At 36.8% G+C, this 72089-nt stretch overlaps 1 pseudogene; it reads right to left on the bottom strand.

Annotated features, from left to right (window-relative positions):
• Positions 1–382: 382 nt before the first annotated feature.
• LOC105535005 lies at positions 383–1532 on the bottom strand (annotated as a pseudogene).
• Positions 1533–72089: the final 70557 nt, after the last annotated feature.

The raw sequence follows: 72089 nt of genomic DNA, 5'->3' as shown, positions 1-72089 counted from the left end.
CTGAGGGTGTGGAGTGAAAGCCCCCTGTCCCTCAGCACAAAAATTTCCCATAAACTGCATCATATGCCCAGATGCCAGAAGAGGAAAGAACTGTGAAAGACTGAGCATTTACTTTAAATAAATTATTTTCTGCTCAGACTCTTTTAAAGAAAAAAATTATTTAATAAAGGTTTCAAACATCAAAACATTAAAGAAAATAGTGTAATGAACTGCTATATATTCTGATTCTAGAATCATCAATTTGTTGCCATGGACACATAACCTATCTTTCTTTTTCTCTTTCTTTTTTTCCTCGTTAAACTTTGCTTTAATGGGTCTCAAAATTCTGTGACAGATTTTTGTTTTTTTCTATTAAAATGTACTGATTTTGAAAACTAATAACTTAAAACTGCCTCATGAAAAGGAAACCAAAATGGTTCACAAAACATTCTCCTTTCCTTCTGAAGATTTTACAAGGCAATGTTGTCATTAACTGGTCTTTTATTATTAAAGTTAAATGGCTAGTTGAAAGAAATAGTTCTGAGACTGTTCTTCCACCATTGATTAAGACTGAAGTATCAGGTAGTAGAGATGATATGCATTTAGCCTTCTGAGCTTTGTGGGCAGACTTGGTGACCTAGCTTCCTCCAGCAGCCCTCTTGTCTGCTGCTTTGATGACACCCACAGCAATTATCTGTTTCATATGACAAACTGCAAAATGACCCAAAGAAGGACAGTCAGAGAATCTCTCAACCCACCTGGGTTTGCCAGAAACAATTTCAGTGACAACAGCTTCTCCCAATTTCAAGAATGTAGGGCCATCTTCCAGCTTCTTACAAGAACGGTGATCAATCTTTCCCCTCAACTCAGCAAAATTGCAAGCAATGTGAATTGTTTGACAATCCAGAATAGCGGCATAGCCAGCACTGATTTGGCCTGGATAGTGGAGGATAATCACCTGAGCAGTGAAGCTAGTTGCTCCCACTGATGGGTCATTTTTCCTGTCACCAGCAACATTGCCATGACAGACATTTTTGACAGATATGTTCTTGGCGTTGAGGCCCACATTGTCCCCAGGAAGAGCTTCACTCGAAGCTTCATGGTGCATTTCAACAGACTTTACTTCAGTTGTAACGTCGACTGGAGCAAAGGTGAGCACTGTGCTGGGTTTGGGAACGCCAGTCTCCACTCAGGCTGCAGAAAGAGTTCCAATACCACCAATTCTGTAGACATCCTGGAGAGGCAGACTCAAGGTCTTGTCAGTTGGATGAATTGTTGGTAGGATGCATTGCAGAGTTTCAAGAAAGCAGCATGGTTCCGCTGGCATTGCCATCTTTAGAGGTGACTTTTTGTCCCTTGAACCAAAGCATATTAGCACTTGGCTCCAGCACGTTCTCACCATTCCAACTAGAAATTGGCACACATGCTACTGTGTCAGGGTTGTAGCCAGTTTTTGTAATGTACATGCTGACTTCCTTAATGATTCCCTCTTACCACTTATGGCTGTAGGGTGGCTCAGTGGAATCCATTTTGTTAACATCAATAATTGGTTGTTTCACTCATTTAAAATCTGAGATACTTGAAGGAGCTCTCTCCCATCTCAGCAGCCTCCTTCTCAAACTTTTCAATGGTTCTTTTGTTGATCACCCCACACTTGTAGGTCAGATGGCCAGTAGTGGTGGACTTATCCTAATCTACATGTCTATTAATGATGATGCTGATATGAGTCATTTCTTTCTCGTTTTGGCTTTGATTTAGTGGTAATTTTCACAACACTCATGTTCTGGCTGCAAACTCATTATGAAAAAGCTTTTTTTTTGTTTCTATTTCTTTTTCTTTTTCTCCTATGCCCTCCCCCGTTCTGCTCTGCCCTCCCCTCCCCCGCCCCCACACCTTCCTATTCTCGCAAAAATATTTTAAAGCAAATCCGGGTATCATACCACTTTAATTTCTATATATTTCACTCTTCCCTCTAAAAAATGCAAACTTTGTATAACTACTCTTTAGACCAGAAGAAACTTAACACTTTTACTTGGAAAACTTAACATTTTTTTCCTCTTGATATCCAGCAGTGTGTGGCTTAAGAACAACATTAGATCAGTAATAGAAAAAAAACCCACTATTTTTTCTTTGCACATTTCCTTTTAAGATAAAAGGTTGTTAGACATCTCCAATATAGCCATCTTATATTTAAGTAAGTAATTTATAAGATTTCACTTCTCTTCCTCATTGAGATAGTGATCATACAAGCCAGTATTTTTGTGTGTGTTTTGAAAGGGAGCTACATATTAGTCAACTTGGAAATCTCAAAAAACACTTTCAGCAACTCCATAGAGTACAGACATTTACCATACTTGACGTCTTATAATAGTAAGTATAGAAACATGAACAATTTTTGGATCATGTAAATTGGTGGCAGAAGATGACATGTGCATATATTTATGTATGCATACGCACACAAACATACACTTTCACCCAAGCATTTCACTTATAATTCCCTGAAAGTGTATCTACCTTAGAAAGCATTGATTCCTAGCATTTTGGGTCATTCAATTATTTTTAAAATAATCTTATGAAAGTTAAAGACCCTGTCTCCAAAATTGAACACTCACACACTCACATAATTTTGAATACATTTTTATTGATTCAAATGCAGCCGTGTATCTACAGGATACCCTTCTAGCAGCCATAATCAAACCATTTTCATCTTACTTTTTGGCCTTGCGTACATTTTGACTTTATGTTAACTGACGTATTTTTGTATCTGTTTTGCTACAAGCTTCAGTGCCAGGAATATCTTTTATCAGTAATGCTGAGAAATGTTCATTTTTCCAGGAAGATCACTGGGGCCTCCCCCTGCTTGGCACTTATTGCTCTGTATTCTCCTTGCCAATTCAAATACCTGTCTCTCCTTCTAAACCCTGAACCTCTCAAGGGCAGAGACAAGGTCTCGTTTAGAGGAGTGCAGCCTTCAAGATCATGTCTAGTTTTAACAGCCCCTAAATAATTACTTATTGGATTTTGTGCAAGTGTTATTCTCATTAAACACTTATGAAGATATGTGAAGTTCAGGGATTTGCCCAAAATCAAACAGTGAATAAGTGGTGTAGTGGATATGACTCTCAAGACAGCTGACTTTCAGTCCAAAGATATTTCCAATACATTACCTGTCAAGGATTAAAAAAAAAAAAAATAGCTGCAGTGCAAGTCACTCCAATATGTGAACTCTTGTCAGAGATAAGGTCTCGCTAGCTTGGGGATGACCCTGAGAATGGAGCATAACTGTTCAGAGCCTCATGATATGGGTCTCAAAGAGGAAAAGAATGGAAATCTTGAGGTAGAGAGAGGCTTCCAGAGAGCAAGACAATATGTATCTTAGGGAAACTCTGTTATAGTCATCAAAATGATGGCACATTTTAGGATGTGTAGATTAGCGGGTACTTTAAGAAACATTCTTGCAACCTAGGATATCAGATTGCAAGCCCAGGTAACTAGTTAACTGGTTGACCGCAGTTCAGTATTATTATTGGCTCATGCCTTCCTATCCACTTCTCCCTCCCAGCTGCCAATTTCTACAAAATAAATCTCATTGATGTCTTTTGTTCATGATATGTCTGTGTTGTTTCTGTAACTCTTTTTGTAGAAAACTAATCTGTTATTTTTTGTTTTATAAGTGAAAAAGTTGGATGTTTGTGAAAATATAAGATGGACTTTACTGATGGTTTAGCCATTATCAACTTCTTAATCAACTTGATCAACTTAAATGGTGACTTTATGGTGAATGGCACAGAAGACCTAAAGTGTCTGGTTTAATAGCTGAAACAATCCTTTGAGTCGCTGATTTATTTTTTCATTTTATTCCATTAAATTTTTATAATATAGGCTTTCTGAAATTTGCCACATCTCTGAAAGTAGAAAACAAGTCAATAGAAGACGTTTCTAAGAAAAGCCAGCAACCAGCGTGAGCAGAATAAATTTGAACATGTTAACTATAAGTTCATACTCAAAGAGTGAACTCATATTTATTGTGGACAACTTCTAAATAGGAAAGATTGAGGGAATATGTTCAGAGAATAGCCTAACTTTTAGAGAAATTGCAGTTATTTTCTGTTTTGGGGGATACATGAAATATTCAGGAAAGCTGTGCTTCTGTTGACTTTGATTGAAAAATCTATTACAGGGTCTTTTTAGTTTTCTTGGATGATTCATTTTGAAATCTGACATTAAGAGAGCATTAAGAAAATACTGTGGAAAGAGAATCTAGCCCTAAGGCATTTGAAAATCTTCTCTTTATCTTTTTATGTTAATTTCTTAATTTTTTTAAAAAGTCAAATGCTGATAGTAAATATTCATCCCCCCAAAACAGCATTTGTGAAATATCTCTTATGTATAAGTATGTTCATACCATGGGATCATGGATAAATTTGTATTTAGGGTTGAACTAAGCCATAGATAATGCAAATATTTTGGGGGAATATACCCTTATTAAGGTATGTCACAAGATTTCTTATTGAGAGGCCCATCTCATGCCACCCTCTTCCAATTACCTGAGATTGACACTGTTGCCTTCCTAAAGAAGATACCACTTATTGTTAATGGGTGTAGGAGATTGCAATGCTCTGTGTGCACACATGCATGCACACACACATACACACGCACTTGTTAAGATACCTACAGCAAAGGAAAAAAAGGAAAAAGAAATCATGTGTTATCAAAGACTTAAAGTCATTTCAGGGATGTGTCAAAGTTCTAAGGTTGGCCTAAAATTAACATTTTTTTGTTTGTTTCTTGCTAGGGTGAAAAATTAAGCCATGGGTTTCTATTAGCTGAACAGCACAATTGGTTTGCAAGACTAGATGACCAATACCAGGTCAGATGAGGGCACTGATGAAAAATAACACAGAGCAGGTAAGTTTATTTATTTATATTTGGCGAGACCTGGGAGAAGCCGAATGAGAAAGGGTATACTTGGCAGCCCAGATTTTACAGCTCTGCATGGGGATCAAAGGTTACAGTGAAGGAACGGGAGATTCCAAGAGAGAAGTAGGCAATCACCAACATGGTTTTCTTTGACACTTTCTTTGTGCTGAGCTCTGGCCTGCAGAGAAGGTAGACCTCAACAGGAAGACAAGTGGGATTTGAGTGAGTTTAGCAGGGCTCACTAACTCTGTGGAGATGTGGCAGCATCACTGTCACATTCTAATTATTTGCTATGGAGGTGGAAAAAGTATTGCGAAAGAGCAATTCGAATAATAACAAAAATGGAGGAATGCAGATGAACTGAGAGAAACAGGGCTTCCCATATAAGCCACTAACAGAACATACTTGAGGAAAAAAGATCTTTAAGATAGTCACGGGGGTAGTGACAATGTGTTAAGCACTTTTACAAGTTTTTTTCTCATAAAATCCTTAAGATAACCCTATGAAGTGGATCCTATTATTATCTCCATGTTACAGAGGGAAACACTGAGGCTTGAAGACGTTAAATAAGTTTCCCAGGATCTCACAGCTAGCAAGTAGCAGAGTTCAGATTGAAATCTAAGGAAAGGCAAGGTAGTTTAAAATAAATATTCAAAGAGGAAAGTCATGTGAAGGTTTTTTTTTTTTTTAAATCAAGTATAGCTCTGGAGGGCAGAACTAATGGGAAGTTAAAGAAAAAGGTAAATTTCAGTAAGTTGTAAGCTTTCTGAATTTTAGAACTAACCCTGGGGGAAGAACTCCTTCATGAAATCATGAGCTGTATATACTAGAATCATTCAAGTGCAGCTAAAATGGCCACGTGTCAGAGAAGCTGTAGAGGGATTTCAGATTTGAGTGGGAATGTTAGACCAAGTGACCTTTAAATCCCTGTGGTTTAAAATTACTATGGTATGAGTTAGTTCCTCAACATCTGGATTACATGTATTTTCAGGCCTGAAAAATAAGAGTTCAATCTCAGTTAACTCTGATTTCCCTGGAAGCCAAAACAGAAAGGGAAGCTATATGCTGAATTTGATAAAAAGGTAGAAAGTTAGTTTATGAGGAATAGCAAACTTTTCCTTTGCTTTCATTTCAGAGGGCAATTGAATACAAAGGTCGGTGTTTATTTGTTAAGCTCCCTCATTAGAGGAAGTATGACATAACAGGGGCTTTAAGGTGGTTTTAAAATATAAATATTGCCAACTTCATTTGCATTTATATCCTTGTGTCATTGATCATTACCATCTTTAATTGCCATCCATGGTCTAGTTTTTGACACAGGTCTAGGAATCTATGGGTCCCATAAAACATTTGTAATCTTTAAAAGCCATGCACTTATCACATATTTATCAATTAATCCAAATCTAGTAAAAATAATTATTATTTTTCTTACCACTAAGTATAGTTTTAACAGCAAAGTGATAAAAAGAATTAAAAGTTCTTAACTCAGTTGAGATTTTGATCTCTTTAAAACCCACAGTGGCATGGTAGTCTCAGCAGGTGGAAGACCAAAAATACTTCTTGTCATATTATTACTTGTGAGCTGCTCTCAAAACTAGCAGTTAAAAAAAGAGAAACCACTCTCACCCTCCTTGTAAGATTTTTCTTATTCATACAGTAAAGATGTTGGAAAATGAAGACCTATAAAATCAAGGATAGACTAACTTTACAAAACAAAGAAAAGAAAGAATCATATTCAATCCTGCTTGGTTAAGCAAAATACAACAGTGAACATGTATCTTATGGGCTATGTATCCAAGACCAGGAAGTTTACATAGTTGTTGTAGAAGTAAAGCAAATGGAATATAATGCACATATAAAGACCAGAAACATAATTATAATTCCATTTTTTTGGCAATTGAATAGAAAATAAAAAATTTCTTTTTGATAAGATTCCCAAGGAATAGGAATGCTTATAATCAATCATCTTATTAGGAGTGAGACCTACTGATTTAGTTCAACTAGGTGAATTAAAAAGTTATTCTGCATAAAATCTTAAACTTGGTGCTGAAGAAATCATAAAATGAGACACAATCTTTAAAGAGTTTACTAGCGGGCACACATCAGTCAAATGAGCCAAGAACTATAATAAAAGGCAATACATTATGCATATTGTAACTGAGGTATAAACAAAGCACAGTGGATTCAAAGGAGAAACTGCTCACCTCCTATTTGGGGTGGAGAAAAGGTAAGGCTTCCTAGGAGAAATGACATTTGAAAAATGGGTGAAATATTTACAGGTTAAAAAAAAGGAGGAAGAATGTACCAGGCAGATAGATGATTAAAGGTGTGATGACAGGCAAGTGTGAGTCCTGAGAAAGTATACCAGAGGAGTGGAGCAGCCGCATATGAGGAGGTGAGGCATAGGAGCAGCTACTGGAGATGCAGGCTGAAGTCAAGTGTGGTGCATCTCCTCACAAGGCTAACAGGTCTGCACTTATTTTCACAGGTGATAAGGAGTCATTTAATGTATGGAGTTAAGGGATGACAGGATCACAGGGCAACCTTCAGTGTTGTGTGCAGATTGTGCACTGCAAAATCTTAGAGAGTGCCATTCACCTGGTGACCCTGTTGATTTATGTATTTCATAGTACCATATTTTAGTCATTATAAGTGTGTTATGTAATGAGAAGTTTCTTGACAGACGGAAGTCAAGTGTCTTGTAGATGGGATGCCTTTCCTGATTTGTACAAATGCACCATGTGGGGGCAATGGTAGCTCATGACAGCTGTGCTCTGGGTAGACACATCTTAAAGCAGAAGGTAGAACTGATTGCTACAAGGAGAGTCTGGAGACTTTGACAACTGTACACACAAAAACAGGAGCTTCACTTGGAAGGGAGGCTGATAGAGAGTCTAGGTGGGAGGCAATGAAAGAAGAACCCTTACATGACTTCAGTGATGGGTGACAGATAATGGTGGCCAACAGGAAATAGAAAAGTGAGAAGGGACATTTATTAAGGCAAGGGAAAGGGAGGCAGGGAGAGGGCAGAGGTGCACACACTTTGGAGCCAGCATTGTTGGCAGAACATCCAGGTGGAAGTGTCAAGTGTGAGGCAGAAGTGCTGGTCTGGAGGGCAGGGCAGGAGCTGGGCCAGAACCATCCACATAAATGTGATTGCTGGGTCTCAGGGAATTCATGAGATAAAGACAGAGCTCTAGAGAGAGGCGAGCAGAGTGTAAGTGGTATCAAACAATCCTCGTTCTTATCACATTTTGCTCTCTAACCCCAAAAGAATTAGGAATAAATCTTGTAAAAGGAGCCTGCCTTCTTAGTAATGTGGTTGTTGGATAGCTTGTTTTATTTCTAGCTCCTGCCAACCGTCCAATGCAGTCAGAAAGCCAGCTTTTATCCAAAGACATGCCATTTATTTTTTCATTATAAGATTAGATAAGAGTGACAGCAGGAGAAGCTTTCTGACCCAAGGCAGAATCGTTGATGACCTGGTAATGTTTCAGTGGTGAAATGGAAACACATGAATCAATTATGAATGCAATCAACTCTTCACTCAAGAAAGAAAGCAATGGCAAAAACTACCTAAAAGTATCCTTATTTGATCTTCTTAGGCACTATATGTGACTCCATATTTTCATTTCCGTTTTTCCTAATCTGATACTAAAATTAATTTACATTTCATAAAGCCATAAAATTAATGATAAGACAAAATAGTCAAGAAGTGCATCAGGTAGCAGAGAAGGAATCCTGAGATAAGAATGTCTGCGTTGTGTAAGTCTTACACAGAGAGTGAGGGCTTATTCTAGCCGTCCTGAGCTGCTCATCTCATAGTTTCAGACTGGCTGGAACACTTCCTGGTATCAGTGCGCTCATACTTACCTCGTTATGAAGATCCCAGCCGCCAACAAGGTATCAATGTTCCAAATGTTATGTAGAAGTTGACTATTAAATAAAACATATCTCCAACTTGCCTACCCCTTTACTTGCCATTTTAACTATTTTAATAGACTTGGGGGTCCAATCTAAGCTGGGAGTCATAAAATATTGGTTCTTCTGGGTCTTCAAGAAAGTTTAAAAAAGAGAGCAACATTTGGGTCAACATCAATATTTCCTTAATGTATCATTTTAAATTCCTACCATGACTATACTTTGTTTTCTGCACTTTTCAGAGAAGAAGTGTATTATGTGCCCGTGTCTCCAGGATGATGGAGAAGAGTTTGATAGTCTAGTAATCCATTTGAAAGTTAACATTCTGCTCCCCTCATCTGAATATACCTATTACTGATATTCAGTTTGATAGCTGATATTCTCATTGAACTAGAATGATTTTTAATGTAGTGAGCGATATTTAAGGATGTCATTGGTGTATTAGAGAGATAATTGTTTATTCAGCACTTTGATCTACAAATAAAAATATATAATATGTAATTTTTAAAAGAACATTCAGTGTAGATGAATATTTGCAAGACAAAGGCAGAAAAACGTGGGCCTTTACAAAGAGTATTTGGGGTGTAAAATTTATGAATTTGATTATACTTTAAAAAGTATAGTGAGAAACATTAAATCTATCTAAACAAAGATGTCCTTAGTATGGGGGACGGTTCTCTCAAATATTATGTAAATTTGAACAATCTTGTTTTCTCCTCCATTTAGATACTGTTCTAAATTATTATCCCATATTAGTTCATTTTACTGATTAAAAGATGTGCCCAATCTCGTATTACTGAAAAGCACATATATTAAATACATAGCTCTTCATAGAGAGCTGTGTTTTTTCTCAATACCGTAAATTTTCATTGAAAGAAGCTAAACCAACAAATAAACACACATACTAATATACACTTAAACATACCAATTAGGCCCTTGAATTAAAGACAGCTCCTGATCTGTAATTTATCAGAAGTAAAATATGTGTGCTCAGTTAATGCAGCTTATTTAGCTAGTTTGTTATAAATATTTACTGATGTCAGATGACAACTGAGAAATTTAATCAGTGCATGCAAGAACATAGTTTTCTTATAAATGTAAATCAGGTAAAAATTCAGAAGGGAAAATGTATGGCTGTTGAAGATCTTACAGAAATGACTTTAAAATGAACCTGGGAAAAAAGAAAACAAATTTAATTTCATTTTCATCTAGAATATTTTTTAAATGTTGTGAAATGTTTGTAACTTTCTTTTATTTTATTTGAAATACTTAGGGACTTCCCGGTCTAGAGTAAATCTGGAGTCCAGAATATTAAAACTTTTTGAGGAAAAGTTTTGCTTTCAGACTTGCCCCACAATGTTATAAAATCTCTTGGGAATAAACTTGCAGAATTATAAAGATGTTCTTCCAAAGTTTCACTTGGCTTCAACGGCCTGTTTTTTTATTTTTATGTTTTCTGCTATTGAGTAAAATGTAAAACAGCCCACCAATCAACCAGTCGACCAAACAAAAAAGGCTGGATATCTAGAAATGTATAATATGTAAAACTGTGAATGTTAATAGTGAATACCTCAAAAAATATGGTTGGAAGGATAAGTAGATAGTGATGCAAAAACATAAAAGGATTATAGTCTCTTATTTTCTCTGGTTGATAGCATGCACAAGTAACTAGGAAAGTCAATTCAACTCAATGTGCAATTGCTGGAGACTGAATTGTTTCCCTCCCAAATTCATATATTGAAGTCCTAACTCCTAGTATGCCTCAGAATGTGACTATGTGGAGACAAGGAATTTGAGGTAAAGAAAGTTAGATCAGGCTGTTATGTTGGGATCCTAATCCAATTTGACTGGCGATCTTATAAAAAGAGGGAATTAGGATATACAGAGATATAAGAGATGAATGTGTTTAAAGAGATGGTCATGTGAGGACACAGGGGACTGGTGTCCATCTGCAAGCCATGGAGAGCGCTCAGAATTGCCAGAAAATACCAGTCTGTGGTATTTTGCTATGGTAGCCTTGGAAAACTAACACAGTGATAATGAAGTAAATACTGAGTCTTTGAAGGAAACGCATTTTTGAATCATTTGAATGTCTTATAAGGGTACATATTCTGGCATTTGAACTACAGGCCCCTGTATATATTGGTACTTACTCAACATCTCTCACTTTCTATCACTGTTAACTGTCATTTAACAAATTTATCTATTGAGCTCTCCTTCATCTGCCCACTTCTTTTTTTTTTTTTTTTTTGTGATCTTAGCAGTGGTTCTTTATTATTATTATTATATTTTATTATACTTTAAGTTCCAGGGTACATGTGTGCAACGTGCAGGTGTGTTACATATGTATATATGTGCCATGTTGGTGTGCTACACCCATTAACTCATCATTTACATTAGGTATATCTCCTAATGCTATCCCTCCCCTTTCCTCCCACCCCATGACAGGCCCTGGTGTGTGATGTTCCCCATCCTGTGTCCAAGTGTCCTCATTGTTGAATTCCCACCTATGAGTGAGAACATGCGGTGTTTGGTTTTCTGTCCTTGCGATAGTTTGCTGAGAATGATGGTTTCCAGTTTCATCCATGTTCCTACAAAATACATGAACTCATCCTTTCTTATGGCTGCATAGTATTCCATGGTGTATATGTGCCACATTTTCTTAATCCAGTCTATTATTGATGGACATTTGGGTTGATTCCAAGTCTTTGCTATAGTGAATAGTGCCGCAATAAACATATGTGTGCATGTGTTTTTATAACAGCATGATTTATAATCCTTTGGGTATATACCCAGTAATGGGATGGCTGGGTCAAATGGTATTTCTAGTTCTAGATCCTTGAGGAATTGCCACACTGTCTTCCACAATGGTTGAACTAGTTTACAGTCCCACCAACAGTGTAAAATTGTTCCTATTTCTCCACATCCTCTCCAGCACCTGTTGTTTCCTGACTTTTTAATGATCACCATTCTAACTGATATGAGATGGTATCTCATTGTGGTTTTGATTTGTATTTCTCTGATGGCCGGTGATGATGAGCATTTTTTCATGTGTCTGTTGGCTACATAAATGTCTTCTTTTGAGAAGTGCTGTTCATGTCCTTCGCCCACTTTTTGATGGGATTGTTTGATTTTTTCTTGTAAATTTGTTTGAGTTCTTTGTAAATTCTGGATATTAGCCCTTTGTCGGATGGGTAGATTGCAAACACTTTCTCCCATTCTGTAGGTTACCTGTTCACTCTACTGGTAGTTTCTTTTGCTGTGCAGAAGCTGTTTAGTTTAATTAGATCCCATTTGTCAATTTTGGCTTTTGTTGCCATTGCTTTTGGTGTTTTAGTCATGAAGTCCTTGCCCATGCCAGATAGCTGTGCCGTACTTCCATGATTACATTTAACCATTGGCTGTGCTTAATAAATAGTAGTTAATGTTATTTTTAATTATGTAAGAAAAAATTCTCCCATGTAGATCACAAATTCTTTTTTCATGATTTTTCAAAGGAATCACAAACTCTAAGCATCACACTCATTATCAGTATTCAGTTATTAGAAAATTTTAACCTTCTACTGTTTTGTCTCTTACTGTTTTTATATAATTTCGCTCCTGGTTTTATGGCTCTTCTGTGCACATGGTTAACTCAGTAAGAATAGATTACTTTCATAAGTGTTTCCTTATTGATTTCTTAGTAGATGGATACCTTACTAGTAGACTTTTCTCTTAAGTGTTTTTCTGACTGTACTTTCTAGTAAGTGGAATCATTCCATGGTCATTCCATACATTATGGGACACTGTTTTTGTATAACTGTCCTGTAAATCTAAAGAACTTGAGTAAAGCAAAAGTTTACTCATTCCTTGTGTACCTGCTTTTAGCAGATGTGGTTTCAATTTAATTTTTAGGATGAAATAAATATAGCCTTTTTTTTTTTTTCTGGTCTTCTTTTTATGTGTATTGGTAGAGAAGGCTCTTGTTTGATTTATAACTTGATTAAGCGTAGCTGAGTTTTAATTTTGACCTGATTAAGTGGTCTGTAAACAATCATAGGCATAGATAATACACATGAAAATTTTTCTTATTAAATCTCAACCCCAAAGTAGTGTTGGCTTTGATTCTCTTGGTGGAAAACTATGTATAATGAGTTTTAATGGCATTGTTGTTAACCTCTAATTGTTCTGTGAATCATGGGACAGTAAAACATTTATCCTTGGAGGGAGAAAAATGGTATCTGGGTATATATAGAGAAAATATAATATTATTGAACATTAAAAAAAGTTATATAAGGTAATCACAAAACTTAATAAATTCAGCATCTTCTTTCTTGGATCTTATTTTCTAGTTTAAAGTTATTCAAGGGTAATATTGCAGACACTTAATTTAGAATTGTAGCCATCAGCTTCTGCTGTCAACAAACAACCCCTAAATTTCAGAGGCTTACAACAAACATTACATTTTTATTACTTTTCTGTGTTTATTACAATAAACAATAAACATTAATTTCTTGCTCATGTTACCAGAAGGCTGTGGGTTGACTGTAGTTTTGTTGGTCTCACTGGGCTTCACATGTCTTCCAATTCCTGGGCCTTGGCTGATGAGTACCCACTTGCTGGGGCATGCTTGTCTCATCATGAAGAGAGGTCAAAAAAAGCATGTAAGACACTCACATTCCACTGTCCAAAGTGGGTCACAAGGCCAAGCCCCAGTCAATGGGGCAAGGAAGTAAATTCTGCCTCCAGGAAAGCACAGGAAGGTTTGGACAGGAATGAATAATCATGAGCAATAATTCAACCTACTACAAGAACCTATTGTGCCCTTTCATTTATTCATATATCATATTCATTCTGTCCCCAGAGAACTCTGACTAATACACCCTATCTTGGAAACACTGTGGACCTTTTCTGTGAAATCTCATAAAAAGCTCAACATGATAATTCATACTAGAAATAAATCATTTCTAAGTCAGAGAATTTTAGAATATTATATTTTGAGGCCTCAAAGTAAATAGATTAAAGATTTCATTAAAGGTATTAAAAATCTATTAAAGATTAAAGGATCTATTATCTTTAAAGAATATTATATTTTGAGCACCCAGAGTAAAAAGGTTGAATTGGGGCTTGGGGTCCCAATATCCTGCCTGCTGACTGCTTCCTTTCCACCTTCCTGCTCTCCACTTCTTACCACATTTTCTAGCAATCCCTAAAAGAATTCCAGAGAGCATAGTTTGAAAATCACCAGTACAGCACTCTCAATGAAGTCTCCACAGATGGTAAGGGGTGTTAGGTTACAAAAACATGTAAAACATTTTGTGTGGGTTGAACAAAGTTAAGCAGAACTATAGGAATTCTCAGAAACTTCACTGTGTTAATAATGTTCTTGTGAACCTCCAAGAAGGGGATGTATATCTCAGAATTGCTCAAAATTTTATTGAAACAATTTAGTGCTTTGAAACACATCTAAGAAAAACCTGCATTAGACAATGCTTTTTTATTTATAAAATTATATCTAGGGCAGAGGCTCAAGATAGGACAGTTGGCTGAGTTTTCTCTTTTAGTTAGTTGGAAAGATCAGATCAAAATTCAGGTCTTCCTTCCCTCCTCCAGGCGTCTTTGGCCATGTTGTTGAGTTTGTTTCCATGACCTGGACATACTTTGGCAATGATGTAGTCATTCATGGGGTATTTTAACCTTTGAGAACAATAGTCCTGGTCAATGCCTCTGTTAGGATTCAATATGAAGGAAATTGAGTGACCATGAGTAACTAGTTTCACAAACAAAGTGAATGAAGGATTGATTGTATGATCTGAAGCAAGTGTTGGAACAAACAGCAACATTAGAAAATACTCAGGGATTTTTTTTCTCTTCAGTGACTTTAAGGCTGCATTCACAAAAAAGATAATGGATGTCGAAATCTGTAATTTTCCACAGTACACAAACTCTGCCTTTCACTTTCCCTTTCTTTTTTTCATAAGTAAATGATTTCTGTAAATCTGTTTAATTTATGTCATAGGTTACTACTTAAAACGTTTTCTAAGAGTGATGATATACAACTTAGGAGACAAATTTGAGCCCAGTTCTTGCCTAGAGCTTCATAACTGCTACACATTCAAAGGGGAAGTAACTACTAATTAAAATATTCATCAATTTTGTGTATCTCAGGAAAATTCAAGGCATCAGTTGGTGGTGGGGGATAAAATGGAGAAGAGTCTTACTCTTAAATAATTATCTGTGACATGGAAATCCAAAATTTTAAGTAGATTAAGATCTTAAAAATGTATTAGTAAATGGAAAATATTCAAAAGAATAAGGATAGATGTTGAAATCACTTGAAAGAAGTTGTTTCATGTCTCAAAATATCTGTGAAATACATAAAAAATAGAGAAAAGAACAAATGGGTCACAAGAGAGAGGAATACTTTAAAATTTAACTTAGACTGTTTCGTAAATATTGAGTAAGTGCAACTTCAGATTTTTCTCCATTGTTCTTGAGGAGAAAGTGATGGCAGCTGCGGCCCCTCTGAAATGGTTGCTGCAGAGACACTGCCTACAGCTGGGGAGGTGGGGCCAGGGCTAGGCAGGGCTATGCGCTCCCGTGGAGCCAGCAGGAGCCAGGAACAGGCAGAAGCCCCACCCCTTCCTAGTTGGAGGGGCGGGATCCCCTCCCTCCCGGGCGCAGCTGCAGCCACCCAAGTGTGGCAGCGAACCTGGCATTCCTGTGCTCTTGGGGACCTAGGAAAGCCCCCCATGCCCCTGCAAGCTTGGAAATGCCTGCTTCCGCTGCCTGGCTCCTCCCCACTCCCAGCATCCTCTCCGATTTCAGAGCAAAGTTGAGGCTGAGCGCTGGTGCTGTCATAACTTGGCCAGGTGTGCGCGTGCTGGGGGCAGCACTGACTTGCCAGTCTCCTACTCCCTTGGCCCCGTCTGGACTTTGGGTGCAAATGAGCACAAGAGGAAGGCCAGGGGGTACCGAGGGTGGCTTGGTGTGGACCCGCAGACACCTTGTCACAAACAGCCTGGGTGCTGGTGGCCATAGGTTGAGGGTGGGAGGCAGACAGGCTCGTGGGCAGAAAGGGGCAGGCGCCTGGTGAAGCCCCACCTTCGGGCTGGGCTGCCAGTTCTGCCCACTGAAGTGAGAACTTACGGTGCTTTTCGCAAGCCTGCCATGACCACCTATAAAACCAGTCAGCGCACACTTCCTTCCACCTGAAGCCCATGGAATCACCCAGATTCAGCCAGACTTGAGTAGAGCAGACGTCCAGGATGACCTGCCTGCAGAGAGGAGCTACCCATTTTTGGTCTCCTCTCAGTTGAGGGCTGAGCAGACATTACGACAAACTGCCTGTAGAGAGGAGCTTCACACTGTGGGTCTCCTCAGCTGAGGGCTGAGCAGATGTTGGGAGTACCTGCCTGCGGGTAAGAGCTATCCACTTTAGGTCTCCTGAGAGCTGTACTGTCGCTCCATAAACCACCTCCTCACCTTATTCACCCTCCAGTTGTCCGAGTACCTCTTTCTTCCTGGGCATGGGAGAAGAACTTGGGACCCGCGGGATGGTGGGACTAAAAGAGCTGTAACACAAACAGGGCTGAAACACGCCCCTTGCCCACCACCTTGCGGTGACAAGAAGGAGAGAAGAGAGAAGGAGAGGAGCTGTGGCCCTTCAGGGAGCCCAGACTTAGGAGCTCCCCGAGTCAGGGCTGTGACACCCTCTTTGGGGCTCTGCGGTTCCTGTAGTCTCCAAGCTTCTGGATGCCACCACGTTCCCCAGTGCCAGCAGTGGAAGCTGCTTGCAGTATGCTTGGTCCAGCCGCAGCCTCACAGGGAGCCGACACCCGTGTTGGCGCCTAGAACTTCCTATCCCGCCGCAGCCAGCGTACCTGTCTGTGCACAGTGACCGGACCCCACGTTTGCTCACCAACACACCCCTCGCCATTCTGCATGTGGCTCACCCTTAGCAGGCATGGGATCCAGGTTGGCAGCATGAGGTGAGTGCAGCCTGCTGGGCAGAGTGGGCAGAATGAACCCAGCAGGCTCAAGCAAAACTCGGGCAAATGCACCACCGGTCAGAGAGCTTTTCCAGCTGGAAAAGCAACACCCCAAGGATCCTGTGACATAAGCATCCAATTACTTTTCTTCTTTATTTATAACTGAAAGAGGCAAGTGCAGTGTTTACAGTTTTATGAGTAGTTGCCTTAGGCATCAGTGATTGAAATTGCAAAAGCACAAATATAAAACTTTGCAGGTGTTGCAAATGAAGACCATATGTGAGATAAAGCTATAATATGATTAGAATACAGATTAAAGGATGACACTAATTTTTAAAGGCTACAGTTACAGTGAAATTTTCTTTTAGGTAAATACAATGATTTCTGATTTTATTTGCTTTTGTGCACCTCTTGTACATCCCCCCTTGTATATTTATTTAAAATAAGTAATATACTTGGAACTGTCTTACCAACTAGTTTCCAATTTTGTAAAAGTTACTCTAAGCTTTCCTTTTAGGAGTTTGTTCTAGTGTCCCAGATAAAGTTTCCCTGAACTTGATTTTTTTTCCCCTCAAACTAAAAACAAAACAAAAACAACAAATGAGCCACTTTTAATTGGCATATAATATACAAACAGAAAAGTTTATGCAAATGATTCATGTACACTGAGTAGATTTTCACAAATTGTACATGATACATAACTAGCAACTTAGAAGACCCCTTTATATTTCCTTCTAGATGCTCACAAACTTTTGTATACAAAAGGAAAATTAGCCCACTAACCTCCTGTTGCATCATTTCAAAGTTCAGAATTTTTACCCTCTTTTAGGAATTGACTACATTTTAAGTTGAACTGTGTATTATAGCAGAATGAATTTCTCTGCTTATTCTATAAACATTTGCAACTAACTCTCAGAGCTAGGTGCAACCACTAGTGCGCAGAATGTTTTTATCAGCTTGGAAACTCTGCCCTTGAACATGAAGCCTATTTAAGTTTATTTACTCAGGTTTCAGCTGTTACATATTAAGACTGCATAAAGATTAACCAAGATTAAATACTTCTTTTGTAGAAACACATATGTATGAAAGTATATACATTTAGAAGTAAAATCTGGCAACTTCTTTTTCCTCTTTTCCTCTTGGGTCTTTAATTTTTTTAATGAAATATTAACTGTTATTCTATATGAGAAGAAAAGTAAGAGTCCAGTAATGGTGTTTCATATTTCATAGTATAAGCAGGTTTTTTTAAACTAGGCTTTAGTTGTCTGTCATTAGCTGTTGTTCAATAATCCTGTGTCTGTATATATTACTATGTATTACTACATACATAGCAAAAATATATATAGTATAATATATAATATATAATAAACTTTGTTTATATTTAAAGTATTTGTTTATATTTAAAGCAATTAAAAGAATTGCTAATGTTTTCTTACTGCATGTTCTTAGAATACCTTAATATAACTTCCTGAAAAAGGTCATCTTTTAATCTCTTAATCTAAAGTACTTAGTTTCTTGGTTTTATTGTTCTCTCTCAGAGCAAGTATCCAGTCCTTTTCCCATATAGTACTTACGATAATGTGTGAGAAAAAATCTGAACTTACTACTTAATGTCAAGCTTCCTCAGTAGACTCAAGCTCATAGGTTAGAGACCTGATTGTGTTTGTTTTGCCCATGCGTATATCTGTAGTGCTGAAACTATATTAATCATGTGGTACAGATTCAATGACATTTGTTGCATGAATGAATGCTTGAACAATATGATTATGTTTTCTTTTTAAAGGGAACACTGCAACTGTTGAGCCTAGGTAAAATTATGCAAGTTTAATTTTCTAACTTTCCAAGCCTGTTTGCTCCCTCTCCTTTCCCCCTGCTCTGCTCATTTCAGTGTCCTCTTCAAGTCTTTTCTTTACATAATCGGAGCCATCTGCCTTCTAAGCAGAGCTCAGTTACACTGGATCCCTCACTAACCCTGAGTCTGAACTTTAGGATCCTCTTCCTTCCCTCTGGCTCTGTCTTCAGGCCACATTTAGAGAACCAAGCTTCAGATTTTCTGCACACTGGAACTTCCTATCTGTCATGTGGAGGTGGAGGGTTACAGATGTGGTGAATGGTCAGAGCCTTTGCTATGAGTAGCTTCATCCGTTTCTTCTCAGGGTAAAAATACCATGATTTTCTTTTTATAGCAAGATGTAAGGAAGTTGAGATGCACTGTCATAGCTCTGTTCTCTGTCAGAATAAGCTCGCAAAACCCTCTAAGAATAAATATTTGTGTTATTCTTCACAGCCTGGGACTCAGAGGCTGCAGCCTACTCTTAAGCCCTGGCTAGGTGGCTGGGGTGCTACTCTCTGCAGATAGTCTTCTCTGGTGTTAGCTGTTAGCCTTTCTACCTAAAAGTTGACCGTTGCTATCGGTGGGTTTCCTAGCAATGTTTAGCTTGTCTTATGGGATGCCCAATGGATTGCGATCGGATTCGTGCATGTGAACTGCTTACAAAGTGTGGTTGCTGTACTTCCTTGGCTGCCATATTAGTAGTCATTCCCTTTGAATTCACAGCTTGGTTTCACCTTCCCTAGGTAGTTCCAGCCCCAAATTGTGGTCCTCTTATGTATACCTTTTAGGCAGCAGGGCAGTAATGGGTGATGCTCGGAGATGTGACATTCATGTTGTTCATGTATTGTGTTCTTCACTTCTGCACCTCATTCATCACAATAGAAAAGCGTTCCAAATTCATTTATGCTCAAATAGAATTGATTTAATTAGTTTCAAATATCAGTATTTCCAGTGTTGCCTGCATTTTGGCATGAGTCAAAGCCTTATATCATGAAGGCTTCCATAAAGTGGAACTTTAATAGTGAAAATACAAGCCTCTGCTTGGAAATAGGGAGCTGCTTTTCTGGACATTTGGCTTTCCTGTTACTTCTGAGATGCTCTCTGAGGTGCACTGCCTCCACAGCCCGTGTGGTTATGACACTTGATCTAGTGTTTTCAGTGCTTTGAGACACTGAAAGGGCCTGTGGCTCCAGATCCCTTTAAAAGAAGAGTTGTATTGGCCTGGTATTACCAATCTGCATATAAAAACAAATCCTCCAGAAGATGGCAATAAAGATTAAGTAAGCACATGTGACCTAGCAGAAGCAACAAGCAAGGCAGGGAATCAGGTTTTGCAGACTCAGGCAGGACATCTTGCCACATTCAACTAATTATAGAATAGTTATTTAAAGGAAATACCATAAGTAAATTATTTATTAACAACATTACTACCAAATTAAAATTTTAAGAAATTGCTTTTAATACAATAATTGGATATGTTTGTTTTTATCTTCCTTAAGGTAACTGTGGGATGTGCCGCCTCTATTTTTTTTTTTATGCCTGTGCCAGGTTGCATGGAAGGCAGACTAATCAGCTTTTGTAGAAAACAAAAACAAAAACAAAAACTCACATGCTATCTCTTGCTGCTGAGACCAGGATCAGAGAGGCTTATGGAAGCTGATAAAGTAAGCAGCCTCAGGAGAGGTATAAATGTACACTACATAGAGTAAAAACAAAATATTCTGTTACAAGGGAATTTAATAACATTACTTAACATACTGTTCAAAGCTTTTCAAAGGAAATACGGCAGATGCTGTTGGTTATTTTTTTCCAACACCCATTCCCACCATCCCTTCCCTTGGGCACATTCACTATAGAAGCTGTGGAAGTGCAATAAATGCTAATTTTTCAACTTCTCTTAAAGCTAAGTATGTCATGTAGTTCCACCTAATGAGATCTAGGAGGAGACTAGGTAGAGAATACTGAAGTGATGATTGGAAATAAGGCAGCCATCTTGTGACCACGAGTTTACAGATGCGAGAAAAATGCCAGGAGTCTAACAGAGATGTGACCTTGATAGTGCTGAGTCACTGAGCCTGTGTGTGCCACCACCTACCTTCAGGCTCCTTGTTATATAAGTTCAAGATGTTGTCAGTTAAGAATTTGGTACTTGCAACCAAAAGCATGTATTACAGCAAAAGTAATACATTATCTTGAATTTCATCCTCACAACAGTGTGAGCTAAGTATTATGTATGAATGAGGTAAAAGAGACTGGGAAAGGTTAAGATCTCTCTTTTGAGATCTTTCCCATATTAGAGTTGGAATTCAAAAGCGAGTTGTCAGATTCTGGTACGTAATGCTGATGACTGCTTTGATGGAATTAATACAAACTTAAGCCTCTTTTGGAGTCCAAAAGCAGTAGAACATCTTTCATTGTATTTTCCCTCCCTAAATGGTGACCTGGCAAAGTCGTCCACATTTATGATATTATACTTTTGAAAACAAAATATAAAGATCTTCAATCTGCAGAAAAATGCACAGCAGAAGCATAGTGATCTAGGCTAGAATTTTTTTTTTTTATGAGTCAGAAAACAAACAAATAGTTGACATGAGTTTACTCAAAATGGCAGGTACTTTTGGTGAAAAGGACTGGTCAGGGCAGCTTAAGTAGTTCCAGAAGCAGGGAACTCACCCTGTTTAACTTATAATGTTTGCTTGCAAGCTACTCTAGTTTGTAGTGAAGTCAGCTCCTACTCCTGATACTTTGTAGTGACATAGATTTTGTTTTTGTTTTTTTTTCTTTTTTTGAGATGGAGTCTTGCTCTGTCACCAGGCTGGAGTACAGTGGCATGATCTCGGCTCATCGCAACTTCTGCCTCATGGGTTCAAGCAATTCTCCTGCCTCAGCCTCCCAAGTAGCTGAGACTACAGGCGTGCGCCACCACGCCCAGCTAATTTTTGTATTTTTAGTAGAGATGGGGTTTCACCACATTGCTCAGGATGGTCTTGATTCTCTTGACCTCGTGATCCACCCACCTCGGCCTCCCAAAGTGTTGGGATTACAGGTCTGTGCCACTGCGCCCGGCCTAGTGATACAGGTTTGAACAGCAGAAAGAAAACATGGGAATTTGAATTCTGTGGAGGTAAAACCAGAGAATGTAGCACTTATGCTTCATTCTTCTTAGTAAGTTTCACTCAAGTCCATGTAAAGAGACCACCAAACAGGCTTTGTGTGAGCAACAAGGCTGTTTATCTCACCTGGGTGCAGACAGGCTGAGTCCGAAAAGAGAGTCAGAAAAGGGAGATAGGGGTGGGACCGTTTTATAAGATTTGGGCAGGTAAAGGAAAATTACAGTCAAAGGGGGTTGTTCTCTGGTGGGCAGGAGTGGGGGGTCACAAGGTACGCAGTGGGGGAGCTTTTTGAGCCAGGATGAGCCAGAAAAAGGAATTTCACAAGGTAATGTCATCAGTTAAGGCAGGAATAGGCCATTTTCACTTCTTTTGTGATTCTTCAGTTACTTCAGGCCATCTGGATGTATACATGCAGGTCACAGGGGATGTGATGGCTTAGCTTGGGCTCAGAGGCCTGAAATTCCTGCCTTCTTATACTAATAAGAAAAATAACATAAAATAGTATCGAAGTGTTGGGCCAGCGAAAAAAATTTTTTTGGGGAGTGGCATGGAGAGAGAATGGACGATGTTTCTTAAGGTTGCTTCAAGCAGGATTGGGGTGGCGTGGGAACCTAGAGTGGGAGAGCTTAAGCTGAAGGAAGATTTCGTGGTAAGGGGTGATATTGTGGGGTTGTTAGAAGAAACATTTGTCATGTAGAATTATCGGCGATGGTCTGGATTTGGTTTTGTATGAATTGAAAAACTAAACGGAATAAGAGAAGGAGAAAAACAGATATCAAAGGACTTAGAATTGGGAGGACCCAGGACATCTAATTAGAGAGTGCCCAAGGAGGTTCAGCATAGCCCTGCCAGCAAAGATTATTTATTTACTTTAAGAGGGAGTTAAGAGTGGCGGTTTGGGGATAGCACCGGGAGATATCAGCTGTGATGGCTTGGAGAAACAGTGTAAACCAGCAGTGTAAACAAGAGCAGAGCATTTATGAGTACTTGAGAACAGTGAATAGGAGTATGACTAGACAGAAGATAGTACGGATGACAAGTTTTCTGGGGCACAGTCCAAGTTGGTCTGGTGTCTGGAATGAGGCTGGGACTTAATAAAAAGGAGCATCTATACAGGAGCTTAAATGGGCTGTACCTTGGACCTTTCTGAGGACAGGCCTGAATTCTGAGAAGAGCAAGTGGTAAAAGTATTGTCAAGTCCTTTTTAAGTTGGTGGCTGAGTTTGGTGAGGTGTGTTTTTAAAAGACCATTAGTCTGTTCTACCTTTCTTGAAGATTGAGGACTGTAAGGGGTATGAAGGTTTCACTGAATACTAAGAGCCTGAGAAACTGCTTGGATGATTTGACTAGTAAAGGCTGATCCACTATTGGACTGTATAGAGGTGGGAAGGCCAGACTGAGGAATTATGTCTGACAGAGGGGAAGAAATGACCACAGTGGCCTTCTCAGACCCTGAGGGAAAGGCCTTCTACCTATCCAGTGAAAGTGTCTATCCACACCAAGAGGTATTTTAGTTTCCTGACTGGAGGCATGTGAGTAAAGTCAATTTGCCAGTCCTGGGCAGGGGCAAATCCCCGAGCTTGATTTGTATGGAAGGGAGGGGGCCTGAGAAATTCCTGAGGAGTAGTAGAATAGCAGATGGAACACTGAAAAGTGATTTCCTTGAGGACAGATTTCCATGATGGAAAGGAAATGAGAGATTCTAAGAGACGGGCTAGCAGCTTGTAACCTACATGGAAGAGGTTATGAAATAACGATAGAATAGAATGGACCTGTGAGGCTGGAAGGAGATATTTTCCTTGGTCTAAGAATCATTTGCCTTGTGTGGGAAGAGATTGATAGGTGGAAGTTTCAGCAGGGGAGTAGGTGGGAGTGACCAATGTGAAGGAGAAAAACTGACCATGAGGGACCGAAGTTAGAATGCTAGCTGCTTTTTTAGCTAACTTATCAGCATAAGCATTGTCCTGAGTGATGGGATCTGACGCCTTTTTGATGGCCCTTGCACTGAATGACTCCAGTTTCCTTTGGAAGTAAAGCAGCTTTGAGAAGCATTTTTATTAAAGAGGCATTAATGATGGAGGACCCTTGCATAGTGAGGAAATCTTTCAGCCCATATAACAGTGTGGTGGTGCAGGATATGGAAGGCATATATAGAGTCAGTATAAATATTGACATGTAGTCCTTTTGCAAGAGCTAGGGCCTGAGTTAAGGCAACTAGTTCGGCTTGCTGAGAGGTAGTGGAGGGTGGCAGAGCGGTAGCCTCAATGATAGGTGTGGAAGATACCATAGCATAGCCTGCCTTTGCTGGTGAGTGGCAATTAGGCCTGGTGGAACTGCCGTCAATAAACCAAGTGTGTTTAGTGTGAGGAACAGGAAAGAAGGAAATATGGGAAAATTGGATGAATGTCAGGTGGATCAGAGAGATACAGTCATGGGGGTCAGGTGTGGTATGAGGAATAATGTGGGAGGCTGGATTGAAGTCTGGGCCAGGAACAACAGTAATTGTGGGAGACTCAACAAAGAGTGAGTATAGCTGAAGGAGCCAGGGAACAGAAAGTATATGCATCAGATGTGAGGAAGAAAATAGATTTTGGAAGTTATGAGAACTGTAGAGAGTGAGTTGAGCATAGTTTGTGATTTTTAGGGCCTCCAAAATTATTAAAGCCGTGGCAGCCGCTGCACGCGGACATTAGAGCTAGGCTAAAACAGTAAGGTCAAGTTGTTTGGACAGAAGGCTACAGGATGCGGTTCTGGCTCTTGCGTAAGAATTCTGACCCCACTAACCATGCCTAGAAAGGAAAGGAGTTGTTTTGTAAAAGGGATTGGGGTTTGGGAGATTAGCCGGACATGATCAGCAGGGAGAGCACGTGTTTTTATGAGAATTTTGCCAAGATAGGTAACAGATGAGGAAGAAATTTGGGCTTGACTGAAGCAATGAGGGCTGTCTGTGAAGCTTTGTGACAGTACAGCCCAGGTAATTTGCTGAACTTGATGGGTGTCAGGGTCCGTTCAAGTGAAAGCAAAGAGGCTGGGATGAAGGGTGCAAAGGAATAGTAAAGAAAGTATATTTGAGATCTAGAACAGAATAATGGGTTGTGGAGGGAGGTATTGAGGACAGGAGAGTACATGGGTTTGGCACCACGGGGTGGATAGGCAAAACAATTTGGTTGATAAGGTGCAGATCCTGAACTAACCTGTAAGGCTTGTCTGGGTCTAGGACAGGTAAAATGGGGGAATTGTAAGGAGAGTTTATAGGCTTTAAAAGGCCATGCTCTAACAGGTGAGTGATAACAGGCTTTAATTCTTTTAAAGCGTGCTGTGGGATGGGATATTGGCGTTGAGCAGGGTAAGGGTCATTATATTTTAATGGGATGGTAATGGGCATGTGATCAGTTGCCAGGGAGGGAGTAGAGATGTCCTATACTGTGGTTAAGGTTGGGGGATACGAGAGGAAGATGCAAAGGAGGCTTTGGGTTGAGAAGAAGGGTGGCAATGAGATGTGGCTGTAGTCCAGGAATAGTCAGGGAAGCAGATAATTTGGTTAAAATGTTTTGACCTAATAAGGGAACTGGGCAGGTGGGGATAACTAAAAAGGAGTGCATTAAAGAATGTTGTCCAAGTTGGCACCAGAGTTGGGGAGTTTTAAGAGGTTTAGCAGCCTGGCCGTCAATACCCACAACAGTTAGGGAGGTAAAGGAAACAGGCCTTTGAAAAGAAGGTAATGTGAAGTGGGTAGCCTCCATATTGACTAAGAAGTGGACGGACTTGCCCTCCATTCTAAGTTACCTAAAGTGTCTGTGATGGTCCAGGAAGCTTCCAAGGCCACTGGGCAGTGTCAGTCGTCAGTCGCTAAGCCGAGAAGATCTGGGAAGGAGGCACAGAGCCTTGGGCTAGAGTTCCAGGGGCTCTGGGAGTGGCTGCCGGGCAAGTTGAACAGTCCGATTTTCTGTGGGGTCCTGCACAGATGGGACACGGCTTAGGAGGAATCCCGGGCTGCGGACATTCCTTGGCCCTGTGGCCAGATTTCCAGCACTTGTAGCAAGCTCCTGGGGGAGGCGGTCCTAGAGGAACACCTGGCTGCTGCAGTTTAGGCGTTTGGAGTTCTTGTGTGCTGGAGATGTGGCTGGGGTTTCTCTCACAGTAGAGGCAAGGAATTGTAACTCAGAAATATGTTGCTACTTGGCTGCCTCTACTCTATTATTTTACACCTTGAAGGCGAGGTTAATTAAATCCTGTTGTGGGGTTTGAGGGCCAGAATTTAATTTTTGGAGCTTTATTTAATGTCGGGAGCAGATTGGGTAATAAAATAAAATGCATATTGAGAATAAGACGGCCTTCTGACCTTTCAGGGTCTAGGACTGTAAAGCATCTCAGGGTTGCTGCTAAATGGGCCATGAGCTGAGCTGGGTTTTTCATATTTTATGAAAAAGAGCCTAAATGCTAACTGATTTGGGAGAGGTTGGATAAAGAAAAGAGAGCATTAACCTTGACTATGCCTTTAGCTCCAGCCACCTTTTTAAGAGGAAATTGCTGGGCAGGTGGCAGAACGAAACTGTAAGCCGGACTGGGTGTCAGGAGGGTTGGTGGTGAAAGGATTATAGGGTGGGGGAGCGGAGGCTGAGGAAGAATTGGTACCTAGCTCGGCCTGGCGAGGAGGGGAGAGGTCAGATGGGTCTATAGAAAAGGAAGATTAGAAAGACCCAGCGACGCTTGGGGTTGGGACTGAGGGGATAGGCAGGAGGGAAAGAAGGAAGATTTGGGATGAGTTGTATTGGGAACAGAGACTAGGGAGGGGCGGATGTGTAAAAGAATGCCTGGACGTCAGGTACCTCAGACTGTTTGCCCATTTTATGACAAGAATCATTTAGATCTTGTAGGATGGAAAAATCGAAGGTGCCATTTTCTGGCTATTTGGAACCACTGTCGAGTTTGTATTGGGGTCAAGCGGCATTGTAGAAAAAGAAGGCGTTTAGATTTTAGGTCAGGTGTGAGTTGAAGAGGTTTTAAGTTCTTGAGAACACAGGCTATGGGAGAAGAAGGAGGAATGGAGGGTGGAAGGTTGCCCATAGTGAAGGAGGCAAGCCCAGAGGAAAGAGGGTAGAGACACGGAGAGAAGAGATGGGGGGTGCTTGCCCCCCAGGAAAGTGGAGAAGGGGTAAAGATATGGAGATAAGGGATTGGGGGGTTCTTGCCCCCCAGAAAAGCAGAGAAGGAGTAGAGACTTGGAGAGAAGGGGTCGGGGGTTCTTGCCCCCCAGAAAAGCGGTGCTTGCCACTAAGGGTGAAGGACCAAGGCAGGCGTCCCTGCGTGGTCAGACACCTCTGAAACGTGAGTGAATAATCAGGCAGGTGCCCCCATGTGATTAAACACCAAGGGAAGACTGTCTTCCCGAGTCCGTGACCAGTGCCGGAGTTTTGGGTTCACAGATAAAATGCGTCTCCTTTGTCTCTACCAGAAAAGGAAAGGAACTGAAATTAAGAGAAGGGAAAGATTGAAGTGTGGTGCCAAGATTGAAAGGAGAAAGAGGTTGAGGGATAGTGAGAGAGGTTGGAGAGGAGAGTAAAAAAAGGCCGCTTACTGGATTTAAAATTGGTGAGATGTTCCTTGGGCTGGTCGGTCTGAGGACCAGAGGTCATAGGTGGATCTTTCTCATGGAGCAAAGAGCAGGAGGACAGGGGATTGATCTCCCAAGGGAGGTCCCCCGATCTGAGTCATGGCACCAAAATTTCACTCATGTCCGTGTGAAGAGACCACCAAACAGGTTTTGTGTGAGCAACAAGGCTGTTTATTTCACCTGGGTGCAGGCGGGCTGAGTCTGAAAAGAGAGTCAGCAAAGGGAGATAAGTGTGGGGCCATTTTATAGGATTTGGGTAGGTAAAGGAAAATTACAGTCAAAGGGGGGTTGTTCTCTGGTGGGCAGGAGTAGGGGTCACAAGGTGCTCAGTGGGGGAGCCCTTTGAGCCAGGATGAGCCAGGAAAAGGAATTTCACAAGACAATACCATCGCTTAAGGCAAGGACCGGCCATTTTCACTTCTTTTGTGGTTCTTCATCAGTTAAGGCAAGGCAGGGCATTTGCACTTCTTTTGTGATTCTTCAGTTACTTCAGGCCCTCTGGGCATATACGTGCAAGTCACAGGGGATGCGATGGCTTGGCTTGGGCTCAGAGGCCTGACATGTACTGTATTACATTTCTTCTCTTTCCCGCATTATTTATGGGAATATGATGCAAAAATGAGGTATCACCATTTGGTTTAGTTTCAACATTTTGCTGTTTTGCTTTATTTAAAATTTCTTTTCTACAGGATGAACCTTATGTTACATTATTTGCCAAGCCCAATTAAATTGCTATCTTTATCTGTAAATTAGCTAAATGTACTTTTCTTAAAAACAAAATGATTTTAATAAAGGTATATATAATATATAATATAATAACACAAAGTAAATAGAAAACTTCTTTATATAGCCACACAGGTGTAGTAAATGATTATAAATATTGTTTGCATAATTCCCAACTATTAGTTTTTTGAAAAAAGTGATATTTAAATGAAAGAAAAAATCTATTTAAATTAAGTCAGAAATACATAAGAAAAAATTTCTTATTAAATTTTTAAAAACTGACTAAATTACACACACAATTTTTTTAGGGGAGGGCTTAGATATCTATCTTTAAAAATTACTTTTTAAATTTTGAATTGGTAGAAAAGCTTTTAAATATATATGCAATTTTAAAGTGCAATAGCAATTGCAATGGAAAATTTCTTAGATGTAAATACTTACTGGGCACATATGCTTTATAAAGTTGTGCAACTTACATGTAGTATAGTATCATGATGTAATCAGTAGAGATACTCTTTTTTTTAGCAACACAAGAGATTTCATTGTATATATGAATAAATTTGATATTTTAGTGACTGAAATTCTGAAAGTTTAAATAGAAATAAAAATTTTATCTAAGCAAATAAATAACAAACTGAGATTTTAAATAACAAACTGAGATTTTATAGAGCTATGTTCATCTCAGTATCATTGTAATTAGGTTACACTTTAGAGTCATGTTTGTTTGATTAGAATGTTCTAACTTAATTAAAAGAATTAATTAAACATTGTATTTATGCATTTACAAAGTCAAATATTGTCCATTTTTTTCTGAAAGCTGGTAGAATTTCCTGTTCCACAAGTCTTCTGTTTAAGGAAGTGGCCATAATGTCTGCATTTTGTACAGTTGTCTGGGATCAGCCTTAACATGAGTATGTGAACCTCTTGGGATATCTTCCCAATATGTCTTTTTCATACTGGGAAGATGTCCCAAGCGGTCTGAACAATCTGTACTGCTGTACAAAGAGTACTGTGGGTTTTCAAATAGATTCTTCATAGCAGCATCGTTATTGACTGAATTGTTACCCCCACTCCTCCCTTATTGGTGATCTCATTGTGGATTGTCATGGCATGAAGGCTAGTTTTCAGGGTAAGCCCTAAGAAATCTTCAGGAGAAGGCAGTCTTCTTTTCCCCAAGTATTGTACTCAAATTTTAAGAGAAAAAAAAAAAAAAAGAAAAAACCAAACCAAACCAATCTGCTCTTTGCTTGTGGTTCTTTGGCCTTTGTTATTCTACCGGCAGATCTTCATACTGTTAAACTTTGAAAAATGGCATTAGATTAGTTAAATTTATGAGCTGGTGAAGTTAAAATTCTACAGACTCTAAATATATTTGAATTAGTTCAAAGAAGCTTCAAGAGAAAAAAGGCCTTTCCACGTTTCTATGATTTTCATATAGTAAAAGAATTAATTAAATATTAATTGTCTCTTATTTGTATATTCTCCTAGTTAACCCATTTCTAGTAGGTAGCTAAGATACTTACCTTAGTTAAGGATTTTTTTTTTCTACATGACAACAGAAGACATTATGTTTGGTCAACAAATTAGTAACACATCTATATTGGTACCTAGTGCATTCTGGAAAATAAAATGGTTATTTGCAATTTCTGATTGTCCACTGTTTCTTAAAGAAAATGGAACATCCAGATTATTTGTTAAGACTGCTGATTAGAAGTTGATGGGGCTGAATAACTGGTGAAATTTGAATATGAATTGTGGATTAGGTAATAGCATCAAGGTCAAATTTCCTAAAATTGTTCGTTGTACTGGAGCCATGTAAGAAAATATTCTTTTTTCAAGAGGCACAGACTGGAGTATTAAAGGAGTAAAGAGATACGAAGTCTAAAACTTATTCTCAAATGGCTCAGAATTTTTTTTATATGTACATATACGTCCATATAAATAGAGAGTGAGAGAGAGATGAAACACATGTGGCAATGTTAACAATTGGTGAATCTGGGTGAAAGGTACAAAAGTATTTTGTATAATTCTTACAACATTTCTCTATGTTTGAAATTATTTCAGAATAAAAAAGTGAAATGTGCCTTTGAATTAAGGCTTAAACAAAAACAAGTGTGTGTTTCCAGCCACCTGAGAGACATGCTCCTTTTTCTCTAATCCGTGTCTTTTATTTTTGTGTTTTAAAATAAGGAGAAAGTGTATCCATGACATTTTAAAACATCTAATAGCAAGAGGGATAGACACTTCCATAATGGCCATGGAGACTGTCCATAGAAGCTACAGGAAACGGATTCCCTCAGCGTTTCCTTCCTGTCAGGAATGAAAACAGCAACCCTTGGAGAGCTGCCTCTTCAGTTATGTGCTTGGGGGAAGATAGAGGTTTTATTTATTTCTAGCTTTTTCCTTCTGGTTAGAAATCAATTATGTGAATGTGCTAATCGAATTCCTTCACACTCATACAATTATAATTATGAGGAATAAATAAGTGGAAGGCCTTACACACGTTATACCCTTTTGAGTACTCAAAAATCTTGGCTTTTGCCCAATATAAAAGCCTGCATTTAATTTAAGGTCTTGCACCTAATGATATCAAACAGTTTCAGTCAGTTATGCCTCAATTATTTGACTTTAAAGACTAGAGTAACTGTGATTAACTATCTGGGTTTTTCTGAACATCTACTTTATGTAATGTTATGCTTTTTAATAAAGATAATTCCTTACATACTTTGATAAATATATTTTATTCATATGCCTTTGCAATACTTTTCCAAAATTTAATGGAAAAAGTCCCCAGTAGATTGTTGGTCAGAGAAAGGACCATTGTGTCATTAGCTCCTATGAATTAAGTCAGGCAAGGTGGGGGGTAGCAATCAGCATTAAACAAAAGGGAAAATTCAGGCTCAGAGGGCTGAAATAACTTCTTCAAAGGCAATTCTATTTTAGTTTATAGTGTAATCGATGGCTTCAAGAATAGAGTTCTTCACAAAGCTATGAGTTTTCTTAATTATAGTGACTTCATACTTAGGCATATGTAGTCATCCTTGGTCATTTTTTCCATTTGTTTATGCTAATTTGCAATTCGAAAAACACTTTTTTTTTCTTTGCACTTGAAAGCTTCAGAATTTAAGCTGCTTTGTAATTACCAATGGCAAAATATTTTCAAGTCAAATTGCTGGGACTTGTTTGTTTGTTTGTTTATGATTATTTTTAAAAATATTTTTATTCATTTTTTGTTTTTTTATTATTTTGCTGGGACTTTAATAATGTGATATTTTGATTTCTGTGACATCTTAATGGTTATGTTTTTAGCAATATAGTTTTGAGTGTTTTCCTACTTAAATGCTTTAAAAATTATTACTTTGAGTATTGTTTCATTTCTAAAATCAAAATATGATACAAGCCTATCACTCATTTCATGTTGCAAAAATCCTTGAAAGACTTGCTTTGTATGCTAAGGAAAGAGCCCAGATTCCTTATATCTCTGAATGATGATCTTCGGGGTTCAATATTTCCCAAATCTTCATAACTGTTTTCTTACCCCTTTGCACCCCAAAACTTTCTTTAGGTATTGAAACCTAGAGTTCCTATTCTATGTCCCATATCCTCTGAGGAACTACCATTCTATTCTATGGAATTCTATTTCTCCTCCCTCTCTTTATTTATCCTTGAATTTAAATTGAATTTCCATCTTTACATCCATAAGCAAAACCCATTTACCCATATGGCATGTCATGCAGAATTAGGAATTCCATGAACAGATTACATAATGAAAAAAGATTAAGAGAGAAAATGTTCCATGGTGCCTCAGGCCAATCTTAATGAAGCCATAAATATTTTCCACTTTTAGCTGCTTTTTTCAACATCTTCCTGGCTAAAAATCTTCCTAGCATCACCATATTTAATATTTGAGCAATGCTGTAGTCAAACTGAATACCCAGCTGGGACCCTATGTAGCATACACTTAGCCTCTTAATGTAAGATTTGAGTATTGCAGCACATCTGAAACATGGCTTGGGAGGGAGGAGGAAGACAAAAAGGGAGAGAACAGAAGCTTAGTGAGGTAGTGGGACCCAAACACAAATGCCTCCACATTCCATGGTATGGGGGTAAAAAAAAAAAAAAGTATAAGTGCTAAAAGGAGAAACTTCCTTATTTCTATCAGAGTTATAGAGAAAGTCAATATTGTTGGATAGAACAAATGACATAATAACTGAACTAAACCTAACTATTAGATGATCAAAACCAGTTCTTTTCAAAGTTGATGCATATATAAATCTTTTGGGATTCTTACTACAATACAGATTCTGATTTAATGGGTCTAGGATAGAACCTGAGATTGTGCGTCTTTAACAGGCTCCAAGGTGATACTGCTGCTGCTGGATTATAGTCTACACTTGGCATAGTGAGGCTTTAGAATACCCTCATTTTGTGTGTGTGTGTGCAAAATACATGAAGGTCTTATATGAAAAATTAAAATATTTAATATAACTTCTAATATATACACTCTGACCCCTTGTGTGTAGATTAAAAACAAAAAAGCAATACAATGAAGAGTCATCCGATAAAGCGTGCATTTTTTAGGATTAAATTTAGATGACAAGAATCCAAAACAAAGCAATTAGATCTGAAATTCTGAGACTATTACCTTACATTTGTATCAAGGAAAACAGTCACAGCACACATTCTATTAATACATAATTTTGACTTCACAAGAAGAGGATCTGAATCATCTGTTCTCTTATGCTGTGCTGCCAAGGCACATAAAAGCTCTCCAGCAGGCAAGCCTCTGTGTCCTGTCACACCACGGCCTTCCACCAACACAAGTGTTTGTCCTCTAGAAACTTTCAAGTTGAGCCCTGCAAAATTTGCACTTTTTGTCTTTCTAGGTTTGCAATATTGATATTCCTGAGTCCTATGTTTCTTTCACATTTTATTTGGCAAAACTAAATGATAATATGTATTTGCATATATATTTACATAGTTCCATACACATATTTATTTACATTTGTATAATTCTTTAAGTTGATTTCCATATACTTTCCTTTAATCTTCTCAATGATTTTGTGAGTTTAGCTGTTTTCTCCATGTTGCTTGAAGATGTCAGAAAACATGCCCAGGATTTAATAAGTGGCAAAGTCAACACTCAAATCTAGGTCTTTGGGTGAAAATAATCTCAGTTTCTTTCCACCAGGTCTTACTTATTTTTATCATATGGAACATATGTAGAGGTGATGTTATTGTTAAACCAAGAGGATAATTGCTAAGATAGCTTAAATAAAGACTTCAGAGAAAGAACAAAGAGACATCTTTCCAAATACTGTGACCAAGTCAAATCTAGAATCCAGTTGCATGGCTAAAAGGGATATGTTAGCTCTGATTAAATAACAAGTTTTGACATGTAGCAGATGACAGACAACAGGAAGAGGCCCAGAGCGTGTAAGTGCGCAGACTTCCAGTCATTTTCAATAAATGACTGTGTCAGTGGAACATCAGTAACCCAGGATTTCCTTTAAAGTTCACTCTTTTAAAAATAAAAAAATAGGGACAGTTAAAAAAATTAATTATATTTTATTTTAAGTTCTGGGATACATGTGCAGGATGTGCAGGTTTGTTACGTAGGTAAACGTGTGCCATGGTAGTTTACTGCACCTATTAGCCCATCGCCTAGGTATTAAGCCCCATACACATTAGCTATTTATTCTGATGCTCTACTTCCCCCTGCCCACTTAACAGGCCCCAGTGTGTGTTGTTCCCTTTTCTGTGTCCTTGTGTTCTCATTGTTCAGCTCTGACTTATAAGTGAGAGCATGCGATGTTTGATTTTCTATTACTGTGTATGTTTGCTGAGGATGATGACTTCCAGCTCCATCCATGTCCCTGCAAAGGACATGATTTTATTCCTTTTTATGGTTGCAGAGTATTCCATGGTACATATGTACCACATTTTCTTTATCCAGTCTATCATTGATGGGTATTTGGGTTGACTCCGTCTCTTTGCTATTGTGAATAGTGCTGCAATAAACATACGCGTGCATGTATCTTTGTAACAGAATGATTTGTATTCCTTTGAGTATACATCCAGTAAAGGGATTGCTGGGTCAAATGGTATTTCTGTTTCTAGGTCTTTGAGGAATTGCCACACTGTCTTCCACAATAGTTGAACTAATTTACATTCCTAACAACAGTATAAAAGTGCTCCTGTTTTTCCATAGCCTCACTAGCATCTGTTGTTTCTTGACTTTTTAATAATTGCTATCCTAACTGGTGTGAGATGGTATCTCATTGTGGTTTCGATTTGCATTTCTCTAATGATCAATGATGTTGAGCTTTTTTTCATACGTTTGTTGGCCACATAAATGTCTTCTTTTGAGAAGTGTCTGTTCATGTTCTTTGCCCACCTTTTAATGGGGTTGTTTTTTTCTTGTAAATTTGTTTAAGTTCCTTGTAGATTCTGAATAGTAGACATTTGTCAGATGGATAGTTTGCAAAATTTTTCTCCCATTCTGTAGGTTCTTTGTTCACTCTGATGACAGTTTCTTTTGCTGTGCAGAAGCTGTTTAGTTTAACTAGATCCCATTTGTCAATTTTTGCTTTTGTTGCAATTGCTTTTGATGTTTTCATCATGAAATCTTTGCCTGTGCCTATATCCTGAATGATATTGCCTAGCTTTTCTTCCAAGGTTTTTATAGTTTTGAGTTTTACGTGTAAGTTTTTAATCCATCTTGAGTTAGTTTTTGTATAAGGCGTAAGGAAAAGGTCTAGTTTCAATTTTCTGCATATGGTTAGCCAGTTTTCCCAGAACCATTTATTAAATAGGGAATCCTTTCCCCATTGCTTGTTTTTGTCACGTTTGTCGAAGATCAGATGGTTGTAGATGTGCGTTCTTATTTCTGAGGTCTCCATTATGTTCAATTGGTCTATGTGTCTGTTTTTGTACCAGTACCTTGCTGTTTTGGTTACTGTAGCCTTGTAGTATTGTTTGAAGTTGGGTAGCGTGATGCTTCCAGCTTTGTTCTGTTTGCTTAGGACTGTCTTGGCTATATGGGCTCTTTTTTGCTTCCACATGAATTCTAAAGTTGTTTTTTCTAATTCTGTGAAGAATGTCAATGGTAGTTTAGTGGGAATAGCATTGTATCTATAAATTACTTTAAGCATATGGACAGTTTCATGATATTGATTCTTCCTATCCATGAGCGTAGAATGTTTTTCTATTTGTTTGTGTCCTCTTTGAGCAATGGTTGGTAGTTCTTGAAGAGGGCTTTCACTTCCCTTGTTAGTTGTATTCCTAGGAATTTTATTCTCTTTGTAGCAATTGTGAATGGGCATTCATTCACGATTTGGCTTTCTGCTTGTCTGTTGTTGCTATACAGGAATACTTGTGATTTTTGCACATTGATTTTGTATCCTGAGACTTTTCTGAAGTTGTTTATCAGCTTAAGAAGTTTTTGGGCTGAGACGATGGGGTTTTCTAGATACAGGATTATATCACCTGCAAACAGGGACAGTTTGATTTCCTCTGTTACTATTTGAATACCCTTTATTTCTTTCGCTTGCCTGATTGCCCTGGCCAGGACTTCCAATACTATGTTGAACAGGAATGGTGAGAGAGGACATTCTTGTCTTGTGCTGGTTTTCAAAAGGAATGCTTCCAGCTTTTGCCCATTCGGTATGATACTGATTGTGAGTTTGTCATAAATGGCTCTTATTATTTTGAGGTATGTTCCATCAATACCTAGTTTATTGGGAGTTTTTAATGTGAAGGGATGTTTAATTTTATTGAAGGCCTTTTCTGCATCTATTGAGATAACCATGTGGTTTTTGTCTTTAATTATGTTTATGTGATGAATTATGTTTATTAATAATTTAAAAATTATTTAAAATAGCAATGTTGGCTAAGTCAGGTAGCTTTTGCCTTTTTTGATGGGTTTTCATATCTTGTTTAAAATTGGAACTCCTGTAGTGTGGTGTGTGTTTGGGGGTGGGGGAGATTCACAGTTTAATACATATTTATCATGTAATTCAGAAATACCATATATTCTCCAATTAGGTTCTCTTTCATTTCCTGACTTGCTAAACTGTTGGAGACTTGAGCCTTGTTGAGCTTCACTTCCTCGTAAACACCTCTGCCACCTAGTGGACTACTTGAAATCATTTAGGTTGGCTCTTTCTGGATGTGTTTACGCACCAGTATGTAAATAGTTCAAATGTCACAGGGAGTGAACTAGGAAGTATAACCGGAGATGGTTGTGAAACCTGGATTTATGTTTTGATTCATGATAAGATGAATTGAGTGGTTAGCCTGTACTTACGTAAAATGTATTGTGTCCCCTGAGGTCTCCACACTCATAGGAACAGGCTTCTGCACTCTCAAGTAGTTGTTTTGGTTAGCGTATTAAGATGAGCTGCAAGGGGCATCTCATAAGAGGTGCAAGGAAAGACCCTTAGGACCAGGAGTAAGGTGCTGGAAGAAGAGCTGGTCCTTGGGTATTGCCAGTAGGAAATAATAAGACTCTCTGGGAAGCCAGCTGAAAATCTGCTTGAAGAGCCAGCCTTCGGGCCAAATATTTGTGACAGGTGTGATGAATTAAAACAATGGCCTTACTATTACCGCTTAATAAACAACAATTATTATTACTAGTTGAACTTATCATCTGATTTGCAGGTTCTGTTTTATCTTTGTAACCATAGGGTGGGCTGCTCTACAAGTTGCTGCCTTTTCATAATCTGAGATTAATTATCTTAAAAGTGCTGGGAGTGAAATCTTCCCAGCATTAGAATGAATTAGTATACTGATTCTATTAGTGCAAGGTTTAATTTCGGGCATCTCATTTTCAGAAAAATCAAGGAAATTCACAAGTGAGCAAAAAAGAAATACAGCCTATAAAGAAAATTAAACTGAATTGAGATTATTTTAATCTGGAGATAAAGATTGTAAATGCATTAAGTAATCATTTTCCCAGGATGAGTGTATTGGAAGAGTCTTTATAGTTTTGTAAGACGTTAGCTGAGGAATTCCTTAGTGGGGTATAACCTGATCTTCTCCTTACAATATGCACAACAGAAGCACCCTAAAGATGGGGTCAAAAGTTTTGGTTTCAAGTTTAGAATTTAAATTTAGGTCATTGGCTTTCTCTAGAATTCAACATAGTTATTTTAAAGTTACTTTCCTAATATGATTTCTGGAAAATTAGAACTCACCTAGAACTCTCCTAACATCTAACTTCTCCTAAGTCTCATAAAGAGTCATTAAGCAGTTCTGAACATATTGCAGGAATAACAGGATTTAAAAATTGATACAGATATATAAACCATATAAAAACAAGATATGTAAGTAAATAATGTATATTTGTATGTATGTGTGGCTTGATTTAATTAATAAAACATTGGGTTCATTAAGCATCATCAAATCAGAGTATTCCTCTACTGACCTTGAGAATATGGATTCTTAAGGTAAGAGTTTCTTGATTTAAAGTTTTATTGCCTTCGGGACACAACACCTCACACAGTTTGGGGGTTCTTTTGAGAGAGAAGAAAAACACAGAAAGGGAGAGAGAAGGGGGCCTTTTAACATGGAAAATATCACTGGGCAAGAAACAGTTTTCTTTCATGTTTTGGATTTTGACTCCGGACCCGTTGGTTACTGGGATGACCTGCAGTGTTCTCTATGTTCCTCGATTCTGAATCTGCTGTAGTTGTGCAGTTCCTAACTCACCTGGGGCCTGCTGTGCTCGTTTCCTCCTTGGTCCATGACTTGGCTCTTCTGGTGACTTGTCCCGGTTGGACACACTTGAACCCTCTGCCATAAATTTGGGAGTGAAATGTCAATATTGAATAGGCTACTTACTTATGAAGAGACAGTAGCCACTGCTTATACCCTGTTTTTTTATATTTTATTATTTTAGTAATTTCTTTCTTTTCACAATAAGTGTATTCACAATAAGTAGAATATATCCATTACTAGAAATTTTGGAAAATATATTTAACTTCAAAGTAAATAAAATACTGTGAGTCTATACCACATGAAGAAAACTTCTGGTGAATTGAATTACAAACCAATTTTCCAATAATAGAACTCATTTCACAATAAGTATATTCACAATAAGTATTAATATATCCATTACTAGAAATTTTAGAAAATATATTTAACTTCAAAGCAAATAAACTACTGTAAGTCTATACCACATGAAAAAAAACTTCTGGTGAATAGAATTACAAACTAATTTTCCAGTGAATAAGCACCACTTTTTAAATAGAAATAGGGTCACATTTTATATTTTTTCAGTTTAAGATATAATGCCCATTTACCCATGCCATTATGTTTTCTTACAATGCCATCTCTTAATGTCTGCAAAATAATCCATTGTAAATATATCTCATTAATCAGTTCCTTACTTTGGACAAATTTAGATTTTTAGATATTAGATCTTTTGTGAGAAAGACCACTATGTTTGAAAAACTTTGATTATAATCAAAATGAACAGAAAATTTATTATATGGTTTCTTTTCAGATTTAACATGCAAGTCATGGTTTTGATTTTTACTGTTTTATGCTGTCTTTCTTGGTTTGGTCTTTGTTTATTTTTGGATTTTTGTTTGTTGGTGGTCCAAAAAATAAAAATTCTTGAGGCAAGATATTTTTCTTTGCCAGAATCTGGTACAGAATTGATGGTATATGAAACAATAGAGCATGTAAAATATCATGTCACTCTTATGTGGAGAATGTTGGAGTTTTGATTTATTTGGTCTTTTTCCTGTGAAAGTTTATTAAAATCTTTTCAAGCATATCTGAAATTGAAAACTAAAACAACAACCTCAGCATGTAGAGTGGATGTATAGACTTGTTCAACCCTCCTCAAAAGGCACCAGATAAAATCTAGCTTGTAAAACAAGGTAACAGTTAAAATTATTCCATAGCAAATATACTGAGCCAGCTTTCCGTGCCAACTCATAAATATTTCCATCCACATGCACTTTCCAAAGGGTAGTCTCCTAGTTGCAATTAAATTCCAAGCTGTTGCATATTTTTTGGCTTTAGTAATTTTGCCTATACACAATTAACATTCTGAAAATGACATCCTTAAATTATTATAACTGTAATACATTTTTCTTACAGAAATGTACTTTCAAATCTTAGGTATTACAGTATAATAGCATAGATTCCAAATCTAAAAACCTCTACATTAATGAAGTGGCAAGTACGCAGTGTTCTTCCATAGATGAACCCATAAATGAGAACTTTAGACACAATGGTTATACTAAAACTAATAAATTCATAAAATTCATCAAAACCAAATACTAGCTTGATGAGCTCAACCTTGAAACAGTGAAAACTCAAGTGTTTAATTCTAAAGAAATGCAAACACTGACTTTCTAAGTTTCTCATGGCAATTAACTTTGTATGATTCCATTCTTCAAACAACTAGACATCCCATGAAGATGCCTTGCCTGTCTTCCTTTGTAATTCCACTTAAATCTTATTGTTATTTACTTTAAAATATTCATATCATAGTGTGGTAAAAGATTATTATTTGTTGAGTGCCCATTATCTTTTAGCATTGGTCTTTGATGCTTCCATAATCTATGAGGGAATTATTGCTATTCCTGTATTATGCACAAGAAAATGGAGAGTTAGAGATGTTGAATGTCACCAGTGTCACACAGTCTGGAAGCTGTGGAGTCAAACTTCAGACTTTGGTCTGGAGGAAATAAGTGCCACAAATTAGATTCCTGAAGGTAAATATTGCCTGAAAGAAATACAACTACAAAATAATTAGTTTTAGTAACTATTTTTTAGCCTAATTTTTGTTTCTATTATTTTGGTTTACTAGAGAACTGTAAATTAAAGATGGCAAAATATAAACTAAACCTGCACTGAGGCTACTGTTCTTATATTTTCTGTTAGAGCTGATGAAATCTAAATTTGGAAATAAGAGTCAGAACTATAAAATTACTCAAAGGTTAAAGATCCTTTCTGGTGATGCCAGTAGTCATTTCAAATAAGTATTTCATATTACTTCAATAATGTTTTAATGACTATACCATTCTATCCTTTTGTAAAGTTTACTACCATTTGCTTTCCATTAGAAACTCACTTTAAATTAAGGGCCCTGTTAAGATGGAAAGTCCATAGGCTGTAAGAAGTTAATAAATCAGAGAATATTCTTTTGCATTTCACCAAGGATCTATATACATAAAGATTAAAGTATAAATTCCTGACTTTTAATTTTTTTTCTATCCTCTTCTGTAGCACAGCTATTACCAGAGTAGAGAACATACTCTTTTAGTGTCTTCCAAGGTACTTATGTCTCCTGAAGTGTGTCCAGTAATAAAAGGTACTTTACTTCTACTTGAAGCCAGAGCAAAAGCTGCTCAAGCCAAAATGAATTAAGCTACCTGCCAGCCATATTCAAAGGAACCAGAGAGGCAGCAAGCCTCTGTGACAAAGCTCAGGTGAATTCCTGCTGCCTGGAACATGGTACCTTATAAACTGTTGTGTGAAGTGTTACATTTCTACCCTCACTGTATTTCTCCAAACAAATGGCATTATTGCCAAAAGAAGGCCCAGAATGCCAAAATAAAGTGGTGCAGTGGAAAATTCAAAAAGTAATGAGTGTTAAGATTAATCGTCAAGGAAATGAATAGCCTTGGCTTGATGCTTAGGAGTTTAAGAAGACTGGCAGCATTTTTAAGGCACAGCATTTAGAGCAGGCAGCACATTGCCCTTTCTTAGAGGTAGTATTGTGGAATAGAAAGAAAACTGGATTTGTTGTGCAAAGATCTGAGCTTTAAAAGGGAAGAGTGAAAGTCTTTCCCTTTTGATATCATTAAATCCTCACAACACCGGCTAAGGGGTTAAAAGATTTGTCCTAAAACAGAGCTAGAAAGCAACAGAAATAAAATCTAACTATGGGTTCATCTGACCCTGGAGCTCCTCTTCTGGCCACCCTTATGATTTAAACAAGATTATAATCATGTTCAATACAATCACTTTTCTTGAGGTGTCATCTTAGTGTCACCTGCTTCAGAATCATCTGGAAATCCCCGTCCTGTTCCAAGCCTGGCAATCCAGCCAGTCCATAGATGTGCATTGTTACAGACATTAAAATTTGACAGCTGCTGCTCAAAACAAGGTTACGGAAGACTCTGGACAAGCACACATCAAAAACAATACTTTCACTATTTCATCTTTTAAAGTTATTCAAAATTAAGTTTAACACAGGTGTGCTCTGAGAGTAAGAAGCTATTTGAAAATAAACGAACAACACAACTCCATAAAGAAGACCTGACGAAATATTTGATCTTCACTGGAAAATGAAACAGGCAGGCCAAAAGTAGGACAAATAATTTCTTGCTCCAGGTCAACACAATTCTTGTGTTTTATTCTGGAGTCTGAAAGACTGTCAAAAGCAATCATATTTTTCTCACTTTGGGGTATATACATACCTATTTGGATTTTATTTTATAGCTGGCTGATAACAAGGAAAAGCAAGTGAAATCATGGAATGAAGGAAATCTTCCAGGCTTTTGGGAACTACGTATCTGGAATTGAATGTTTACTGGGTAGATGGCCTTGACTAATTAAACTTTTGTGGTCCCAGATTTTATATCTTTAAAATTAAATGATAGTGATAATAATAATAATCTTAAGAACTACTTTGTTTTATTGCCATGAGTGTATATATAAGACAGGTAAAGCATGTAACACATCCTGATACAAAGAAAATAGTTAATCAACGGTAACCTATATCATTCTTATTATAAGTGCCATTCATTAGAGAGAGAACATAGAATAGAAATGTGCTCATTGCATGTATGATATTTAAGAGAACCTGCTTTGTAAGCCATTAAGTAAAGAGATATATCTCTCCTTGAGCATTGTTCAGAGGAAGCCAATGTATTCTATAAATAATTCTATTCTTCACATGTCTTGAAACATTCCTAAGGGCTTGGAAATAATAACTTAATATTATTGAAATTTTTATTAGATTTTAGTTCAGAAATACTTCATCTTACTGATAACTGTGTAGGACAAAAAGCCGACCATGCTCCATCGCTACAGTTTTAGCCTCTAGCACTTAAGTTTTGTTCTAAATGTCAAAAGACAATTTAAACTCCAGAAATTTTAGTTTGGTAATGAGCGAAGTTGTATCTACTAGATATATGAGTGCTGTATTTTAACCAATTACCGATGTTTTAAAAATAATATTACTTGAAGTGTGTCTACAAAAAAGAGAGTATTTTAATTTGGTGGTATTCCTAATTACATGTACTTTAGGTAGTTCTGTACAACTTTTCCTGTATGTAACATATCATTGTTTACCAGGGAAAATCTATTTTAAGTTGGGTGAGTAAAATATCTACAGCATTTATAAAATTATCATATCAACTAGTGCTCCATGAAATAAAAACATGGGTATGTTTTTGCTTGTTCAAGTTTGATGTTGTTTCTAGGAGGCCGATTAAAATAGCTGTACTTAAATTTTGACTAATTTGGGCAGGGAAAGGAAAATCTTAGGAAAAAATCTCATCAAGTCTTGTTTTTTCAGGCTCTTCATCTCTGAATGTCGTTTTGGATGGAATAATTATTGCTGGGAGTATAATCACAAAAATCAGGAACTCTCCAACATGTTTCCCATGTCAATGGATACTGAGAATCATGTATTTACAGGAGGAGAGTTAAAAAAAAAAAAAAGTCTGGCTTTGTAAGCTTGTTACCCATAGTGCCATTCATAGACAAGTATCCCAGCAATACCTAAATATTTGTGAGTATCCCAGCAATACCTAAATATTTGTGTATAGCTGAGTAATTTATCCTGCCTATCAGCTAGAAATTTCTTCTTAGCTAGTGTTATACTGACTTATAACAGTCTTTGAGAAACTTCAAGATTCAGTGTATGTACTTGTATAATTTTTTATTATAGTTAGCTTTAATACATTTATCATATTTCAGATTTCTTAAAAATGGATAAAATATATTAAAAATTTTTAAATCTTTCATTAAAATTTCTTTTTTTACCTATGGGTTAGTTTCTAAATATATGAGATAAATTTGTTATTTCTTTCTGTTATTAATTTCTAACTTAATTGCATTGTAGTCATAGAATGGGGTTTTGTGTGACCTAACTTTTTGAAACTCTGGGGACTTGCTTCATGGCCTTAACATGATTGAGTTAGTAACTGTTCCATGTGTGCTTTAGAAGGACATGTATTCTGATTTTGGGGTCCATTCATTCAGTGTTATTTCATTATGTTGAAATTTTCCATAGTTAGCTGATTTTTTTATCCACTTGATCTATCAATATTTGGAAGAGATATGTTAAAATCTTCCATTATGATGGTGAAATTGTCTAATTCTTCCAGTAGTTCCCTCAATTTGTTCGCCTATATTAATTATCAATTAAAAATAGCTTTATTGGGAGAGGATTCACACACTATATAATTCACCCTATTAGAGTGTACAATTCAATGGTTTTGGAATATTCAAAGATAACGTGAAACTATCACCACAGTCAATTTTAAAACATTTTTATCATCTCAGAAAAACAAAAAACCCTCCATACCCTTTAGGTATTACTGCCTGTCTTCCAATACCCTACCTCTAATCCCAACAACCATGAATCTACTTTCTGTTTCTACTAGTTTCTGTATTCTGGATTTTCACGTGAATGAAATCATATAATATATAGACTTTTGTGACTGGCTTTTGTTTACTTAATATAATATTTTCAAGATTTATTTAAGTTGTACGATGTATCAGTACTCAGTTCTTTGTGGATAAATATATTCCATTATATGGCTATACCACATTTTGTTTATTCATTTGTCCATTGACAGACACCTGGGTTCTTTCCACCTTTTAACTATTATAAACAATGCTGCTATAATTATTCATGTACAATTTTTGTGTGGATATGTGTTTTTATTTTTGTTGGGAATATACCTAGAAATGGAATTGCTGGGTTATATGGTGACTCTCTATTTAACCCCTTTAGGAACTACTAGGTTGTTTTTCAAAACAGTGGCACTATTTTACATTCCCACCATCAATATTTGAGGGTTCTTATTTATTCATATCCTTGTTGACATTTGTTATTATATTGTTACAGGATTTCTTCAGGGCCACTTTGCCAGCTGAGAATTATGGCCACTGCTGCCTCTGCCCAGGTCTCGCTTGGGGACTGCTGGGCTCCCTCTGCCTGCTTGGCCTGGCAGGCTGCATTTGGCTTGCAGCCAGGCCAAATCCCAAGCCTGCCATAGCTCCAGCTCAGCTTGCAGCTGGACTGAGCATGCCACAAGTGGCTTCCATGTCTGGCGTCTAGACAAAGGGAACATGGTGGCACCCAAAAACCCAGAGATGCCAGCAATTGTGGATCCCCAAAGGGTGTTACAGCTCTTGCTTGGGGAATCCCAAGGTCTGAGTCCCCAAGAAATATTACAGCTCTTCACTCCCATAGCTCAGCGAGCAGGAGTGTTATAGCTCTTTTTGCTCCCACTGTTTGGCAGGTTCTGGGTTCTTGTCCTGAGACAAAGAGGAATGAGGTGGGCAGACACCAGAGAGTGAGTAAGGTAGAGAAGAATTTTATTGAGTTACAGAAGGAGAGCTCTCAGCTGTAAGAGACAACTTGAAAGCAGGGCTGAGTCCAGGGCTTTTATGGGCTTACAATGGGGAAATGCATGCTGATTTGTCCATGGGTGAGCTATGGAAAAAGCACTGGTTAAAAGGCATCATCCAGAAGGAACTGATAGAGAGAGAGGGTAAGATGGGGATAGAAGTTCTCACTCCAGTTGTGGACTGTATCCAGAACCGGCAGCTCAGTTTTCAGGCTTTAAACTGTCTTTGGCTTGAAGGATGAGTTTTACCAGGGACTCGTCCCTGTCGGCCTAGGAATTTGCCTGTTTTCTGTCGCTATGAATATGACTTTTTGATTGTAGCCATCTTAGTGGGTGTGAAGTAGTATCTCACGGTAGTTTTGATTTGTATTTTTCTAATGACTAATATTCTCAAGCATCTTTTCCTGTACTTATTGGCCATTTGTATATCTTCCATGGAGACATGTCTAATCAAACTATTTGCTCATGTTTTACATTGGGTTATTTGTCTTCTTCTTATTGAGTTGTAAAAGTTTTTATAGATTCTAGATACAAGTTAGTCCCTTGACAGATATATGATTTGCACATACATATGCACCATATAAGTGCATCTATATTCTGTAGATTTTAACTTTCTAGATGGTGTTCTTTGAAGCACAGAAGTTTTTTGTGACTCTGAACAATTTTTTCTTTAAAAAAAGGAAAGAAGAAAAGGAAAAAATTAATCACTTTTCTAAGAAGGATGAAGCACAAAAGTTTTGAATTTTGATGAAGTCTATTTTAAGACTTTATGATTTTGATGTCAAATCTAAGAATCCATTGTCACATCCAGGATCACAAAGGCTTACCCATTTGTTTTCTTCTTAAGCTACTATAGTGATAGCTTTCACATTTTGGTGTTTGATCCATTTTAAGTTAATTTTTGTGGATGTTTGAGGTAAGGATCCAATTTCATTATTTTCACTGTCGCTATCTGGCTGCCCCAGTACCCTTTGTTGAAAAGACTATTCTTTCGCCATTGGATGATCTTGGCAGTCTTGTCAAAAATCAGTTGGCCATAGATGTATGGGTTTATTTTTAGTACTGGCAGTTATATTCCATTGATCTGTACATCTATCCTTGTGCCAATACCATGTTGTCTTAATTACTGTTGCTTTGTAGTTAATTTTTAAAATCAGGAAATGTGAGTCCTGCTTTGTTCTTCTCTTGCAAATTTGTTTTGGCTATTCTAAGTCCCCCTAAATTTCATATGAATTTTAGAACCAGTTTGTCATCTTGTACAAAGAAGTGAGCTAGAATTCTGATAAAAATTGTGTTGAATATGTAGTTCAGTTTGGGGAGTATTACCATTTCAACAATGTTAAATCTTACAATTCATGAACTTGGGTCATGTTTTTCCATTTATTTCAATCTTCTTTAATTTCTTTCAACAATGTTTGTAGTTTTCAGAGTATTCTTCTTGAGTCAATTTTGGCATTTTGTGTCTTTCTATGTGTTAATATCATCCAAGTTATCTAATTTATTACCTACAGTTGCTCATAGTATTGCTTTTTAACCTCTTTATTTCTGTAAAGTCAGTGGTAATATCCCCATTTTTGTACTAATTCTAGTAATTTAAGTATTCTCTGTTATCTTCTTGTTCTAGCTATCCAAACATTTGGCAGTTTTGTAGATCTTTTTGAAGAACCAGCTTTTAATTTTATTGATTTTCTTTATTATTTTTGTATTCTCTATTTCATTAGTTTCTGCCATAATCTTTATTATTTCCTTCCTTCTGCTTTAAGTTCATTTTTGCTCTTTTCCAGTGCCATAAGCAGGAAGGCTAGGTTATTGATTTGTAATATTTATTATTTCCTAATATAGTAATTTAGAGATATACATTTCCCTCTAAGCACAACTTTAGCTGCACCCCAAAAGTTTTGCTGTGCTGTGTTTTCATTGTCTTTCATCTCAATGTATTTTGTGATTTTTTCCTTTTGATTTCTTTTTTGGCCCATTGGTTATTTATGAGAGTGTTATTTGATTTCCACATTTTTGTAACTTCCCCCAATACTTTTCTGCTATTGAGTTTAATTTCATGCCATTGTAGTCAGAGAACATATTTTGTATTGCTTCCTCCTTTTAGAACTTATTGAGGTTTGTGGCCTCAATAAGTTCTAAAGGATATGGTCTATCCTAGAGAATGTTCTGTGTACATGTGAGACTAATGTATATTCTGTTGTTATGCTATATGTTCTATAGATGTCTCATATAGATGTCTACATCTATATATGTTTACAGATTTGTTCAGATTTTCTGTTTCTTTTTTTTTTTGTCTAGCTGTTCTACCCAGAGTTAATAGTGGAGTATTGAAGTAATCAATTATTATTGCTGAATTGCTGTTTACTTCCTTCATTGCTATTAGTTTTGCTTTGTGTAGTTTGATGTTCTGTTATTAGTTGTATACAAACACACACACTCTATGCATCATGAACCAACATATAACATAAATCCAATTCTGTTTAAAAGATTTCTTTTAAAAAAGTGTCAGTGAAACACTTTTTATTTAATTTTAAGATGTCATCAATTATAAGATTTATTAGTGAAAAGGAACATATAATATTACATATTTATGTTGATTTTGTAAGTGATAAAATTTCTTTAAATGAGTTAAAATCATGGTAATATATTTAACAAATAGAATTAATTAGACCTTTAATTAACAAGATTATGCATTCCTCAGTAGTAATAGATGTGGAGAATTTCCTTTGACTGAGTTGTGTTTGGTCGGGGTGGGATTGGGACATCTTTATCAAGAAATGGTCCAAGCCCAGTTTGCCTCTCAACCCTCTTAAAAATCTCACATAAACAATGGTGGCAGGTGGTTCATTTGCTTGTTAATCTTTGTGGTTAATTGAGGATAATGAAGCAGTTTGGTCTCTGCCAGTCAGAAATTGTCAGCATCTACCTACCCTATTGTGATGAATCACCCTGGGTACATTCCAGCTTTGACACTATCTGTGGTTTCAGACAAACGTGAATAAATATCTGAAGGCCAGGTTCTTAAAAATATGCAAGTTAGATATTTTAAAATTAAACAAAATCAACCTACTAGTAATTTCACATCTTAAATATAGCTTATCTGTTCTACTGCATTTTAGAATCAAGGCTGGTAGGAAAATATTCCATACACAACTAAAACAAATAAAACGATCAATCTATTTGAAACAGTTAACTTCTCACGTAACTTTATACCATTTTGGATGATGTTTTTTTTTCTGTCTGAAATGCATATAGTTTAAACGGATTGTTTTTGGCATAAACAATCACAAAACTAAGATGGTTGCCAATGGGTAAGGGCCAAACCTCTTTGAACCAGTCATCTTTTTGACAGAGATTACACAGAACTACTTAGCCCTCTCAGTTAGGAGTAATTGGAGTCAAGTCATGCTTACAGAAGATTCCCTCTTTGTTATTCGTGCTGCCTTTTAACCCAGTTTAGAAAGGACATTACTCCACTACCAATAAATGCCAAAAATTTTTGCAAATAAGCAAAAGGCTGAACTGTGAGCTTGTACATGTGCTTTAGCACTTAACATGGTGCATGAAGTTAAGGAAATATATAATCAAATAAACATTCTAAGAAGTGAGAGATCATATATTTGAATGACCAAATGCACTGCTTTGCTCAAAACAAGTAAATGTTATTATTATTAAAGGAAGGGAATTTCAATTCCTTTAACATTCTAACTCTAGTACAATTAGCCAGGTATGGTGGTGCGTGCCTATAGTCACCTGCATAGACAGTTTCATCACTATGATTGTTTCTTTATAACTCTTGTTCTAAATTATATTCCCAAACTGTGGTACCACAGGGTGTTTGCTAGTAATTCTAATAATGGTTTCATGGTCAGATAGGTTTGAGAAATTCTGGATTTGAGAGAATTAAAGGTTTTAAAAGTTTTGTGTGTAACTGGAAGATTTCTTGGGGCCTTTTATATATCTATGAAAATCGTGAGTCCTGGAGTGATAGAGAGTGCAGTATTTTTCGAATCCATTTGATCATGGAACCCTTCTAGTGTTCCAAGAGGACCACTTTGGGAAACACTGCTGTGGTTTATAAATGCAAGTTAAAATGTCTCACTTTTTTAAAACATTATTTTAAGTTCAAGGCTACATGTGCAAGTTTGTTACATAGGTAAACTCATGTCATGAGGGTTTGTTGCACAGATTATTTCATCACCCAGGTATTAAGGCTAATACCCATTAGTTATTTTTCCTCATCCCCTCCCTCTTACCACCCTCCACTATCTGATAGGCCCTCGTGTGTGTTGTTCCCCTCTGTGTCTATGTGTTCTCATCATTTTGCTTTCACTTATAAGTGAGAACATGCGGTATTTGGTTTTCTGTTCCTGAGTCAGGAGGATAATGGTCTCCAGCTCCATCCATATCCCTGCAAAGAACACAATATCATTCTTTTTTATGGCTGCATGGTATTCCGTGATGTATATGTACCACATTTTCTTTATCCAGTCTACAACTGATGGACACTTGGTTGACTCCATGTCTTTGCTATTGTGAATAGCGGAGTGATGTGTCTTTATGGTAGAACAATTTATATTCCTTTGAGTATACACACAATAATCTGGGTCAAATGGTACTTCTGTTTTAAGTTCTTTGCAAAATCACCACACTGCTTTCGCAATGGTTAAACTAATTTACATTTCTACCAGTATTTCATAAATATTCCCTTTTCTCTGCAACCTTGCCAGTGTCTCTTATCTCCTGACTTTTTTTTGTGACACCTATTCTGGCTACTGCAAGATGGTATCTCATTGTGGTTTTGATTTGCATTTCTCTACTTATCAGTGATATTGAGCTTTTTATCGTATGCTTGTTAGCCCCTTGTATGTGTTCTTTTGAGAAGTGTCTGTTCATGTCCTTTGCCCAGTTTTTAATGGGGTTGCTGGTATTTTTCTTGTAAATTTGTTTAAGCTCCTCATAGGTGCTGGATATTAGACCTTTGTCAGTTGTGTAGTTTGCAAATATTTTCTCCCATTCTGTAGGTTGTCTGCTTACCCTTTTGGTAGTTCCTTTTGCTATACAGAATCTGTTTAGTTTAATTAGATTCCATTTGGCAATTTTTGCTTTGTTGCAATTGCTTTTGACGTCTTTGTCATGAAATCTTCGCCTGTACCTATGTTCTGAATGGTATTGCCTAGGTTGTCTTCCAGGGTTTTTATTGTTTTGAGTTTTACAATTTAAGTCTATATTCCATCTTGAGTTAATTTTTGTGTATGGTGTAAAGAAGGGGTCCACTTTCAGTCTTCTGCAAATGGCTAGCCAGTTATTCCAGCACCATTTGTTGAACAGGGAATCCTTTCCCCATTGCTTGTTTTTGTCAGCATTGTGGAAGATCAGATAGCTCTACATGTATAGTCTTATTTCTGGGTCCCCCATTCTGTTCCATTGGTTTATGTGTTTATTCTTGTACCAGTATCACACTGTTTTGGTTACTGTTGCCCTTTAGTATACTTTGAAGACAGGTAGCATGATGCCTCCAGCTTTGTTTTCTTTGCTTAGGATTGCCTTGGCTATTTGGGCTCTTTTTTTGTTTCATATTAATTTTAAGATAGTTTTTTTCTAGTTCTGTGAAGAATGTCAATGGTAGTTTAATGGGAATAGCATTGAATCTATAAATTGCTTTGGAAAGTATGGCTAATTTAACAATATTGATTCTTCCTATCCCTGTGTATGGAATGTTTTTCCATTTGTATGTGTCATCTCTGATTTATTTGAGCAGTGGTTTGTATTTCTTCATGTAGTTAGCTGCAATCCTAGGTATTTTATTCTTTTTGTGGCAATTGTGAATGGGAGTTTGTTAGTGATTTGACTCTCGGCTTGACTGTTGTTGGTTTACAGGAATGCTAGTGATTTTCGCACATTGATTTTGTATACTGAGACTTTGCTGAAGTTGCTTCTTAGCTTAAGAATCTTTTAGGCTGAGATGATGGGACTTTCTAGATATAGAATCATGTCATCTACAACCAGGGATAGTTTGACTCCTTCTCTTCCTGTTTGAATGTGCTTTATTTCTCTCTCCTGCCTGAGTGTCCTGGCCAGAACTTCCAATACTATGTTGAATAGTAGTGGTGAGAGGGGGCATCTTGTCTTGTGCCAGTTTTCAAGGGAAATGCTTCCAGTTTTTGCCCATTCAGTAATGATGTTGTGTCTCACTTTCAAGACTTACTTTTTCTTTATGTGCTTGGATATAAATAAGATTAAATTATCTCTTACAAAGGGACACAGATTCAAATTTTTCCAGCCTCCCTCTCCTCTTCTTTCTGTTTGGGATATTCATAATGAACAGTGGTTTACTAAATTGTACTTTAGAGACTTTTGCTCTAAAAATAAGGTCTCTCTGAGGATCAGCCTCTAAACTTAGGAGAGTTCTGCAAATTGGCTCAACCCCTAGCATACTGTCATATAGACCTAAGTATTACTTTGGAATCAAGTCTGTCAGAGGGATTCCTCTCAAGACAAATCAACAGAAAACTAGTTTATAGATGGCCATCTTCTCCCTATGTTTTCCTGTCTGTGGGTCTATACCCTAATCTCTTGCAAGAACCAGTAGTCACCTCAAACTAAAGCCCACCCTAGTGACCTCATTTAACTTCAGCTACCTCTTTAAAGACTTTATCTCCAAATACAGTCACATTCTGAGGTAAGGGGGATTAGGGATTTAGCATATAAATTTGGGAGAGACATAATTAACCCATAACAACGGATGACCCTTAGCCAGCAGTCTTCTGAGTTTATTCTGTTAGGCCAACCAGGAATGTTTTAGAGACAAGCAAATGTCAAAAATGTCATGACACATGTATAATGCCTCATTTTGCTTTTTTGTGGATTTCTCTAGATTTTTTTCAAACCTGACGTTCCATTAGAAAAGGCAACTATCATCTCTGCTATAAGGTGCTTTAAAACCAGTCAGGTCTAGGGGTTGTTTATATACATATCTTAGTGTTTCTTAACAACTTCTAGGTCACAGCATGTTTGGGAAATGGAAATCCTGATCCTTCAGACTGTGGTTAGTGTACCACATGCTTATAGTTCCCCTCGGCTCTATTGAGGATACACCATCAGCTCAACATATCCATAACTTTTGCTCAGAAAAACCGTGGGCCAAGGAACATAGACTTAACTAGAAATGACTTACGTGAAACTGAGGAATGTGGAGGAAATCAGACCCAGGTCATAGAGTAACAGAATTTTGACCTGGAACAGACCTTAGATGCCACATTGCAGTCATTCACAAACTTACTTAAAATTTGTTTTTGCCTTAATAGTGAAATTCAATATCAACAATAGATAATTGTTAATTATCTAATGGTTCTCTTTATATTGACTTACTTTATAAAAGCCTTTAAATGTAACCCCATCTAAATAAAAAATTACTTTGAATTAGAATTCAAGTATGTTGCATACATCTCCTGACTCCTATAGATGTATAGATTCTTCCACACTTGCTCTCTTCCATCATACAGCAGTGGATGCTGAGGATGCAAAGACTTTGAGTCCATAGGGGATGGTGGAGTCACTAACTGGAAAAACACCTGAATGACTGCAAAGGAATGTGATATGAGCAAGAAATAAATCTTGCGTTCAGCTGAGATATTGGTGCTGTTTATTACAACAGATAGCCTATCCTGACTAATAGAGTCAACTTTGTAAGACTTTAGATATTTCAACCTCTTTGAAGGCTTTCCTTGCATATAAATTATGGAAATGTCTTTTCATTGTTTATCCCCAAATAGTTTTTGCTTATGTCAGTGCTTTTAACAAAGCCACTAAAATTATACTTTCAGTATGACACCTAGATTAAAAGTAATATGAAAATTAGTATATTAATCTCATCAATCCTTTGCATATTATGTTAAATATCCTATCTGATATTTTAATTTATTTATGTTTTTCAGAAATTCAACACTTGCATGGGAAAAAGGCAAGTGTAGTTATATAGAGTACAAGCTGCAATTGCTCTTGACCTTGCTCTGATTAGAAGTCCTAGGATTCTACCTTTGGATGAATTGTCATCACTTTTAGGCACTCAGAGTAAATCCATAGTACACAGAAAATATAAAAGAATTATTTATCACCAAGTATTTAGGCCAATTTGAAATTGCCATCACAGGCAAAAAGTAAAATTTAAGTTTATTCATACAACCTATGTAACATAGAGGACTGATTAACTTGAAAAACAAAGTCCCTTCTATTATTTTTTAGCAGTTTAAAAAATGGTTATTAAATTTTATTTGCTTTATTTGGCTTGCAGTTTGACAGGGCTATTTTTGTGGGTGAAGGCATAAGGAGGTGGTTGTATTTGTTTCCAGGCTCCATTAGCAGATAAATACCAGTTATAGTCATTCTGGGGACGGGGATGGCAATAGTAAATATGAACCAATGTAAACAATTTAGGTTTTAAAGCAAATACAGTGATGGAATATTATAGATGAAATGGAATCAATTTGTTCAAAATATTATTGAATGCCAGTGGGGTAGCAGCCACCTTATATACTGTGACTCAAGGGTGTGGCCAGAAAGTAGCACAGCCCCTCCTTTCATGGGCTCACAGACAGTGCATAGAAACACAAACACAGAGACAATGGACGATTCACTCAATGCCTGTGTGTATTCTAGCGCGTCCCTCCAAGCCTGCACAAAAGCAGACCCATAGAGAAACTCCAGACCCATAGAGAAACTTCCCTCCTGCTGCTATCCCTGCCTTTCCTTCTTCTTTACCACTTCAAGATGACCTTACCCTGGGGACTTGACTTTGTTCCCAGAACTGTATTTCACTCCTCCACTGGGCTTCAGGAACTCAGTGATTCCTTAAGAGCTGAAAATTATCTTACCAGTCTGATCATCATAACTGGCTAATCCTGAATACTATTAGATTTGCCTTAAGTAAATCCCAAAGGTCAGTTATAAATGCAAAATATTTTGAAGTGCATTTTGGCAGAGGAATCTATGTAATACCTTAAGAAGTTTAATCAAATAAAAAAAGTAAAAGTTTAAGCGACCAAATAACAAAATCATACTTTTTTTAAAAAAGAAAAATTTAATATTAAAATAATACCCCAAAACCCTCATAAAAGGTCCAACCAGGATATCAGGAAGTTACAGAGATAGAAACAAAGGTTGTAGTAGGAATTACATACATTGGATTAATTGGTTAATAAGCAAGTAAACTCTCAATTTAATAAACTCTTTTGAGAATATTAAATCTAGTGAGGTTTTCCAATAGATGTCACCATTGGGTTGAAATTAGAAAGTCATTCTAATTTTATAAGCCTCTAGGAAATTTAACTCCATAACTCTCAATTGGTTCTATTAGAAGACTCTTAGCTGGGTGCGGTGGCTCACGCCTGTACTCCCAGCACTTTGGGAGGCTGAGGCCAGTGGATTGCCTGAAGTCAGGAGTTCAAGGCCAACCGGACAAACATGGTGAAATCCCATTTCTACTAAAAATACAAAAATTAGCCAGGTGTGGTAGCAGGTGCCTGTAATCCCAGCTACTTGGGAGGCTGAGGCAGGAGAATCACTTGAACCTGGGAGGCGGAGGTTGCAGTGAGCTGAGATCATGCCACTGCACTCCAGCCTGGGCAACAGAGTGAGACTCCATCTCAAAAAAATGAAAAATAAAATAAAAAAACCTCTTATCTTGGCTTCAAATAGTTTATGCTGTAATTGTTATTCTAGTATTTAGTATTTTTGATTTTTAGTGCGAATAATTATTAATTATATTTTAAAATGATCTTCCGAGATTGCCCTGAGAAGAATATAATTTTAATATCATCAATGTATTACAAATATAACTTAAGAATAGAAAAACAGAGAATGGAATAGTATTCATCATTAGACACCAAGACCTATATATCTCCACAGAAATTTGTAATATAAATTACATCAAACTTGGCCTGAAATTAATTTTATGTTTAAATATAATTAACTTTTATGTATGCACTTGGACTGTGTTTTTAAGTAATGTGAACAAATCTCAGGGTTCCTTGGGATTGGTCGCTGTTTGAAGAGCGAAAATAAACCTTTAGAGAGATCTTTTAGAGATACCCTATCCTGACTCTCTGTCTGAGGGTTGGATTTTATCATTTGAAAAAATGCTTCAGTTCTACCAAGGATTCAGTATTATTCAGTGTAATGCATGAAATAAAAAGCAAAATCAATCACCTGCTGTCTCTACTAACTTGCTAGACATGTTTAAGTGTTTGTTTTATTTGTCTTTCTTTTCAATTATTAATCAATGTCATGAGGTGGATCAATATACTCAGAGCTTCTAAATACAATATATAAGCCTTAAGAATCAATGGTGATTTCATTCATATAAGGGAAAAAAATTGAATTTATGGCTACACTGAAACTTAGATTACATGTTTCTACTTCTTTTATTTATTTTTGTTTTCAATTTTTCTGAATTCAAGGTTATATGTTTATTATACAAAATACAAAAAAATAGAAATAACAAAAATTATTCATAGCCCTACTACTACCCAAATGTAATCATTGCTAAGATTTTGAAATGTTTCTTTCTATATATTTTTAAATAAAATTGTAATCATGTATGTGTGTAAATTAGGATCCTGTGGTTTAACTTTATCTTTTTAAGCATTTTTCTATATTATTTTACAGGTTTCATATATATATATATATGTAACTGGTACACACCATCTACTCTTGGTAGTTTATTTCTTTTTTTTAAATTAAAATAGTTCTGCAATGACTATGTATGAAATTTCCCATGTTCATGTTTCGGAGACAGAGATTGGTCAAATCACATGAATATTTTTGTGACTCTTGGAAAATATTCTCAATTTTATTTCACAAGAAGATTGGACCAAATTAAATTCCCACCCAAATGGATGAGAGAAACTAGTTCCTCAGGTTATCTCTAGTATTGGAAATTACCTGACTTTGTTGTTGCTAATTTGGGAGGCTAAAAGTATCTCATTTCAATGTGCCTATATCTGATAATTGATGATACTACCTTTAAAGGATCTTAAAAATGTTTAGAACTGGCCAATGTACACAATGTGTTTCTATTGGTAAAATACAATAAATTTTTAACCTTTTAGTTTTGATTCTCAAGATCTAATCTATATTGTCACCATTGGGCTCACTCACAGAAGGATGTACACAGTTAAAAATTTGGGAATGGCTCAGTTTGGAAACACAGAACAAACGTTAAATTTATGGCACAAAACTGTAATTGCTTTGCATAATAGAAGGTAACAAACAGAAAATTTTGTCCTTTTCATAACACTTAGTATTTCCATTCTACTATTTTTCCATTCTATTATTTTTAATAAATTTTGTCTATTCTTACTAATTTTGTTAAGAAGATGATGATATTCAGAAGCTACACATAAGAACACATTTGGAATTTTTGATTAATCATAATCCAAAAGCACAGCAAAATTAAATATTCTCCTTCCTGAAATAAATGTTTAATTTCCTTCCTGGCATAGATGCTGTTTCTGGCAGTGCTTTGGCTGTCAATAGAAAATACATTTTATTGTATTTATATGAAGGCTTTTGGCCACCAAAGAAATGGAATTTTCATTTGAAAGTTTAAATTTTTAAACAATTATGCTTTAAATTGTAGGGTACATGTGCACAACGTGCAGGTTTGATACATAGGTATACATGTGCCATGTTGGATTGCTGCACCCATCAACTCGTCATTTACATTAGGTATTTCTCCTAATGCTATCCGTCCCCCAGCCCCCCACCCCACAACAGGCCCTGGTGTGTGATGTTCCCTACCCTGTGTCCAAGTGTTTTCATTTTTCAATTCCCACTTATGAGTGAGAACATGCGATGTTTGGTTTTCTGTCCTTGTGATAGTTTGCTGAGAGTGATGGTTTCCACCTTCATCCATGTCCCTGCAAAGGACATGAACTCATCCTTTTGTATGGCTGCATAGTATTCCATGGTGTGTGTGTGTGTGTGTGTATATATATATATATATATATATGCGCCACATTTTCTTAATCCAGTTTATCATTGATGGACATTTGGGTTGGTTCCAAGTCTTTGTTATTGTGAATAGTGCTGCAATAAGCGTGTGCTATGTGTCTTTATAGTAGAATGATTTATAATCCTTTGGGTATATACTCAATAATGGGATGGCTGGGTCAAATGGTATTTCTAGTTCTAGATACTTGAGGAATCAACACGCCATATTCCACAATGGTTGAACTAATTTACACTCCTACTAAAAGTGTAAAAGCGTCCCTATTTCTCCGCATCCTCTCCAGCATCTGTTGTTTCCTGACTTTTTAATGATCACCATTCTAACTGGCGTGAGATGGTATCTCATTGTGGTTTTGATTTGCATTTCTCTGATGACCAGTGATGATGAGCAGAAAATTTAATTTAATGTCAAATTTCTGTTAAGTTTGGAAGAAGCAATAGCGTATGAAAATCCCATTTGTAACTTAAATGGAGCACAGGGTTGTACAGAAAAGCTTCTGCAGGATGTAGCTCAATTCAGTGAGTTATTTTATAAGAGCAAAACTGTTAAAACTTTACTCGATATTCAACCTGAACATTTTGATGTATACTGTAATTTCCAATATTAAAATGCTTCATCTGTTATGTGCTTTTCTTTAATCTCTTTTAGACAATTACAGAATATACTAGAAAGCCTTCTATCATCTATTGTCTGTTTACTCTAAATATTCCCTGAGAATTGTAGTATTTGGGGGTTTAGTCATTTGTCAACAACATATGATACTGTTATTAGTTGATGCAAATATTCTTTGATCTTCTAATTTAGTCAAGGCTTGTCAAAATGGTAAGGAGAACTGAAGAGGCTCTTACCAGCCAAAGTGCCACTCCCCTTAGCCAGTCAGAAGGGCTTCTCTTACCTGGCCACATTTCTTCCATTAGTGTCACTGCTTTGGGTAGAACAACAAAGTAAGGATGCTCACACCCTGGTAAGGTAAATTTATTGGTTACCTGGGAATGGAGGAGAGTGCTGAGAAAGTCCTCTCCCTTCCTCCATTCAACATTGCCAGAACATCTCTTAGGCGAACTCTCTCTTAAACAATTTAGAGTGTTTCTGGTAGCATATGAATGTGTTTTACTATTTGATTTTTTAAAATCTTAAACATTTTTGTGGAATTTTTGTTTGCTTATTTTGATGTGGGAGAGGGGATTGAGATTGCTTTATAAATGATACAGAGCCCAAACTGGGAATTTGTTTTTGCTATTTACCAGCTATGGTATCTTTGGACAAAATATTTATTTCCGTGGAGCTGTTATATTCTCTTTTGTAAAATGGAAAAAATAATGTTCACTCCACCTACTTGACAGAAGTTTTGCGGTCATCAAATAATATACTGTGAATAAAAATACTCCATAGGCTGCAATATTTTCTTTTCATGGGCAACTCTGTTGAATCTACATTGAAATAGGTTTATCACAGTTCAAAGTAAAAAAAATAGTTTCTGTTATAACTGATATTTTAAAACTTGCTTTTTTGAAGAGGGTTGCAAAATACCTTTTTGATGTTTCATAGGTTTTTCTTTACAAAAATACATTTATTTTGAAAAATAATAGAGATAAGCAAAAATTTTATTAAAAATTGTTCAAAAAATTGTTCACAGCTAGCATTCAGAAATAACAATAGTCTGTGATTCTACACAAGATGGTACTTGGGGGAGGGGCATGTGAAATCAGTCCTCTCCGTGGTGCTGGCCTGGAAGCATGGCAGGAGGTTTTTTGAATTTCATTAAGTGATTTCTAGGATCTCTGTTGTTGAAGACAGCAAAAAATATCTACAAAATTTTATCCTAGACATTACCAATCCTGTCTTTAGTCCTTGTATTTAGTATCATTACTCTATCCTTGTGGGAATAAGCCTTAGCTGCCTATGCTTTATAAAAGAAAAATCCAATTAATCACTATAACTGCATCCAGCTCTCCAACTGGCTCATTGCCACCTCTCTGCCACTTAACTCAGCCTGAATTAGACTAATAGTTTTGTGCACTGAACAGTGAGACTTTCAGCTTCTTATGATGATTCATGTGTTACAGCTGCAGTCCACGCTCGTTAACAATATCTGACTTTTTACTGAACCACAGAGCTTCCTTTCCTCACAGTTTATCTTTTGATAAGATTTTAACTTTTCTGTTTTCTGGATGGGCATTTGAAAGTTAATAAAATTCATAGACTTCAAGAGGTCATTATTTAGAATAGATTCGATTGCCAGAAAATTAATTATTTTACATTTTTACTAAGATTCACATTTACAAAATATATACTTCCTCTGAGAAAATACTTTTTCATGTTTTCAGATAAATTATTTGTACCTAAAATTTTTTTATTTGGAATTAAAACTTCCCAAATGTGTCCCATTCTGAAAGTTTTGTTGTAAATAAGCCAAAGTTTACTTTTATGATTTTAGGAGTATTTATGAGTATTATTTCATCTTGCATTTACCCAGTAGGCTCTGTTATGTGAGCACATTATGAGAGGAAATGACAATTTGTTCAAATCAAGAAGTTAAGAAACTAAATATATATTCTTATCAATATCCGTGAAGCATTTTATTTTAAAATGTTCAAAAGTGAAAAGAACCTTATATTATCAAAACATAATACATTAATTAAAATTATGGAGTATCAAATATACCATCAAACAAAAATTGTTGATGTTTATCTGGCATAAGTATATTAAAACAGGCTTAAATTTGTAACAAAAAGAAATATAGTTAAACATAGAAGAAATAATAAATGCATTGTATTAGCTTTAAAGAAATGTAACGTGTTTGTGTAAATATTTTCAAAAATCATGTCCATATTTTTTAACAAACAATTTTGACCTAAATCAAAAGTGTACTTCCCTTGGTCCTAGTGGTTTTGGATGTGGTTTTTGAGTATAGTCTTCTCTAATATGGCAGATAAATCAATCTGACCTTCTTTTCAACATTCACAATTGAATGAGGAGAGTATGATTTTTCCAGTCTGCAGTTGACTTCTTTATTCATTTGTTAAAATTATGGTTAGTCTTTGTGGTGGATCCTGTGGCTTGGTTCCCTTAAACATGTATTCCAACCTCTTTCTTCTGGGACATCTAGTAGTGTAATGCTTGGAGATTAAAAAGAAAAAGTAAAACATTTCTCAGATGTCCTTGTGGCTAAGGTTTCAGTTGTGATTTGGGGTCCTCCAATCTGGTACTTTGATGGTCGACTTGAATTTTGAACTAAGTTAATTGGGACAGAGACCATAATTCTGCTCTTCAGGTGGTGACGCAGGCAGCATAGACCTGAACCACCAATTTCCTGATTTTCAGTAACTTTCTTCATTGGTAGGTGCAACATCCCTGGGTGTAGCAGCAGTGAGACAATTTCTGGGGATGGACACTTCTTGGATATTCTGCCTGAAGCTTAATCTGCCTTGCTTTTCAGATCATCCAACAGTTTTTAAGCCACAGGAATAGCTAGTGATATGTTCTATTCTATATAACAGGTTTCTGTGATCATAAATGAAACTCTAATCAATAAAGAACCTACTTCAATGATAAATTATTCAAGGGCATTTTGATTGCCCATTCCTGATGAAGGGACCCATAGATTTTCCATAATTGTTTGATTTGTCCTTTAATCCATGATTTAGGTGAACATTAATTGCAAATAAAACAGCTTTTTGGATAGATTTTTAGAAAGAGAAATATTGAAAATACAAGTGGAAATGTGTTTTATCTTCTAATATTCTTTTTATAGAGAATGATAACTTTAGTGATATAATCAAGGTAAATGTCCACATTAATATAATCATACATCTGTATATACTATTTGAGTAGTTAGTGATACCAGAATTCAAAAGTAATACATTTGAGAAAGGTATGATAGTGTGTTTACATTACTCTCTCATTGCCTTCATCTGTCTGGTATATAATTTATGATAATGTTCAGGTACCAATTCCCTAATAATACCTTCTCTTCCTCTCCCATGCATGATTCTGTAACCACTAAAAATACACACATGCACACACACACACAGTTTCTATTTACCACTTCTGTACATAGTTATATTAGTACTTTGGTCAAAATGTGTGACAATTGTTTAGTCTATTTTCTATTCTTGATTATGAGGTTGATGAGAGTGGTGAGAAGTGTGTTTTTATTAACCTCTGAATTGGTAGTATCTGGAATATTTTAAATGCTTTAAAATGCATTGGTTAACTGAACAAATGAGAAGTAGGAGAAAGGAGAATGAGAAGACAGCATAGTGAAATATACAGACTACTGGAGGAGAGGTCTGGACACCCATCGCTGCAGTTATCTGCAAACCTACCCACTACAAAGCAAACCTCCTTTTCTCTCAGTGACTTAAAACAACAATTGATTATTTTTCAGAATTCTGTGGGTTGACAGGCCATTCTGTCTCCTGTGCTGTTGGTTAGGTCTGGGGAGCTGGAAGATCCACAATGGCTTCACTCACGTGGTTGAGAGTTGGTGCTGGCTTTTATCTAGGTAAGAGATAATGGTAGACATTGAAGTTCTCTTAAAGCTCTGCCTTGGAGTTACACAATCTCAATTCCATTGCACTTTATTGGTCAAACATTGCCTTCTGGTCAGCCCAGATTCAAGGGGAAGGCAAAAGAGTATCACTTCTTGAAGGTCTAATAGCAAAGTAATGGAGGGTGATGGAGGGTGATGGAGGATACTGTTCTGGCCGTCTTTGAAAACATTCTCTGCTATACATACCCCTACTTTTTTTCTGTCTCTCTTTAGATGTGAAACAATCTTCCCAGGTCTGTTGGTCTGTTCCCTCATCTTTATAATAATAATACTTGACTTAGTGAATTCAATTTGAGCTGTAGGATTATATGATGTAGCAATGTTTCTGTTCAAAAGGTTCATATTGAAATTTGAGCCAGTTTTGATCATGTCTTAATTTCAATTAGAAATGTATCAGACTTTTCTTCTCTGGGCTTCTGTGAGCTTCAAGTTGCATTGTAGACTACTCAAAGTGTCATCGTCAGACCACCAGTATTAATACATCATGGGAGCTTTTTTTCCCCTTTTCTTTTTTTAAACAAATACTAATTAATGGGCTTCACTCCAAAACTACTGAATCAGAATCTGTGGCTATAACATCCAGGAATCTGGATTTTAACCTCCTCTCTAAAAAATTCTGACATCTGTTAAAGATTGAGAAGCACTGGTACAGAATACATTAGACAAAGTAAAACAGTAAGCAGCAATGTGCAGCAATGCAAACCTGCCTACTGTCCAAAAGTCGAGGATGGTAATACAATTAAATATTCCAGATTCTCATCTTGGCCAACCACACTGGAATTCCATGATTACATATGTGTTCATTGCATTTAAATCTGAAGTGGTGTTAAAAAAACAACGCCATAAGGAGAAAAAAGACAATTGGCCATTAAAATTACAGCAGAAATGAGTTTACTTTATTGTCTTTCTTCAAACCACATAGCAAAACCTGAAGAAACTAAATACCACAGAATAAAATCTTATTTTGAATAAAAATCCTGCTGTGAAGGAAAGATTGATCCATGTTATTTCCAGTATCCCTGATAAAGAAGAAAGAATGGGGATCTCTGGGAATAAGGAAACAAAGGTACTGGGTCATCATGGAAGCCTGAGAGGGGCTGACTGGGGTAAAATACCAGGTAGGTAAAGAGATGAACAAAGCAAAACTGGAGACACACCAAAGATACAAGCTGCTCTGTCTTCATGTGGCTCTGGGCCAGACATAATGCTTGTTACCATGACGATAGATTACAAAGTTGCACATGAACAATAGAAAAGATGAAGAGAGGAAGAGATGAGAGAGGAAAAGAAAGAGTGTGAAGGGTGGAATATGAAGAGGATGTTTAGTGCTGATTGCAACAGGTCAGAGATGAGAAGACAAAAGCAAATTGTCCTTCAAGAAATAGGACCTTCTGTCTCTAGCACCCTCTTGCAATGGTCTAAAAATAATGTGGAGACAGGAAAATGAGAGACTGAAAACTGAAAAATATGCATACTTCTTTCTTGAGGTGTCAGTTACTAGTCCACCTCACTCCCAGCTTCAAGGAAAGCTGGGAAACATCCCTTGGGAGCTGTGTGCCCACGAAGAAAAAGAAAGGTGATTGAATTAACACACAACTGTCCCTATCACACAGATGCAAATAACATATGGTTAAAAATGAATTTTCTTAAGTCTATTCTCTGAGAGCAAAGACGAACAAATTTAGTAAAACTATAGTTTATAAAAGATTGTGAATTTATCTTTAGTCACTTTGATATAAAATATATGCATTGGCTTTCTTAAAAGCTTGCTCAATTTCAGCTTTAGTAGCTTGCTTTTCCAAGTGGAATGTTAACTGTTATTGACATGTAGGTTCATGGCTTATAACATGTTATTTTTCTTAGCATAGCAATCTAGGTAATCTTAAAAAGAGAATGCCGATGGAAGCAAAAATTATTTAACAAAATATAATTTAATTTAAATTTGGATACAATTAAAGTTTTGAAACATGATTCTGGAAAACTGGGGAAGATTACACAGCACTTCTATGCAGATATCTAACATATTACTGAATCTTTAAGAGAATGGTGAGATGCTTAATTCAAGTGCCACCTCAGATAATTATTAGTTTTTTTAACCTGGTACTTAGTATTCTGGAACTTAGTTTTTATATCTGTGAGATACAGAAGGAGTTGAGAATTGGGAACAATTAATCCCTAGAGTCCTTTCTAACTCTAAAGGTGTAAAAGGCATAGCAAGAATAAAAGAAGGCATTAAATGTCTCATGCTTCTCCGTGTAGAAGAAACTTCCTTTCTCTTAGGTAGGACTAAATCAAAACCATTTCAAATACATTGGTATCTGTAGACTTTCCTTTGTGAGAAAGGAAATAGAGGTGTTGGAAGCATTATGAGATAACCCATTTATGCCTAGTATTCCATTATTGGAATGCTAAGCTTGTGGGAATTATTTATATCCTACTGCTCAAGGTCTTCATCAAGGTCTGATTTCACACACACACACACACACACACACACACACACACACACACACACAGATTTGCAGCCTCCAGCATAAATGGGTTAATATTCATATCTATAAAGCTCTTAGCATAGTCCCTGATACAGAAAGAGCTCAATAAGTTAGCTAAGTTTAGCCATTCGAAAATCATTTCAGAACACTTCACAGTCCTCAAAATTAAAAACATTGTTTCTTATTATGCTATTTCTTAAAATTCTCTCCATATCACTTAAAGTTAGACTACAACTTTACATATAAATATGTACCAAAGAGATAGGTTACCAGAAAAGGAAGAGTGACATCCTATGTTTAGGAAGGGAGCAAAGGATAAGCAAGGTTTCCCCATCACCCTCCCTGTTGCTTACCCTTTTCTCCCTTCCTTCTTTCTCTTATTCTTTTCTGTAAATCCATGGCTATTAATTAAACCAAGGTAGTCTGCTTTCAGAGTCCAGGTTCCCAACCATTATTCTTTGATGACTCTTTTTAGTATCTTCCAGAGTGCCTTGCACATAGGTACTCTGCAAATATTGCCTGATGCTAAAATGCTATTTTTAAGTTTTGAGGGGGGGACTGGTTTTAAAACTTTTTGCAGGATTCAAGATATAGAAAGCTTGCAGATGTGGACCAGAAGAAAGGCTTAAGATGTTTCCAGTCATCCTTATCAGTATTGTAAGCAATTTTGGTACATGTGCATTGTCTGATTCTTTGAAACCAGTCTTTGTTTCTTTTGATAACTGAGCAGAACTATTGTTGAATCTTCCCTCTTATTCACCTCTATATCCCATCAATGACCAAATCTTGACTTTTTCTTCCCAAGTAGATGGTCCAGTTTTCTTCATCTCCTGGCATTACTCTCACTCACTCCAATCCAATCCATTTTCCTTGCAACAGCCAGAGTGATCAACTGAAAAGTAAAAATAGATTTTGGCTGCACTATGAAGGTCAGTTATGATCCCAACAGGAAACAGACTTCAGCTCAAAAAGTTCAAATACAGAGATTATAATAAAAGAATCACGTTACAATGTGTTTGCAGTTACCAATAGGAGACGCTGAGGAACATAAAGACAGAAGTGAAAGTTATTTGTTACTACCCTCAGGGTGAAGGGAGAAGGGGAACAAGTTTTATTACTAGAGATCATTGAGAGCTATCCCAAGGAGGAGGGAGCACACAGCAGCAGTGGTAATTGTGGAGAGACAAACCACCGCCAGTGATACTGCCGTGAAACAGGAAGGAAGTGGAGCGGAAGTACCTTGAGTTTTTGAGTTTCATCACTCCTCCAGTCTCCAATCTGTCAGTGCCTCCTGTTGGAACCTAATTGGAAACAGGAGAACAAGGAGATTGGGTAATTCACTCTGCAGGGGTCATCATGAATAACAGAGCTGAGCAGACAACATGAATAATAACCAGTACATCTTCAAGATCAAATCCTCAATCTGACCTGCAGGACCCTGCAGGATTTGACACTTTCCTCGCTAATGCAACCTATCCTTGGTCACTCTTGTTCCATTTCACTGAGCTTCAACCACATTTGGATTTTTCATTTTCTGGAAGATATTGTGCTTGTTCCCAGCTCAGTGCTTTCATACAACTATTCTCTCTGTCTGCTAAGTTCTTGTCCAGTTCTTGTCTCAATAAATTGTAAGGATTCCTTAGAATTCAGTTCAAAAGATATTTCCTCAAGGAAGTCTTACCTGACTCCTAGACTAGGTCAGATCCCCATGTAAGATATTTAATTACATCTTACTCTTTTCGTTTGTAGCACCTATTATAATTAAATATCTACTTCTTAATTAATTATGATGAGACTGTATTCTTGGCTATAAACATAGAGATTTTGTCTATTTTGTTTATCACTGATTTCCATATTTTGCATATAAACACTGAAATTCAATAAACATTGCTTGAATGAACAAATGCCTGAATACTTTTCCGTAGTTTATGAAAAATGCAGAACTGTTATATATACCTTTTTAACTTACTATCAAAACTACATATAAAATAGCATGGGAGAAAAATAATTTTGAACTGTTTTTCTGGCGTGGTATATATTTCTGTAGAGTTCTATTTATGCAGGAGATTTTTTAAAAAAGAGGTGACTTGTATTTAACAACTTACTCATTTCCTGGCTGTTACAAGGATAAATTGAATGATTACTCTTGTAAAGTCACCGTATAGCATTATGCTTGCCAGGTGGGTATTTTCAAAGGCAGGGCTGTGATTAAATGTACTTTAGTTGTCCTTATTGTGACTTTCTGAATTCTTCATTATTGTGTTATGTACCTCCAGATCTAGTAGGTAGCAGAGGACCTTTGGGGAAAAAAGCCATCCTGATTCATCCCTTACCACCAAATATCTCCGTGCCTCACCTACTGCAGAAGAATATTTGTACCTACAAATCAGATAAAGAAACGGAGGGCTTCAAGTCGCATCCACTCCATGGCTTCCACTTCCAATGCACACACACACACACACACACACTCACACCCCCTCCCCCCCACACTAATGACTTCTCAGTCTTTTTTCCCAGTCCCTTTTTCCCAGTCTTCTCTTTGGCTCCAGATTCACACTCCAAGTACCTTTTCCATCCTCTCCTAAAATCACACCTGTTGAACTTCTCATATTTTTAACAGACCACCACCTATCTAGTTTCCCAAACCAAAAATGTTTGATTCAAACTTGAATTATCTCTCATTCTGTATCTAACCAGCCATCATATCTTTTCAACTCTAACTCCAAAATATTTCATTAACCTCACTTCAACATTTTCTCCTCATTTTTATTCCATTGGGTCAATTTCTCAAAACCCCAGTAATGCAATTTTTTATGGTCTTTCTCTCCCTTTTTTTTTTTTATCTTCAAGACTATCTGTTTTCTGGGCCACCTACAAAGATAAGATTTATATCACTTTATTGCTCAATAATATTGATTGTATCTTAAGCTTCTCTTTGTTCACTCTTTAGTTTTGTTTAATAAGTTCTTTAAAGTATGAACTATCTGAACTCTCTCTAACACTCTATTTACCCAAACATATCACCCGCTATCTCACATCTTACCCCCAAGCCCTATGTTCTAGGTTTTAGATGTTATCAATTATCCCTTGCTTCCTGTGACCTTGTTTCATGATGGAAGATCTAAGGAGTCCTTTGAAAACTTGCATTTCTGTCCTTATCTGCAAGGCCATTTAATGACTCATTCTTTGCATAGACCAGACCCCATCTTACCTCATTCACCATTTGGCCTTTCAAGAAGTAGTGTCAGTGAGAATTGCACTGAAAATACTTGTACTTTGATGTACTTCATTTCTAAGGGGATTTGTTTAATCATTTTTTCAATATCCTCTTGGCCTTTAATGAATACCTACTATGTGCTAGACACTGAATATAGAGATACAGTCCTCTTCATAAAAGCACATAGTCTAGTAGAAGGAATGGATACATTAAAAAATGTAGGAATTAATTATATCCTACCTTCAGTCTAAGTGTATATGTAGTTGTGAATGTCTAGCAAATGAGTAGGGCTGGCTTCTCATAAGAAAGTGAAAATGTAGACCACTTCTCGTATTTCACCCACTTTTAAATTATTAAGGGAAATAATATTTCAGGAGTTTCTTTTGGTAAAGCCTTTACATTTTCAAAACACTTAAAAAATTTTATATATCATATTCATAAACAGTTTGTGAAGTTCTCAAAACAAGTCCAAAATTATAAGTGAGATCTAATGAACATGAGTTTTATAGCTTTTATTTTTCACCTGGGTGTTTCATGCCATAACTGCTACTGAACAATTAAAATGTTGACTAAAACAAAAGGATAAGAAGCAACAATATTTTTTCACTGGGCCACAAATAGAAGAATCTGTCCTTTATTGCTGAGATAGACTTATAAACAGTGTATATAATTAGCTATTTTGCACATTCAAGTGTGCATGCATCAGATGTTCTAGTATGTTTATAAAAATACCTAGTTCAATTATGTTTTTAAAAGCTTAATTAATTCTCTTGGGGATTATGTCTAAAAATACTGACCAGTTCTGTCTACAACCATTTGCTTGTTATACCACAGACTAATTTGTATACTATTATTCCAACTTGGACTGGCAGTTTGGGGCTAAATGCGCCCATACATATAGTTTTTCTACTAATCTTTTTAAAATTTATTTTTTTGAGATACTTCTATCAGCCAGAGCCATGATTTCAATAAGGCTCAATTAAAATCTAAATGTACATTGTAGTTAAAAATCACTTATAATTTTTCAGTGTTCAGTTTGTGATTTCAAATTTACTCTTAATGGATAATCAATCCAAGGGCTGGAAGAGACTTTATGGGGTCATTTGGTTCCCCTATTGCCTGAGACATGTACAAGCCTGACTTATCTAAGTTGACACTCTCATTTAAATTTCCCTGCAGGTAAAAAAGGCCACAGCCTTGCCTAGTTGAACTACTTAATTACTGTTGCAGTGGATATGGTGTTCTTCTTTGGTGTGTTCAACCTACATTAGCCCTATTGTTGCAAATTAAGCCAAATTCGTTTTCAGTTTTTGGCCGATATTCACTGGGCACTACCTTTCATCAACCTGCAGGCATTTATATAGTGGACTTCTATTTGCAAGATTAAAAAAAAAGAAGAAGAAGAAAACAAACAAAACCAAAACTTCAGTACCCTTTTCTTACTGAACCCATCTTTTTATTTATTTTCTTGGTGCCTTTTTCATTTCTCCATAATTTAAGATGCTAAAAGAGACCAGAGGCGGTGGCTCACACCTGTAATCCCAGCATTTTGGGAGGCCAAGGTGGGCAGATCACTTGAGGTTAGGAGTTAGAGACCAGCCTGGACAACATGGTGAAACTCTGTCTCTACCAAAAATACAAAAATTAGCTGGGCGTGTATACCTCGGCTACTTGGGAGGCTGAGGCAGGAGGAGCACTTGAACCTGGGAGGCAGAGTTTGCAGTGAGTCAAGATGGCGCCGCTGCACTCCACCCCAGGCGGCAGGGCAAGATCCTGTCTTAAAAAAAAAAAAAAAAAAAAAAGATGCTAAAAGAAAATCTGAAGATATTCTTCTTAAACATGTCCAAGAAGTATGGATTTCTTTCTTTTAGTTCATTTGGCAAAAATTTATGGAGCACTCATTCTATTTCAAGCATGTATGTTGGATGGTAAAGAAACAATGCTGAACAGCAGAGAGCCTCTGACTTTTAGGAGCTGATCATCCCGACAGAGCAGCAGGGAAGGATGCAGGCAACACTGAGGGTCAAGAATGCTAAGTCGTTAGGTAGAACATGCAGAAAGGAGGAGCCAATGATAGCCTTAGGCCAAATCAGTGAAACACCACCAATGGGGACTGTGTGCCATATATGAAGAGTTTTGTGCATTCCTTGGGCAGTGTAAAAACGGCTCAAAACAGATGAGAACTAAAACTTCAGTTAAACATATACTTGAAACACACAAACAAAACTTGGATTTGTGCTGTTAATACTATCCATAAGCGGCCTGCTGATCTAGAGAAATATTTTTCCTATTTATGATTCCTTGCCCAACTCCTCTTCAACCTTTTGGAGACAAAAATATATATCAGGTCTTATGCCAGTAAAAACGCAAATATAATAACTAAAATAAACTTTTTTAGAAAGTATAAGCATAAATTTGGAGAAATAATATGTTTTTCCAATATTTACTCTCATCAAAAGGAGATGAATGCATTTTTCCCCATGACTCTTTGCTTGTAGATATTTACATAGCCACAGCATTCGTATGTACTGTTGATAGTGGTGATTGCTGACTGCCAAACAGTCACCATGTGTTCAACTTTTCACTTTGTAATATATAATTAAAATTTTTTTTCTATTTTTTTTTTTTACTGAGCTGAAAACCAAATTTCTAGCCATTGCTAATATATAAATTGTTATTGTGCTATATGCCCTTTAGTTATAGAAGAGTGGTCTTGATTTTCCTAGCATCAATCCAATGAATCATGTGTCATTCTAGCATAATTATTAATAGCTCCTGGTTTCATGCTCAGAAGTATACCAGATTGGTTGATAAATTGCACGAATGATCAACATATGATAAATGTTAGGCCCACTACTCTAATGAGAGGATAAGAAACAAGTTAGCATGAAGCGTTAATATGAGAGCATTTAAAGCTATCTTTGAGGCCGGGCACCATGGCTCACACCTGTAATCCCAGCACTTCGCGGTGCAAAGGCTGGCAGATCACTTGAGGTCAGCAGTTTGAGACCAGCCTGGCCAGTATGGTGAAGCTTTGTCTCTACTAAAAGTACAAAAATTAGCCAGTCGTGGTGGTAGGTCTTGTAATCCCGTTACTCAGGAGGCTGAGGCAGGAGAATCTCTTGACCCCAGGAGGTGGAGGTTGCAGTGAGCCGAGATGGCACCACTGCACTCCAGCCTGCGCAACAGAGTGAGATTTGTCTCAAAAAGAAAATCTTTGAAAGTTAGTGACAATCACCCATCTATTCCTTTTTCCTGAATTGGTCTGATTTTTGTCCTGGCTTGGGACTTATGCCACATTATATTTAAGTGATTTAGGTGAGGTGAAGGTGGTATTGGAGTCTGGGCTCCTGTAAACAAACCATATGAAATAATCTATAAACAGATCATCTCGATCTGGCTTCCTTATGAAAACAGAATAATGTAGAATGAAAAAAATAAATAATAATTATTTATGAAAAGTTATCCTTTCATGCTGGTTATTTATTGCATTTCTTAATACATTTCCTTAAACATTTTTAAAAAACTTTTATTTTAGGTTCGGGGTATATGTGCAGGTTTGTTATATAGGTAAACTCATGTCATGGGAGGTTTAATGTACAGATATTTTGTCACCCATGTAATAAGCCTAGTACCCAGTATTTCTTCTGATCCTCTTCCTCATCTCACCTTCCACCCTCAAGTAGATCTCAGTTTTGGTTGTTCCCCTCTATCTGTCCATGTGTTCTCATAATTTACCTTCCACTTATAAGTTTTAATTATAGCCATTCTGGACTATTATTGAGAAACAAAGTACAAGCCTAACTTTGGAGACATATATTATGTCTCCAAATATTATGTTTCCAAAAATATATTATTTTTCTAATATTTATTCTCATCAAAAGGAGATAAATGCATTTTCCCTGTGATTTATATTGCTTTGGATATACCCAAAGGAATACACCAGGGAAATATAAGTTATTCTATCATAAAGATACACAAGTATATTTATTACAGTCATTCTGGGCTATCATTAAAAAATCAAAAAACAGTAAATGAAAAATGTCATTGGTAGCTTGATAGGAATACCAATGAATCTATAAATTTCTTTGGGCAGTGTGGCCATTTTAACAATATAGATTCTTCCTATATATGAGCATGGAATATTTTTCCATTTGTTTGTGTCATCTCTGATTTCTTTGATCAATGTTTTGTAATTCTCATTGTGGAGATCATTTACCTCCCTGGTTAGCTGTATTCTCAGGAATTTTATTCTTTTTGTGGCCTTTGTAAATAGGAGTTTGTTCCTGATTTGGCTCTCAGCTTGGGTGTTTTAGTGTATAGGAAGGCCAAGGGTTTTTTTTTTTTTTTTTTCACATTTATTTTATATCCTGAATTTTTACTGAAGTTGTTTAGCAAATTGTTTACTGAAGGAGCTTTTGGACTGGTACTCTAGGATTTTCTAGATATAAAATCATGTCAATGCAAACAGGGATAGTTCAACTTTCTCTCTTTCTTAATTTCCTTCTCTTGACTGATTGCTCCGGGTAGGAGTTCCAATACTATGTTGAATAGAAAAGGTGAGAAAGGGTATCCTTGTCTTATTTCGGTTTTCAAAGAGAGTGCTTCCAGCTTTTGCCCATTCAGCATGATGATGTTAGGTATGGATTTGTCACAGATGGCTCTTATTATTTTGAGGTATGTTTCTTCAATACCTAGTTTTTTGGTATTTTTTTTTTTTAACATGAAGGGTTGTTGAATTTTGTTAAAGGCCTTTAATGTGTCTATTGAAATGATCATGTGGTTCTTGTATTTGGTTCTGTTTATGTCATGAATCGTGTTTATTGTTTCACATATGTTCAACCAACCTTGCATCCCAGGGATAAAGCCTAGTTGATCATAGTGGATTAGCTTTTTTATGTGCTGCTGGATTTGGTTTGCTAGTGTTTTTACATCTATGTTCATCAAGGATATTAGCCTGAAGCTTTCTTTTTCTGTTGTGTCACTGACAGGTTTTGGTGGGCCTCATAGAATGAGTTAGGGAGGAGTTTCTCATTCTCAATTTTTTGGAATAGTTTCAGTAGGAATGATACCAGCTCTTCTTTGTAAATCTGGTAGAGTTCAGCTGTGAATCTATCTGATCTAGGGCTTTTTAT

The sequence above is a fragment of the Mandrillus leucophaeus genome, unplaced genomic scaffold (genome assembly GCF_000951045.1).
Source record: "Mandrillus leucophaeus isolate KB7577 unplaced genomic scaffold, Mleu.le_1.0 Scaffold140, whole genome shotgun sequence".
Taxonomy (NCBI): domain Eukaryota; kingdom Metazoa; phylum Chordata; class Mammalia; order Primates; family Cercopithecidae; genus Mandrillus; species Mandrillus leucophaeus.
The sequence above is the reverse complement of the archived record's forward strand: the minus strand, read 5'-3'. Positions and strand labels throughout refer to the sequence as shown.